The sequence below is a fragment of the Balaenoptera acutorostrata genome, chromosome 1 (genome assembly GCF_949987535.1).
Source record: "Balaenoptera acutorostrata chromosome 1, mBalAcu1.1, whole genome shotgun sequence".
Lineage (NCBI taxonomy): Eukaryota > Metazoa > Chordata > Mammalia > Artiodactyla > Balaenopteridae > Balaenoptera > Balaenoptera acutorostrata.
In genome coordinates, this window is record NC_080064.1 from 103720269 (window position 1) to 103781216 (window position 60948).

General features: G+C 44.3%; 1 protein-coding gene across 1 annotated transcript; it reads right to left on the bottom strand.

Moving 5' to 3' along the window:
* Positions 1-16935: 16935 nt before the first annotated feature.
* CD58 (CD58 molecule) lies at positions 16936-60695 on the bottom strand. Its single transcript, XM_007169326.2, has 6 exons — positions 60537-60695; positions 38986-39282; positions 29992-30261; positions 24720-24791; positions 22061-22101; positions 16936-17256 (listed from the first exon to the last, which is right to left on the bottom strand). The coding sequence occupies exons 1-5, from the start codon at positions 60604-60606 to the stop codon at positions 22082-22084; spliced, it is 729 nt and encodes a 242-aa protein (XP_007169388.2). The 5' UTR covers positions 60607-60695; the 3' UTR covers positions 16936-17256; positions 22061-22081.
* Between the last annotated feature and the right edge of the window lie 253 nt (positions 60696-60948).

Here is a 60948-nt window from a genome sequence, read left to right on the forward strand (position 1 = left end):
TGAGCCTCGAGCTCAATGCACTGTCCTACTTCTCCAGGCTGTGCCCTGCCTTTACCCCCCCAGACTTCTTAGCAAAAGCATTTTTTATTTCCACTGTCTATGGCAACATTAATTCCTCAGCAATCAGATGTCCTAGATCTGGAAGAAGAAAGTGGCGGTCCAGTGGCCTGGCTATCCTGTTCAAAGGAAAATGCAGTGGTGCACCCCTATCCTTAGTGTTGAGTCTCTGACCCCTGCTTCAGAGAAACAGGCACAGGGAGGGGAGGGAGAAGAAGCCCCGTGTACCCCCTGGAGGGGGTGCTCAGGGAAGGCCACGGGGCTGGCCCTCAGGAGCTCCTGCCTCCTCCTGGGTGACTTTGGGCTCTTGTTCTGGAATTCAGTTTCCTCCCTCTAGAGGGCAGGACTGGATGGGATGGTCTATTTATTTATTTATTTATTTATTTATTTATTTATGGCTGTGTTGGGTCTTCGTTTCTGTGCAAGGGCTTTCTCTAGTTGTGGCAAGCGGGGGCCACTCTTCATTGCGGTGCGCGGGCTTCTCACTATCGCGGCCTCTCTCGTTGCGGAGCACAGGCTCCAGACGCGCAGGCTCAGTAATTGTGGCTCACGGGCCCAGCTGCTCTGCGGCATGTGGGATCTTCCCAGACCAGGGCTCGAACCCATGTCCCCTGCATTGGCAGGCAGATTCTCAACCACTGCGCCACCAGGGAAGCCCGGGATGGCCTCTTATACTCTGTGGTTTTGTGCTTCTCCAGCCTAGACCTGGGGTGCAGGTGAGTGAGATAAGAACAAGCACAGTGGTGATCAAGAGTCATCCAAGAGAAGATTGAATCAGTGACCGCAGAGCCATCGAACAGCTAGAGATGGGGTTTGAAACTTCTCAGCCTTTGTTTTGAACCCTGAGGTTTTCTCATTGTCAGTGAGAAAAATGATTGTAGATTTGAATAGATTGTGGGTGCTGTGTTATCTAAATGGAACAGGTTTGGGTGTCAGGCCCAGGTTCAAAAGTCAGGGCTTGGGTAGACAGATGACCCTCTCTGAGCCCCAGACGCCTCGTTTGTGAAAGATGCACACCTCACAGGGTGGCCGAGAGGTTAGGTGAGTTTCCATAGAGAGAGCACCTAGCATAGGACCTGGTAGAATTCCTACAAATCATCTGTCCTCCTCCCACTCCCCCTCCCCCTCCTCCCACTGGGGAGGGAAAAAATGAAAGTGGAGAATGGAATTAAACTGGATTCAAATTCAGCAAGTGTTTATTGAGCCTCAAATGTGTTTTGCCCTACTCTTTCATACATTCATGTATTCACAACGAGGTGAATATCTAGTGCTACTCTATTACTGTACAGAAGAAGACACTGACGGTCAGGGAGGGCTTCAGCTCATAAATAGAACTGAGATCTGAACGTCTGTCTGCTGGATCCAACCCCAAAGAGTCTTTTCACAGATTCCCAGAGACACCTCTGGGACAGATGCTCTGGGGCACAAGTCCACTGGGAGAGGATTTAGCTTGGGGGTTGCTCTGGGAAGCCCAAGTGTTATATAGTTGCATTTAACATCCTCATATTCCTGGTGGTGTGAGGAGGGGCTGGAACAAGGGCCCTCTGGCCCTTGGTTGTGGCTGGAATGTAGCCAGCCTTACGTCCACCTGGGGCAAGGGGATCTCTCAACCGCTTCCTACAGTTAGTCAAGGCTTTTCTGGTATTGACACTCCCGCTCCTCATAAAAGTTACTATTTACATAGTGCCTTGATGTTTTACAGTGATTTCACTCACCCGCTGTGAGGTGGGGGAGAGTATCATTATCCTTATCTTTCAGGTGGGACCAGGCTCAGTACCTTCCCTGATTTGCTGGACGCCACGCCCCCCACGCCCACTGCTGAGAACCTTTCCCCAATCACTGTGCTTTGCATCTTGCCAAGGTGGCTCCTCTGACCTTTCAGTCTTTTGCCCTAAGGGCTAAGGGGGTCTTGTCACCCAGAGGCTGAAGCGAGGGAAGGGCACACAGTCAAAGCACTTGTGAATTCAGTGGTAACAAGGGATTGAGTCAATAACAGTTCCTTAAATATGCACATCCTTCAACTTGCTATGACGATGACGTTCCCTTTGCCAGTAATTACTGCTGCCGAGAGCGTGGCGTGACACGGGGGTGGGTGAGTCACTTCATCCGGTTGGTGCTTACACCCCGGGCAGTGTTCTGTGGCACTCGTCAGCCCTGCCTGCCCCAGAGCAGGGCCTCAGTCAGTTTCAAAGCGCTGAAACCTCTCCCCAGTGCCCCTCTAACCACACCAGTTCCTCAGGAAACTACCCCAACCAGGCTTCAGCTTTTTGACCTTGCCCCACTTGTGACCCCTTCCTGGCAAGCTCGGGACCCCAGTGTAGGCCCAAGCTCCTAGGTGCTGACTTTGTCCACACCATTTGCTCCTGGATAATTCTCAGGTCCCGTCATCTATCAGCTAAGGTCTTGGGGTCAGGCAGACCTGGGTTCAAATCCCGGTTCTACCACTTATTAGCAATGCAAACTTAACCATGTTGCTACACTTCTACAAACCCTGTTTTTCTCTTGGTGTAATGGGAATCATAGTACTACCTACCTCCTAGTGAGGGGTGAGATGCAGCAGGCAATGCACTTAGCACAGTGACTGGCTCATAGCAAATGTTCAGTGAATGACTCTGTGTGTGTGTGTGTGTGTGTGTGTGTGTGTGTGTGAGAATGTGTGTATCTCTCCTGAGCACTCGACTTTACTGTGGTTTTTTCTACCACATACCAATTTGAGCACCACAGGGCTAATCATTTCTATCTTCTCAAGCATCCTGATATCTTATTTCATCCCAACTTTTGCCTTTGGCTCTAACCTCTTCTATACCATTTTTTTTCATAACCTTTTGCAGCTTTCATGTCCTCTGTCCATTTTTAAAGGTTTAAAATAGCAACATATCAACATTTATAACATTTTTCAGTCTTAGCCAACAGGACAGGGAATGGAAACTGATGGACTAGATGCAAAAATTAATTGAAGCAATGAATTATTTTTTTTAAGAAAAAAAATGAAAATCTGCAAAGGACGCAAAGAGGCAATTCACAGAAGAGCAAGTCCATATGATCAAAATACATATGCAAAGGTTTCAGACTCTAGTAATCAGGGAAATATAAATGTAAATAGCAATAAGCTGCTTCTTTACTTCTATCAGAATGATCAAAATTTCAAAAGACTGATAATACCAGTTGCTGGCGGGGATGCAGGGGAAAAGTTTACTTTAACCATTGCTCTTGGATTCCATAGCCTTTTGGAAAGCAATCTGGCAACATCTATTAAAATTAAAATTAAAAATACATAAACCTTTTGGGACTTCCCTGGTAGCGCAGTGGTTGGGAATCCACCTGCCAGTACAGGGGACACGGGTTCGAGCCCTGGTCCGGGAAGTTCCCACATGCCATGGAGCAACTAAGCCCCTGCGCCACAACTACTGAGCCTGTGCTCTAGAGTCCGCGAGCCACAACTACTGAGTCCATGTGCCACAACTACTGAAGCCCACACGTCTAGAGCCCGAGCTCCGCAACGAGAGAAGCCACCACAGTGAGAAGCCTGTGCACCGCAACAAAGAGTGGCCCCCGCTCGCCATAACTAGAGGAAGCCCGTGCGCAGCAACGAAGACCCAACGCAGCCAAAAATAAATAAATAAAATAAATTTTAAAAAAATTATTATAAAAAATAAATAAAAATAAAATACATAAACCTTTTGACCTAGCAGTTCCACTCCTGAAAATCTACCCTATGGAAATAAAAATACCCGAATGTATGGCTATGTGCACAAATATGTAGAATGAATTGTTTATGGTGGAAAACAAACAAAACCTAGAAACAGAGAAAATGTCCTTCAAAAGGAGTATTGTTGAATATATTATGACATGCCAGGGAATATTCTACAGCCATTAAAAAGAATAAATTGGAGCTATATCAGGTGCCTCACAGGGATTGCCATGAATAATTGATGAGAAAAAGTAAAGTGCAGGAAATTGGTTATAAAATTTTAAATCATTCCGTTTTAAAGAAGAAATAATGCCACCCTCCCCACCCCCGGCCCCCATTGTGCATGTGAGCCAACACACATGAGCGTGGAGAAGAACATGGCAGCATCCCGACCCAATGGTCATCATGATTTTTGAGGGAAGGGCTGTCCTGTGGCAGGAGAGGGAAGGGATAAAGGGAGGGAGGACCCAATCTAAAGAAAAAGGAAAAGAAAAAAAGACTGCATTGAAATTAATACATATATATGTATAATATATTTATGTATTAACGTAAAAGTATCTGTGTAAGTAGATGTAAGAAGAAAATTCTAAATTATATATACGTATCTTAAACATTTTTGTTAACCTAAAGCATCCAAATGTACATTCCTTCACCAATAGTTTGACAGACAGCCAAGATCTTTTCACTGAGAATAAGTCTGTTTGGGGGGATGGGTTCTGCCCCACTCTGCCTTTTGTACAAAAATCACACCCTTAATGCTTTGTCTGCAATTTCTAATTTTAGTTTCTGTAGAGTGGAGTGAGGACTTAGACACTTGGAAAACAAGTCTGTACAGGAATCTTTCAGATATTATGCTTCCCCCCCAACTTATTCAGTTGTCTTGCCTACACCCAATTCAACAATAATCTTCTTTTAGGATCTCTCCTTTACTGTCTTTCCGAAACTGTCAACTTGGTTCTTACAGACACAATAATTCTTTTTCTCTTACATTCACATTTATTCAGTTTATGTGGCATTTTGTTATGGTACAACTGGCATTAAACAGGCTTGGGAATAGATACATCTCAGTGTGGGTGACATTCATGTCAACAGGTAGATGCCACTGTATAGGGCATCCCGGAAGGTGTGGGCGCCCTCTGGTGGCACATTCAGTGCCCCCCACTCCCCGCGAGGGGTCACCAGTCAGTACGTTTCACGGAGAGAATGCACAGGGTCATGGATCCTGGCCGGTCAGTTACAAGAGGTAGAACTTCATTGAAAACCCTTATGTGCTGTGAATTGGTAACCCCTGTTGGATCACATCCAGCTCTCAGACCATGTGACTCTGTCGATTATTCTGTGATCGAAATATCTAAGGTTGCAAGTGGATGTGAGGGTGAGGAAGCATGGAGGATTACAGCCTTCTCTTTCAATACATCATGTAGCATTTTGGCTAACATGGCAAAAAGTCTGGGGCAAGTAGCCTGGCTGAGGAGGTCAGACCTCATGCTTATAATCCTGTCTCAGAACAGGTGATGCAGGGCTGGTTAAGGACTCTGGCCCAGCTTCAAATCCCCTAACCTCCTGCGTAACTGTGGGAATGTCATCTTACATCACTACATCTGTTCCCTTGTCTGCAAAATGGGGTGACACTGTCTAATTCACAGAGTTCTTTTGAGGCTCACATGAGAGGAATGTTCTTAAAAGTATTCGTCACAACGACAGGATCATCTGGATTATTTTCATATGTGTACACCCTAGATAACATTTGTAACAATGGCATGGGGTGAGGGACTCCATCCTTACAACAAGCAGCAAGGTTTACAACAAGGAACCTACCCTTTGGAGGCAGATGTATGGGATCTGGATGCACTTTCACCAGGAATTCACTGCACATCCTTGGGCAAGTCATCAGCTTTGTCATCTGAGACATGGAGAACAAGAGTGGGAAAATCACATCGAGCTTGAGCAGTTACAGTGAGAATTAAATAGAGGTTAGAGTGCAAAGTTGTCTGGAACATAGGAGAGGCCAGGTAGGTATCATTCTTGTGGACGTGACTCTTAGTCCACAAGCTAAGATCTGAAAGAAATGTCATGTCCTCTTGTTTCTATAACTCAAATTTCTGACTCTGAGTTCTCATTTCTCTTTGTTGGTGGAAAACTTCAACCCCAGTCCTTCCTGGGGACCACCCCCCAATTTGGCACTGTGGACTGTGGTTTGATGTGGTGAAGGACCTGGGGGTGGAGGGTGCTTGACCTTGATCTTTCACCCACACAGGCTGGGCTGGATGTCCTTTGCCCTGTCCATTTGTCCTGTGGCTCTCTATTGCTTCCAGGACATAGTTAGAGCACATAATTATCTTTGTGGCTTGGCGCAAAAATGAGTGCAAGACAATAGGGAAGAGTAGGGTCTGTGGATAAAGCCATGCCCATCTAAAAGTATCCAAATCCAAAACAAATGTTTAACACTGTGAGTGCCAAACAAAACACACCTGTGGGCAAATGGGCCTCTTTACTGCTCTGTGGCCACAATCGGCATTCCCTGACCTCCAACTCTGCTGGGAATGCTGATCCCCAGGGATCCATTTTTCATATTCTCAAAGCTCTACCAGCAAGGCTCTTCCTCCCCACTTCTGGTGTTCCCTACCCCTTCCTCACTTTATTCTTCTCTATAGCCCTTAGTACTGTACTTTCCTTATTTATCTTGTTTAGTGTCTATTTCCACCCACTAGAATGCAGGCCCATAAAGACAGGTTTTCATCTGTTTTATTGTTATATCCCAAGTGCCCAGAACAGTGCCTGGCGCATAATAGGCACTCAATAAATGTGTTGAATGAAAAAATGGATGGATGGATTGCTGGATGGATGGGATGGGTGATTGAGTGACTTCACTGTTGAATGGATGAATTGGTTTCCTTTCTTCCCTGATATTTGTGCTTTCAGAAGATTCTCGTCTGGGCTGCAACTAGGGTGAGGTCAGTGAGGCACTCACTTTGGGTGCAAAATTTAAGGGGGCACCAAGAAAACTCAGTAATCAAGATAAATGAGGGCTTCCCTGGTGGCGCAGTGGTTGAGAATCTGCCTGCTAATGCAGGGGACACGGGTTCGAGCCCTGGTCTGGGAAGATCCCACATGCCACGGAGCAGCTGGGCCCGTGAGCCACAATTGCTGAGCCTGCGCGTCTGGAGCCTGTGCCCCGCAACGGGAGGGGCCGCGATAGAGAAAGGCCCGCGCACCGCGATGAAGAGCGGTCCCCGCACCGCGATGAAGAGTGGCCCCCGCTTGCCGCAACTGGAGAAAGCCCTCGCACGAACCGAAGACCCAATACAGACAAACATAATAAATAAATAAATAAATAAATAAAAAAAAAAAAAAAAAAAAAAAGATAAATGATATTTAATGCAATAGTTTAAAAAATCAAAATTAATGCCAAAAAATCTGTGATGAACAAAATCTCAAAGTTTTAAATAAAGACATGATCCGAAAGAAACTGCAGTGAGCTAAAGTTAATTGAAAATTATTTAAGATTGTCACTTGGTCAAGAGAAATTCTCAAATATGGCAATGTTCTGAACTGAAAATAAGGTAAGCAAAGAAGCAGACTTTGAAACTATATTAATGAATTTCTTTCATTAATAAAGTTACAGTCTAATAGGAAAGTAACAGTCTAATAAATTCTGGTTTTTTGGTATAAATAAAATGTTTAAATGTAAAATAATGTTGAGCTTTAATATACCTATTTCTCAATTTTTCATTTTTTTAGCTATTTTAATGTTCTGGAAAAATATGACCTATTAAGAAAATACATGCATATATATATATTATATATATATATAAAATATATATATAAATAGAAAAAGCTGAAATCTTGCCATTTGTAATAGCGTGGATGGACCTTGAGGTTATTATGTTAAGTGAAATAAAAGAAAATAACCTATAATTTCACTCCTATGTGGAATATAAAAAACAAAACAAACAAAAAACAAAATAAATGAACAAACCAAACCAAACTAAACACGAAGATACAGAGACTAGAGTAATGGTTACCAGAGGTGACAGGGTTGAGGGGAGGGGGGAGGGCAAAATAGGTAACGGGGATCAACTGTACAGTGACGGATGGAAATGAAATTTTTGGTGCTGAGCATGTTGTAGTGTTTACAGAAGTAGAAATACAATGTACTCATGAAACTTATGTAATGTTATAAACTGATATAACCTCAATAAAAAACACGTTTAAAAAGGATAAATATTAAAAAGATAAAGGAGGAGGAGGTGAGGGGATTTCAGGAGGCTGGTGAGCGAGCTGGTCTTGATTGGGGCACTTTTCAATGATTCCCAAATCAAGACACATAGGCCTATTTGATCACTAGCTTTCTCTCTGTAGGAAAGGATCTTGAGAAAGAAATCTTGAGGAAGAAAAAGAGATCAAGAAGAGGAAGAGGCTGGCAAAAGAGGAAGGGCTTTCTTATTCCCCAGGCATCAGACATTAACACAGGCAACCCGTGCAACCCACACACTTGCTCACTTTGCTCTCACTTCTGCCGTTCCGACCCAGAGGAATGGGTACCACCCAAGACGGCTCGCACCACAACCCCTCAAGGGGGGCTGAGCTGAGCCAGGCCTCCCACTACGTGGTCCCAATAGCCAGCGCTGTGCTTCCTTGGGCTGGTGTACAAATCTGACACTTGGTCGGGGGTTAAAGCCGAAGAGGCTCAATTACTGAAAAGTCCTGAGGTTCTGAATCAAAGTGAGTATCTTTACTCAACATCGCAAATTATACACCATGCTGGCTGAGGCCAAAGGTCAATGTCACGACACTGTTTTTGGAGGGAGGGGAGGCAGCCAGTCCATCTTGGGGTTGTAAGAAGCCCCTCACATACGTAAAGGTCTTAGATGCACAAAGACAGACTTTGGTACTGAAACTGAAGACCTCGTGTACTCAAGAATCTTCACAGGGACTTCCCTGGTGGCGCAGTGGTTAAGAATCCGCCTGCCAATGCAGGGGACACAAGTTTGAGCCCTGGTTTGGGAAGATCCCACATGCGGCGGAGCAACTAAGCCCGTGCGCCACAACTACTGAAGCTGCGCTCTAGAGCCCGCGAGCCACAACTAATGAGCCTGCGTGCCACAACTACTGAAGCCCGGGTGCCTAGAGCCCATGCTCTGCAACAAGTGAAACCACTGCAACGAGAAGCCCGCGCACCACACCGAAGAGTAGCCCCCAGCTCACCGCAACTAGAGAAAGCCTGCGCACAGCAACAAAGACCCAACGCAGCCAAAAATAAATAAATAAAATAAATTTATAAAAAAAAAAAAAAGAATCTTCACAGCTTCTATTGGACATATGTTTTTTTAGGAATGAAGGAAAATTCTCCCATTTTTGAGCTATTCTTTTATGTCAATTCTACAAAATTGCATGTAACTTTATAAATATTTTTAAAAGATATAGTTTTGTAAGTATTTAATATTCTGCTAATTTGATTTTGAATTGTAAATGTCAAGTATTCTGTTTGGGTTTTTTTTATGTTTTATTATACTTTGTTAAAAAGGAAAGATTATACATTTTTAGAATGTTTTTATGAGTAAATTTAATGTACTGAAAATAAAAATTAAAAAGAAACAAAAAACTGAGGGTGGATGTTGGGAGGCACCCTGGTGTCAAAGGAAGGCATTGGAGACAAGGCCAAGATTTTAGGGCTCCTGCTTCTGGGCCTTTCACCGGACTAGCTGTGAGTGTTTGGTCCAGTTCCCTTCCCTCTCTAAGCCCCAGTCTTCTCATCTGTCTAATGAGACCTCTGAAAACCCCTCCAGCTTGGCGTCTAGAAGGCAGAATTCAGCATAATATTTGGTGCCTTTGATCCATGGTCGTCAACACAAGTGGTTAAAAGCAAGCCCTCTCTCTAGAGAATACCTAAAGATACACTCTTCCTTTGAGTAAACAGAACAAAACTTGGAAAAGCATTTCTGAGGACTCCCAACTACATGTGGAAAAATAGACCACACACATCTATATTATCACAGTGTGGCTTGGTGGTCGAGAGGCCACTGGGGCCACACTGCCTGGGTTTGAATCCTGGTTCTGCCACTTATAACTGCCTGACCTCGAACAAGTACATGTCAGTTTTCTCATTTGTGAAACAAGGAGAGTGATAGTACCTGCTTGTCCCTTGGAGAGGGCTGCCAGTGGAGACAGAGTTTTTGGGGAGAAGGGCCAGGGGATGCAGAGATAGGTGTGATTAAAACACAAGGCTGAGGGTTGAGGCTGCAGGGTAGAAAGGAGGTGGAAAGAAGGTTGACGGTGGAAAGGAGGTTCCAGTGGCTTTGCACGAGGACACCCCCAGAAGGAGGAGCGGGGCAGGAAGCATGGGGCAGTGTAGAAATGGGCGGGCAGAAGAAGGCAGATGACTGGGGGACGTGTACACTGGGCAGAGCCTGGCTAAGAGGGGAGGAGGGAGAAACACAATGGGACAAACTGTCTCAAGATTCTACATTAAACTCTGGTTTAAAGGGCTTTCATAGACTCACTAGCTAGCATCTGAAGCTAGTTCTTTGCTCAGACTTCCAAACAGAAAGTTGCTTTTTGACCTGGTAACTTTCAGCCCCGGGTAGAGAGGCGAAATGAAGTTAGAGTCCTGAGGGGGAGGAAGTTGCATACATAGCCTTTCAGCCTCCAAAGAGCTGAGAGCTGAGCCTGGGTTGAGAAGCTGATGGGGAAGGCCTACTTTAGGGTGGGATGCCAGCCTCCTCCTATAATTCTTTTTTTTTTCCCTTTTGGCCACGCCACGCAGCTTGCGGGATCTTAGTTCCCCCACCAGGGATTGAACCTGTGCCTCCTGCCGTGGAAACACACAGTCTTAACCACTGGACCACCAGGGAAGTCCCAATTCCTTAGTTTCTTTTTTAGTAATAATAGTTTTATTAGGACGATCCATATACTATAGAATCCACCCATTTAAAGTGTACAATTCAATAGTTTTAGTGTATTCAGAGTTGTGCAAGCACTGCAACCAATTCTAGAACATTTTCATCATCCCCCAAAAGAAACCTTGTACTCATGAGCAGTCACTCCCTCCCCCCACCCAACATCCCCCTCCCAGCCCTATTCTGGAAATTTTGGATAAATAAAATTGCATAATATGTGGCCTTTTTTGATTGGCTTCTTTCACTTAGCATGTTCTCAAGGTTCACCCATGTAGTAGCATGAGTCAGACCTTCATTACCTTTTTTTTTAGTTTTAAAAAATGTTTTTTATTCTTATTTTATTTATTTATTAAAATTTTTTATCTTATACTTTTTTAAATAAAAGCATACATTATTTATATAATGGGGGGGAACCCCACAATATTTTCAAGGGAGAGAGAAAAAAATCTGGATTAGTAAAATAGGAACTTTGCATTCAAGATCTATTCCAGGTTTAGAATACCAGTAGAGATTGGCTGACATCCTAAAAGATTGGTCTGTTCTCTAACTTTCGGCCAGTTAGCACCAAACTCAGGAAAACCCCCAACCTTATTCACAGAAGAGAATGGGCAATAGTAGTAGCTACTCTTTATAAGCTAGGCCTTGTGCTTAACGATTTGTATCTGTCATCTCCAACAATCCCATGTGGTAGATGCTGTTATCCCTGTTTTATACATGAGACCAAGAGAGCTTATATAACCGAGTCCAAATCTGCACATAAGCCCTCCTCTGATAACAGGAAAACCATCTGAAGGGCAAGTGACACTGAAGATTGAACAAATTACCATCTTGGTGAAAACAGTAACAAATTACAATAAACTCTGACCCAGAAACTGCTGAAGAACAGGATCTAAGAATATTTACTGGTAGAAGATAGGTGTTCGAATATGACCTATCTTCTATCGTTGCCTTAAATAATTAATTGCTAGCTAGTTATAAATTCAGCATGAAACTCGTTCTACGCAGATATAGGTAGGTTTCTGTTATCCAAATGCAAACGTAATTAGGTTTGAAATCCTAAAGGTAGAACATTAAGCTAAATGATAACTCTCCCAATATTTTTTCAGTTTTTTTGTTTTTTTAATGGCACCTCATGGGAGCCTGGACACAATGTCCAACTTGAGAATCACCTCTGATTTTCTCTTCTTTTTTCTTTAATTAATTAATTTATTAATTTATTTATTTTTTTGGCTGCGTTGGGTCTTCGTTGCTGCGCGCGGGCTTTCTCTAGTTGTGGCGAGTGGGGGCTACTCTTCGTTGCGGTGCGCGGGCTTCTCACTGCGGTGGCTTCTCTTGTTGCGGAGCACGGGCTCTACGCGTGCGGGCTTCAGTAGTTGTGGCACGTGGGCTTCAGTAGTTGTGGCTCACGGGCTCTAGAGCGCAGGCTCAGTAGTTGTGGTGCATGGGCTTAGTTGCTCCGTGGCATGAGAAATGTTTGTTTGTTTTAATTTTTATTTTTAGCTGAGTTGGGTCTTTGTTGCTGTGCTGTGCACGGGCTTTCTCTAGTTGCAGCGAGCGGGGGCTACTCTTCATTGCGGTGTGTGGGCTTCTCATTGTGGCGGCTTCTCTTGCTGCAGAGCACGGGCTCTAGGCCTGTGGGCTCAGTCGCTGTGGCTCGTGGGCTCAGTCATTGTGGCTCACAGGGGCTTAGTTGCTCCGCCACATGTGGGATCTTCCCGGACCAGGGCTCGAACCCGTGTCCCCTGCATTGGCAGGCAGATTCTTAACCACTGCGCCACCAGGGAAGCCCGAAAAATGTTTTTTAATATTATACGAACACACCATAGAGTATATTCTCTCATAAACACTATGTGGGTCGAGAAATAACAACGTCAACTCCCCTGAAGCCCTCACGCCCCTTCACAGTCAGTATTCCCTCCCCCCCCATCATCTAGAGCACGAATGACCTTTTCTTTACCATATATCACCAAACAGTATAGCCTGCATCACTAAAGACCTTCATTACTTTTTATACTGAATATTATTCCATTGTGTGGATAGACCACATTTTATTGATCTGTTCATCAGTGGATGTATATTTGGATTACTTCCATTATTTGGCTGTTGTCACTAATGATCTATGAACATCCGTGTACAAGTTTTTCTGTGGACATATGTGTATATTTTTCTTGGGTATATACCAAGGGGTGGAATTGCTGGGTCATATGGTTATACTTCCTTCACTCTTTGCATACACTTCCATTTCAGGATGTGGTGTACTCCTCACAAGTGCTCACAGGTCTGCTTGCCCTGTCATGCTACGAGCTTCCTTCGAATACCCCATGAAAACTAGCACCTAGAAAGCACTAAACAAATGTGTGGGCGGCCTTCCACTGCTTCAGATGATGCTTACAGACAGTAAGACGAGGCCTGGGAACTGACCATCGGATCTTACAATGAGGGGGTCATTGGTAAGCTTGGCAAGTAGTGGGGGTGAAAGGCTGATTGAAGTGTGTTCGAGAAAGAATGGGGGGCACTTCCCTGGTGGTCCAGTGGTAAAGAATCCGCCTTCCAACGCAGGGGACGCGGGGCTCGATCCCTGGTCGGGGAACTAAGATCCCACATGCCGTGGGGCAACTAAGCCCCCCCACCTCAACTACTGAGCTTGCACACCTCAGCGAGAGAGGCTGTGTGCCGCACACTACAGAGCCCATGCGCCCTTGAGCCCGCACGCCACAACTAGAGAAGAGGAAACCTGCACACCACAACTAGAGAGAAGGCTGCGCGCCCCAATGAAAGATCCCGCACGCCTCAACGAAGATCCCGCGTGCCGCAACTAGGACCCGACGCAGCCAAAAATAAAAATAAAGTCAATAAATAATAAACAAATCTTAAAAAAAAAGAAAGAATGGGGAGAGAGGAGTCAGAAAAATGAAGTACAGATCATTCTTTTGAGGAACTTTTCATAAAAGAGAGCAGAAAAATGAGACAAGAGCTGGATGGGGAAGTGTAGCAAAGAGTACTTTGGTTTTTTGAAGATATGAGAAATGACAGTATGTTTGTATGATGTCGTTGAAAGGTAAAAGTTGATGATGCGGAGACAGGTGGATAAAGACAAGAGTGATGTCCCTACGCAGATGAGGGGAGATGGTGTCCTGTGCATATGCAGTGTGAATGATTCGTCCCCTAAAATTCACGTTGAAACCCTCACCCCCACTGTGACTGTATTTGGAGATAAGGCCTGCGAGGAGGTGATAAACGTTAAATGCGGTCATAAGGGGAGGTCCCCAATCCAGTAGATTGGTGCCCTTCTAAGAGGAAGAGACACCAGAGCTCTTCTCCCTGCCGTGTGAGGACACAGCCAGACAAGAAGAGCTCTCACCAGGAACCACAGTGGCCGGCACCTGATGTGGGACTTCCCAGCCTCTAGAACTGGGACAAATAAATTTCTGTGTTTTAAGCCAACCAGTCTACGGTGTTTTGTTATGGCAACCCGAGCACACTAAGTGGAGAGATTGGTTTTAGGAGCAAGGAGATTTCATCCACGGTAACAGGAGGCAAAGCACATGGGTGCCGATGCAGCTGGGTGAGACGTGTGGTGGGAAGGTGGGAGGTGGGAGAAGGGTTCTCCTCAATGCTTTTGTTTGTTTTCAGTGATATGGGAAGCAAGGTGAGCAGTTGAGAGTTGTAGCCTTGCAGGTCTAAGAAGAGTGATGAGGAGGCAGTGAACGGACCAGGGCAATGCAACGAGGACATCTGAGAAACACTGTGAGTCCCTTTGAGGTCTGCGGTCATTGAAATCATACTTGTCGGCTGGGTGGTGTGTTTTTCTCCAGGATGTTCAGCACTTTGGATGCAGGGAGGGAACTAGTAGAGGCGACTACAACCACAGCTGGGGTTGGGCCAAGTGAGGGTGTAAAGAGTGAGGGTAGAGGAGTGATTACACTGATGGGCGCTGAAGACCCCAAACAGTGAGGAGAACGAGGACTTCGAGCAGCTGAGGGCCAGGGAAGAGGCAGGATGGCTGGCTTGCAGGTCCTGGTGGGGTGGCAGGAGTTTTGGATTCGGAGCCCTCAAGGGTGTGGCGAGGAAGATAACAAGCAGGGAGCGCATGCTTGTAGCTGAGATGGTGAGGGACTGCGGTTTTACTGATAAAAAGGTCAGGAGCAGGGCCAGGGCGGTGCTGGGGAAGGAAGAGCCCTGGGGGAGACCATGATTCGCAGGTTTTGAAAACACTCAGATTCTGAAAGGAGCAGTGTTAAGGGAGAGTGATTTCCACCTGGTGCTAAAAATCTTTACACCACGAGGAATAGAGGATAACTCGGAAAAGGGCTATCAGGTGGTGGTGATCTGCTGGAGTGAGCATCAAAGCTGGGGAAGGAGCAATGGTCTGGAAGCAGAAACGAGCCAGGAGGATGCCCGCCTCCCTCTGGGCCCAGCATACAAGGCGCACAGGAGAGGAGAGCTTCCCCTTGAGAGGACTGCGGGAAGCAGCAACCTGGGGGAGAGCCAGGGTTCATGACAACAGAAAGGGGACGTGAACATTCGTTGAAGAGGATACTAGGAATTTTACTGTTGATTGATGGGGTCAGAAAGAGCCAGAGGGAGCGTACGGGGACCAAAGTACGGAAGACACATTTCGTTAGACAGCTAAGCCACCTGGAGGCCAAGGGGGCCTCTTCTCGGGGGCTCCCACGGCTCCCAGGCCTCGGTCTCCCTCTTGCTGACGCTGTGGGGAGCTGGATGCCACTGTGTCCCAGGGCCCCTTTGCAAACACCCACCTTGGAGGGAAGAAACGTCTCCTCTTTCAGGCTGAAGACGCTCACACGACAGGAACTGCAGGGAGAGTGCGGGCTCAGGAGCCAAGGCCTTTTTGCACGGTGCCTCCTGATTCCGGGGATCTCGGGGTTTCTATGATGGCTGCCCAGGGGAGAGCTGGGGCAATTCACCTCTTTATCCAGGAGAAGCTGCCGTCCTGCATGTGTAGAGCAGCGGTCCCCAACCTTTCTGGCGCCGGGGACTGGCTTCCTGGAAGACAATTTTTCTACGGACTGGTGGTGCGGGCGGGTGGTTGGGGGAGGGTGTACGATTCAGGCGGTAATGAGAGCGATGGGGAGCGGCAGGTGAAGCTTCGCTCGCTCGCCGCTCACCTCCTGCTGGGCGGCCCCATTCCTAAGAGGCCGAGGACCGCTACCGGCCCGAGGCCCAGGGGTTGGGGACCCCTGTGTATATACTTTATATATATAAAGTATATAAAGTGTATATACTTTATACTTTGGTTTTTCGTTCGTTTGTTTGTTTTGGGTGCTGATCAGGATACAGATTTTAACACCCAAAGTATTTTATAACTTTCCCCATTTTTGCCACTTTAAAGTATGAATTCCAAGAATAATTCATTTCTCACTTAAAACTGATTACAGTTAGGAAAGAGAAAAAAATAGATGAAGAATTTTTTCAGGTTAGTATTTTCTATTGAGAGGAGACAGTGCAAGTAAGATTGAAGAAGTTATTTCAAACATATACAATAGTACATATATTGGTTACTTAAAATTTAAACATTTGGGAAGAACATGAAATTGTTATTTATATTCTCATAATTTACAGATAATGCACATTGTACAACAGAAATGTATTTTTAAATGAATGATAAACTTATGCTTCTGAAACAAATTCTCTAAATATACAATTAAAATTTTAATTTTCTTTTTTTTTAATTAATTTTTATAGGAGTATCGTTGGTTTGAGTTCTCTGCTGTTTACCTGCCAATGTGACAGCTAACATGATAAACTACTATGCTACTGATCCTGCAAAGAACTGTTTTTCCTCTAAAACAAAAGAGGAGTGGATTATAGATTTTAGTAAAAAACCTTCTTCACCTCATGAGTCGTGACTATTTTGTTTTACAACCCTAAGAAAAAAAGAGCCACTTAGTCACATATATATATACATACTTACATTATTTACAGATTTACATTTCTCCAAAAATACAATTTATAATAAACAATTGCGGGACAAAATAGTATCTGGTGATACTCAGTGTTGGTGACAGAGTAGAAACTAATGTCTGTTGTTTGTTAGTCCTTGTTTCTTCCATGAAACATTGTTTTTTGTTGTTATAAATTTATTTATTTATTTGTTTTATTTTTGGCTGTGTTGGGTCTTCGTTGCTGTGCATGGGCTTTCTCTAGTTGTGGCGAGTGGGGACTACTCTTCATTGCAATGTGTGGGCTTCTCATTGCAGTGGCTTCTCTTGTTGCAGAGCATGGGCTCCAGGCGTGCAGGCTTCAGTAGTTATGGCACGCGGGCTCAGTAGTTGTGGCTCGCAGGCTCTAGAGCGCCGGCTCAGTAGTTGTGGCTCACGGGCTTAGCTGCTCCGCAGCATGTGAGATCTTCGCGGAACAGGGATCGAACCCATGTGCCCTGCATTGGCAGACGGATTCTTAACCACTGCGCCACCAGGGAAGTCCTGAAACATTGCTTCTTATTAAGGGTCCATTCAGGTTAGACTTCCAAAGTTTCCTCAAGGATGAGGTAATACTCAAATGGTAAATCAGATGCCTTCTCAAAGTGACTGAAATAACTTAATTAGCATGCGTTTGACTTCATCTTCTGTTACCAAACAACAGGTGCTATAAAAGAAATGTCTCATATTAGTATAAAATGCAGTCAATCTGTGCTGCAGTCTATGAGTCTAAATTACCCTCCTATTCTAATGCGGGTAGCCCTTTTGTAATAAACCCATCAAAAGCAAGGGTTCTAGGGAGCAGAGATGGAGGGAGATTGGTCTTTGGCCCTCATGAGATGGTAGCTGGGGATCCACCAGAAGTGCTACCCTCAGTGCACAGCACTAATTCACAGTCCCATCTTCTCAAACCAACTCAGTCTTTGAGTATAACTGAAATCTCCAAACAACAGAGCTGAGCCCGTAAGGCCCATATGTAAACTGTCACCCCTTCTAACAGTCATCTCCTTCTTTGCCACGTGAATCCCCGGGTGTGGTTTTCTTCTTTCAGCTTCTCTTTCTGATTAGTCATCTCTGTGGTGATGACAGAGCACCCCTGGGTAACTCAGAGGAAATCAGCCCAAACACCCAGCTACAGCCTTGCCTGAGCAAGTCCCTTTGAACTGAGATTCCATTTCATGGCTTTTTTTGTCTTCCCCACGATATTTCCATAGGCCAGATCAGACCACGGCTCCCAAAATATCTGCATTCCTTTGGTAACAGGAATTCATAAAAATTTAGTGCTGGGGTCACAGGGGTTAGGTAAAGGAAATAGGAGTTTTCCTTACGAAGAACCCTGTAGAACATGAAAATGGGTGCTGTGGATTTCTGAGGGGGATAAAGTGGGCAGCAGCTCTCCATCTAGCCCTGGCAGGCACACGCTCTTCCACAGGGACTTCCTCACCCTCTCCCACAGCCAGGTGCAACCACTGCCAGAGAATCAGGCCTGCATCTCCAGTTCTCCTTCAGGCTGAGGTAGCACCTGCAAGTCTTTCTTCCCAGAGAAATGGGGGACCCTGCTCCCTTTTTAATTTGGTTGGCTCTGTGGCCTGTTTTCCAGACATTTACCAAGAGTGAAGAATACCAGCACTCCCAGAAACTGTCTAAATTGAACTGTCTTGGTGAGAAGTGTAATATCACATCCATCTTCCCTCAGATACCTGATATTTACTTGGTTGCCCTCAGATATTTTTAATTGGGTTTAGCTCTTCCTAACACTGGTCTCACGGAGATGTGACAAGTGCACATTTCTTCCTGGTTGTGCTTGCCCCTCCCCAGCTCCTCCCCCAAGCCCTGCCCCTCCATCATATGTGTAACCCTTCAATAACTGAGTCTAGGGAACTCCTCCCTGCAGCCACAATGGGCTCTTTAAATCTAAAAAGTATTCTTAAATAGGGTAGGAAACACACAAAGTACAAAATTTGAATAGCAAACAAAAATACTCCAAGAAAAGTAAGCTCCTCTCCCAAACCCAACCCCATCCTACCTAGGTTTCTCCCCGGGATGTTACCTACCTTAAGAAGTCAGTTTTACCTTCCTAGCTCATCATTCCAAAGCAATGTTTTTCATGCAAAACTCTCCTGCTCCAGAACCTACAATGACCCCCTACTCCCATATCACTTGATTTTAATGCCCTTGACTTCCAAAACTTTTCCTGCAAATATTCTTTTGCCATTTCTTCAACTTGATGCTAAGCAGGTTGACGTCTTTATCAAATAACCACGACAGGTTTCGTTCCCCTCCATGTCTCTGCTGATTCTCCCAGCTGGAATGCCTTTTCCACTCTGCTCTTGCTTTGGAGATCTAGCTCACATCGTACTCCCTTCAGAGTCTTCATGATTATTCTGGCCTCTTCACCTCCCCCTTGTTGGTTGCCCAGCCCTGACCATCCATTCCGGCCCATCACCATGTGCTTCTTGCCTAAGTCTTTCTGTTTCTTACACACTCATCCATTCTCCCCACTGTGACCATAAGCTTCTCAGGGTAGGAGCCTTAATATATGCTTTCTCTGGATCCCACACAATGTCTAGCCTCACTGGGTACATTGATCTCAAGCCATGGGCTAACACAGTGCCTGACATCTAGTAATCTCAGTAAGTTATTTGTTGAATGGAGTAAAGGAGCAAGGTAAAGGAATGAGTTCTGGGATATGCCGTCACCTTTCTCAGTGGCCCTGGATGACAGCGCTCCCGTGACCAGCATTCCCCGTCACTGTCTGTGATGGCCAGGCCTCCACTGCTACCATGTGGATCTCAGCAGAGGCGCTCCTCCGACCTCACCGTCACCTGCCCTCACACACGTTACTTCAAATCTGAAACGCCCCCCCTCTGACCATAACCCCCGGGTCTTCCACCTCTCCCCACACTGCTAGCACACCTGCCCCTCACCTCATCCATGGCTACTTGACTCCTCTCCACCCCCTCTCCATGGGGCCTCCTGGACCATCAACCCCTCGCCAGACTCACTACCCCTGCCCACCCTGCACCCTGAAGCTGGCTGAGCTGTCCCCTAGAACCCCTTGCCCCAGGCCTTCTGCTGCAGCTGACTTCCCGGGTGACCTGGTCACCGTCCTGGCCGGCAGCTGGGGAGAAAGGAAGCCTCCCAGGCCCATCCATTGGTCTGACTGCCCCCAGGCCCTCACTGCTGTGCTGCGATCCCTCCACTCCAACCACTCACCCAGGGGCTTTTGTGAAAGTCCGCAACTCGTTCAACCAAGCCAAAGGTCTTGACCACCGCCTCCCCCTTTGCCTCCTTGCAGCTCTAATATGTGGCCTCCCCCTCGGACCCCCAACAGGGTGCCGCTTGGGTCTCCTCCTGGCTCCTCTGCCTCGCCCACCACTCGAAGGCCTTCAGCTTCTCTTTCTTGGTGACCTCAGATGCTCAGGGAATCCATTACTGTTCGGACGAAGATGCTCCCCAGCCTGTAACCCCAGCCCCTAAAGCCACTTCTCCAGTTACACGCTAGACACCCCTATCCACGTGACGTGCCCGCACCCCACGCTCAGCCTGTCAGAGCACGAATTCACCTTCCCAAACAAGGGCCCCGCCTGAGTCCTCCGCTGTGCCTGGCACGCTGCCAAGGGTCAGAACTCCTGTCCCTTTTGGCTCCTTTCTTTCTTTTATTAAAAAACTCATTCATTCATTCATTCATTCATTTATTTATATTTTTGGCTGCACTGGGTCTTTGTTGCTGCACGCGGGCTTTCTCTAGTTGCAGCAGCGGGGTCTACTCTTCGTTGTGGTGCGTGGGCTTCTCATTGCGGTGGCTTCTCTTGTTGCAGAGCAGGGCTCTAGGCGTGCGGGCTTCAGTAGTTGTGGCTCGCGGGCTTACTCACTCCGCGGCATGTGGGATCTTCCCGGACCAGGGCTCAAACTTGTGTCCCCTGCAGTGGCAGGTGGATTCTTAACCACTGCGCCACCAGGGAAGTCCCTTGGCTCCTTTCTTGAAGAAGAATCATAACCATAATAGCTAACATTTATTGGGCACCATTATGAGCCAGTCACTCTTCAAAGCATTTTGCTTACACTAGCTTGTTTGTACATATTATTTCTACGCTATTATTACCTACACTATCATTGTTATTTCTATACTACTGTTATGCCCATTTTCCACAGAAGAAAACTGAGGTGCAGAGAGTTTAATTGACTTGTCCGAGGCCTGTGAGAGACTGAGCTGCCACTTAACCCCGGGGAGTCTCGCACCAGACTACACCCTCCGCAGAGACTTTGCTCATACGATATCCATACTTTCTCTGAAACCTAGCCCTCCTTCATTTCTGCCATGACCACCCCGATTCAGCCTCTCCTCTGCTTTGGCTGGATTATTTTATTTATCCACCAACCAGTGTCCCCATCTCTAGCCTCTTGTCTATTAATTCACCCTATGCTTTACCAGCAGAGCGATCTTCCCAAAGCATAGCTCTGCTCAAAAATCCTCAGTGGGGACTTCCCTGGTGGCACAGTGGTTAAGAATCCATCCACCTGCCAATGCAGGGGACACGGGTTCGATCCCTGGTTGGGGAAGATCCCACATGCCGCGGAGCAACTAAGCCCATGAGCCTGCGCTCTAGAGCCTGTGCTCCGCAACAAGAGAAGCCACCGCAATGAGAAGCCCGTGCACCGCAACGAAGAGTAGCCCCCGCTTGCCGCAACCAGAGAAAGCCCACACGCAGCAACGGAGACCCAACACAGCCAAAAATAAATAAAATCAATCAATCAATCCTCAGTGGTTTCCCAGAAAAAAATCACCCAACCTCTTGGCAACTCTCTCTCAATATCTTGGCCTGGCTCAACCTCTATCCCACTAACATATGCTGCCCCCAAAAGGGATGACTTGCCACCCCTACCCTGCCTTTTACAGCCCTGGGCCTTTACTCTTCCCTTCATCCCTCAAAGGGACCTTCTGGAGCCTCCTTATGGCAACTTACTTCACCCACCGCCACCGTTCATTGTGTTTGGATACTATCTTTTGTTCATGATACGGGCCCAGCTCTGACCCTGGCTCCTGAAGTGAACCCTATCCTTGGCTCAATTTTCCTGGGATGGGAGAAGGAGGGAGTAGATTGTGGTGGGTAACAGGATAACTCTTGGAGTCTGAAGACCTAGATTTGAATCCCAGCTCTACATTTATGAGCGATGTGACTTGACTTCTCCGGGTCTCACGTTCGCTGTCTCTAAACAAGCTGTAAAGATACCCCCTTGCATAAAGCTCACTGAGAGGGCTCAATGAGATGTTACATGGAAAGTGGCCAGTTGGTGCTTAATGAACTGTGGTGAGTATATCTGCTGATGTTACTTATTACTGTTCAAGGCAACTAACTGACAGATAAGTAGAATCTGGCTCCCCAAGGAATAGGCCCTCTACATCAGGCTGTTCCGCTTCTAGTACACGATATACAATTTACCCACTGAGCAGTCTACAGGATACTTACCTAGTTCTCTGTGTTTATCTGCTATGGGCGTCTCAGAAAACCTACAAATGAAGACATTTTCATCTCAATTAAAGAGCTGAAAAGAAAAGCTGGAATCTGGAGTTGCTGGCTAGAGGGCTGAACTGGGAAAACTCTAAAGCAGAGCCCTGTCGAGCTGGTATTTCCTACTCTCCTAAATGCTTACATCAAATTGGCCATAGAGTTGGGCCAAAGAGTTGTTCAAAAACTGGTCATCAGATGATAGAAAAACAAAAACTGTTGACGAATGTTTTTTTCTATAGCAGCTTGTGCATAAAGCTAAAGATGGAGGGAAGGCTGGAATGTTCTGGACCAGCGCTGCCTGACAGGGATAGCATGTGAGCCACGTTAAGTAATTTAAAATGCTTAGTAGCCACATTACACAGTAAAAAGAAATGGATGGGGACTTCCCTGGCGGTCCAGTGGTTAAGACTCTGTGCTTCCACTGCAGGCGGCGCAGGTTCAATCCCTGGTTGGGGAACTAAGATCCCGCATGCCATGCAGCATAGCCAAAACATTAGTAAAATAAAATAAAGTAAAATAAGATAAAATAAAATAAAAATAGTAGTAGAGCAATTATATTTAAAAAAAAAAAAGAAATGGATGAAATTAATTTTCACGATATATTTTATTGACTAGACCAACATACCAAAGATACTATTTTAACGTGTAATCAACACAAACATTATTAATGAGATACTTTACATTCCTTTTTTAAATAAGAAGTCTCACAAATCCGGTGTCTGTGTTATACTGATGGCACACCTCAGTTTGGACTCTCCTGTTTCAAGGGTTCAACGGCCACAGGTGGCTCGTGGCTCCCATTTTGGACAGCACCGGTTTGGACGTTCAGATACGGTCCCACATGTATGCATCAGGTTCCTCCCCATCGAAGGCATCAGCTAGCCTGGAGCCATGCTAATGGTCCAGAAGCCAAGTCCACAGGCTTGACTGAGCTTGTAAAAGTGTCAACTACAACTGGCCGACGGAGCTGTTTACATCCAACTCTCTCCCCTTCTGAAGGCTCCATGCCGAATGCCTCACTTTCCCAATTAATGGCTTTAGGGTTGAGATGCTTGCTCAAGTAATTATTTTTTAGAACAATTTTTTTTTTCAGGTTATATGGTGCTACCAGTACTGATCACTGATGTAAGTTTCCCTCCACTGAATAAACTTTTTTTTTTTTTAGTAAGTTAAATCAGCCAGTTGTTTTAAATAAGTTAAATCAGCCAGAAAAGTACTCAGTGCTACTTTTCTTTGGTTCAGGAGTTCTGGTGGTAGACCCCCCCCGCCCCTTCCCTCCCAAGAAAAACACATGAGTGGAAAATTATTTTGGTTTCTGGGGACCAATCTGTTAAGGAGATGATTAACTATAATACTTCTATTTGGGGATTAAAAATAACTTTTTCAAAAGAACACCTGAGTTCCCCAAATGTTTTACTTATTGGTAACAATGGCTTAAAACTTTCTTCAGCTGATTTTTTTATAACTCCTTTGGAGGAGATTCAGTTGACTGATAATCTATTACTTAGGGATCTTCGTGGTATTTGAAACCTATAATATAGAAATGGTACCTTTGGGAAATCATATTCTAGTGCCAATACCCCAAAATAGTCTAGGTCAGCACTGACCAACAGAACTTTCTGCAATGATGGAATTGTTCTCTATCTGGTCTCACATGGTAGCCACTAGCCATCTGTGGCTACTGAGCACTTGAAATGTGGCTAGTATGACTGAGGAACTAAATTTTAAATTTTATTTAATCTTCATTAATTAGAATTTATATTTAGATCACTGTACGTGGCTAGTTCCCACTGTATTGAACAGTGCAGGTCAAGGGAAACTTAAATCTAGTCTGTGAACTTGATTCAAGACATGACTGTGAAATGACATGGACCCCAGATGCCATCACCTTGCAGAAAGCTTCCTCTACAACATTCCCTGTGAGAGTGACAAATCAGTCTCGTAAATTTCCTTTTGGTGAAGGCTGATATGGAAACTGATGGGGCTTCAAGAACCTCTACTCTGAAATTTACAGCCTGGTCAACATCCTCCGGGACTTGAGGAGGGGTTTCTTGGCACCAGGAAAGAACAGGCTGGGATGAGGTTACCAGTTCTCCAGGGCATATGGGTTGCTTTCTGGAGACTGAGGAAGGCTCAGGAAGGCAACACGGGTAATACCAGGTCATTTTACCCACTCCATGTCACCCGACTCAACAAATGCTCCTTCCTACCTGGGACCTCCTTCTGGGCTATAAGTCACGAAAATTATGACCATGGCAGCCAAGAGTAAGAGGTTTTTTGCAAAATCTGGCTTGAGACCAGAAGTATAACTATATGTTGAGGTGGGCCACAGATATGAGGCTGTGGAACAGTCCTAAGTATATTCGGCTGTGTTCCCACTCCTGTACAGCCCTCTATGGCCCAAGGATTCATTCCACCTCAAGATAATGCAGAATCTTGGGAAACCCGACATGCTCAGCAACCCCAGACACCAAGTACAACAAAAAAGGTTTTGTTTCTTTCGAAACAGCTAAAATTTCAAACTTTGTTTCCATCTTCAAATTAATCATTTTCTGGCCTTTGAAAAACCAATTCCAGTTTGAAAACTTATTTTTTTAAAAAAAGAAAGTATACGTACATTTTATAAACAGCAAACCACATATTAGTGCTGGCAGTATGGCTAAAAGCACAAACCTGTGCCTTGTATTGTCTGAAAAAAAGAAAAAGAAAGAAAGAAATACAATTAGCTGGAACTGACCAAAACAGACATACAATTGATCCTCTTTATTTGTAGATTCTGTATTTGCAAATTTATCTACTTGCTAAAATTTAGTTGTATTCCCCAAACCAATACCTGCAGCGCTTTCACGGTCATGCGCTGACATGGGCCACAGAATGGTGAAAACTGTGTTGCCTGATGTACACATTCCCAAGCTGAGGTTCAAGGCAATGCTCTGCCCTTGTGTTTTAGCCCTTGTACTGTAGACATGTGCCCTATTTGTGGTCTATTTAGTGTCATGCGTTTCACATTTTTGTACTTTTTTGTTGGCTATTTCACGGTCTAAAACGGCCCCCAAGCACAGTGCTGAAATGCTGTCTCGTGTTCCCAAGCATAAGAAGGCTGTGTGTGCCTTACAGAGAAAACACATGTGTGTTAGATAAGCTTCATTTAGGCATCAGTTATGGTGCTGTGAATTCACTGTTCATGCATCAACCACATATATTAAATGAGGTGTCTTTAAACAGAAACACACGTAAAGCAAGGTTCTGTATTGATTCCTTGCCAAAAATGTTGTGACCGGAGGCTTGCAGGAACCTAAACCTGTATCTCCCCTGGGAGCAATGGTTCAATATGCACTAATTCTGTGTTTACAGTGACAATAAAACATAACTACCGTGAATAAAGAGAATCGACTGTATTTCTAAATAAACGTATATGCACAAGGTTGATACATATCAGGCCCAGTGCTGTTTATTAAAAGCAGCAAATAGTCCACTATTCAGCCATCCCGTCCGGCCAGTGGGAGCACAGCTTGGTATCGTGTGCTTGGCAGGGCAATGTGGCAGCCATGCATAGCAAGCCTGAGAAATGTTCATCATACAGCCGCTGACACTGTGCTAAATGATGCGCCCACAGGCTCACCGAATCACTGCGACAACGCTGGATTAGTGCTCTAACCTCTCAGTGTCTCAGTTTCCTCTTGGGGATCACTCTAAATGGAACTGATAAATACGCCTCCTAGGGTAATGGTGAGCATTAACTGAGTCAATACACTTAAGAACAGCTATTAGCTGTTGCCATGAACCTACTGAATTGATGCTATTGGAATCTCTACTAACGTCCTTTGATCCTGCAGTTCCATTTCTAAGATATTAACCTACAGAAACTATCAGTTATGTGCCCCTCTCCTCCCTCCAAAAAAGGCACAAAGATACTTACCGCAGTCTTACAATATCAAAAAGCTAAAACAACCGAAGTGTCCACAATAGAAAAGAATGATGTGTTCATGAGGTGGACTCTATCCACCTACTAAAAATCTAAGGGCAGAATACTGAGGATATGGCAAAATGATCACCACACATTGCTAAGGGAGAGGGTGGGGTCACTAACAGCCAGTACAACATGGATAAGAGAGAAGGGAGAGGAGGAGAGAGGAGTGGAGGGGAGGAGAGGGAAGGGGAAGAGAGGGAAGGGGAGAGAGAAAACGAATGAATGAATGAGAGTATGAACACACACCCTTTCCTCTTAGTAGGAACACAGGTGAGTTAAGAGCAAATAGGCAATAATCCATTGGTTTGATTTGAGAGGCCCCTGGCCAGAAACTGCTAGTTGCTCCCCATACCCATTCTCCCCTCTTTAATAAAAGAATTCAGACTTTCAGCTGGGCACACCACCACTCCACTAAAAGATTAGTTTCTCACCCTTTCCTGTAGCAAGGTTTAACCATGTGGCAAGTTCTGGGCCGCGAGATGCAAGAAGGGTTGTGTGGTATTTCTCAAAAGTCTCCCTGAAAGGGGTAAGACACACCATTTTCCCCTCCCTGGGTCCCGCTGCCTGAGATAGCAGGGAAGGTGCAGGAGCTGGACCACACAACTGCATAAAGTAGTAATGAGCCCAGGGCTGCCTACCTCCAACTATTATTATTATTTCTTTTTAGTTGAGAAAAGTTAATCATTTATCCTTTTTTTAAAAAATTGAAGTATATAGTTGATTTACAATGTTGTGTTAGTTTCAGGTATACAGCACAGCGATATATCTGATATACTTTACCTTTTCTGTAAGATGTTATAGAAAAACCCAAACTTTTTGGCCAACCATGTGTGTGTGTGTGTGTGTGTGTACACGTACACACACACACACACACATATATTCTTTTACAGATTCTTTTCCATTATAGGTTATTACAAGATATTGAATATAGTTCCCTGTACTATACAGTAGATCCTTGTTTATCTATTTTATATATAGTAGTGTGTATCTTTTAATCCCAAACTCATAATTTATCCCTCCCTCCCCAATGTTTTGTTGGGTTTTTTTTTAGCATGAAAGAAGTAATCTACATTTTTAAGCCACTGATACTTCAAAAAAATTTTTTAAACAGCTGAATCTAATGCTACTTGATACAGTCCCTTCCAAAATCCTTTCTCCCATGGGATGATGCCAGATGCTGTCATCCATCGCTTTGGGATAACAGATATTTAGGGGAGATGAAACAACAATGATACAAGTTCTTGATTACGTTCTTCCTTCTTGACCTGGCCAGTGCATTGACAGTTGCTTGCTCTCTCTTCACTCGGCTTTGGAGATACCAAGTTCTTGGGGTTTTCTGCCTTCCTCCCTAGCGATCCTTTTCAGTCTCCTTTGCTGGATCCTCTGCCCTTAGCAGCCCCCTACATGCTGGAGTCCTCAGGACTCAGTCTCAGCACCCCTCTCTGAGGACTGCTTCCTCCACATGATCTCTTCTAGTCCCAAGGCTTTAAATGCCTACTTTACTCTGATTATGCCCAAATCTCTATCTCCAGCCCTAACCACTCACGAGAGACCTAGACTCATAAATCAAAGCCCCGTATTTGACGTCTCCATTTGAAATCTAATGGGAATCTCAAACAACATGTCCCAAACCAAACTCTATTTCTTCCACACACCTGCTGTTCCCCTGCTTTCCAGTCTAACAGCAACACGATTCATTCCGTTGCTTGGGCCAGAAATCTAGGGGTCATCTGAGTTATTTCTTATTAGGCACCCTTCTTCTCCACTCAAACCATTAGAAAATCCTCTTGTTTCTATTTTCAAAGTGTAGCCTCATCGGAACCGCTTCTCCCAACTCTACTAGTCCAAGGCACCATCTTCTCTTGCTTAGACCAAGAGTTTCCTAATTAGGCACATAACCCCCAGGGAGAACATAAGATGACCAATGAGGTGCAAAAAAAAAAAAAAAAAAAAAAAATTAGAACCTCTATTTATTTTTACTACTTATGTCATTCTTTAAGTTTTTTAGATTTTGTATATGTTTTTAAATTGTATGAGTTATATTCATTTTGTAGTACATTGTGGTAGAAGTATCTGTTGCTCCCCAATAACCAATCTCTCCTTTTCACTCTGGGAAGAGAACCCCTGTGTTTTAACTGGGCACATGGCCAGCAAAGGATGGCACTTCTCAGCCCCCCTCAGCTAGGTGTGGCCATGAGCTCAGACTGGTCAAGGGGGTGTGAATGGAAGTGATGCATGCCACACTTGATCTTTAAAGGGGAGGACCAGGTTCCATCCCTCTCCTTCTCCCCTCCCACTTGCTATGGAGCAAGTAGAGACGCGAGCCCCTGTTTGACTCCAGAGAGCACAATTTATAAGCTATAAGCGTTTCAGTATGTATTTCCGAAAGATAAAGATTCTTTGTAAAACACAACCATGGCATCATCAGACTTAAAATACTGTGTTCAACCTCATCAAACATGGGATCTCTGTTTAAATCGCTCCTGTTTTTTACTCTTTTCTGTTTGAATCAGGACCTAATAAGGTCCATACATTGCAATTAATTGATATGTTTCTTAAATTTCCTTAAACTTTAAGTCCCCCCATCACCTCTCTTTTTCCTCCCCTTATAATTTATTTATTGAAGAAACTTGATCTTCAGTCCTATAAAATCTTCCACAGTCTGTACTTTCATTTAACATGGTATGGTTCTCACTAGTCAATTCCCGTGAATCAGTCCAAAAACATTTTTTTAATTTGATTTATTTTGAGATATATAATATAAAGAGTCAGGATGGTGTCATGGAAAAAAACTCCAGAAATTGGAAGACTTAAATTTCGATTCTATTTCCATTACTTAAGTGACCTAAATAAATATTTTTTTAAAAAAGAAAAATATTTATTTGCAGAATCACCCTACCCCAGCCCAAGGAGACTCACATTTTTTATCTGCCCTAGAATCCTGTTCACACCTCACAATTGTGATATTATCCTGAAATACAGTATTTACCATTTTCATCTCTTATGCTTTAGTGAACCACTTTAAAATTACTGATCCGTCTGTTTATAAACTGGGGGTATAATGTATAAAACAGATAAGAAGAATTGTAAATTACAAATATACATGATACTTAAGCAACATAAAAAGACCATAGCTGAGACAGACTGTCATGCTATTAACCAAGCGTTAGCCTAGATAAATGTATTGAATGCACTTTTTTGAAAATAATTAATTAATTAATTAATTAATTAATTAATTAGGCTGTGCCAGGTCTTAGTTGCGGCACACAGGATCTTCGTTGCCGCGTGTGGGATCTTTTAGTTGCGGCATGAGGGCTCTTAGTTGCGGCATGCGGGCTCTTAGTTGTAGCATGTATGTGGGATCTAGTTCCCTGACCAGGGATCGAACCCAGGCCCCCTGCATTGGGAGCTTGGTGTCTTAACCACTGGACCACCAGGGAAGTCCCTGAAGGCACCTTCCTGTTGCACGTGTGCAACCTTGAAGAACACAATGGTAATGAAGAATATTAGGAAGCAGTATTGTGAATAATTAAGAGCATGGGCTTTGAAGCCGGATGGCCTGATTTCAAAACCAGGCTCTACCACTTACTGGCTGTTGACCTTGGACAAGCAACTTAAACTCCCAACTATGTCTTGGTTTCTCCTCATGAAATAAGGATAATTACTAGATTGCATGGGGATGGAATTAATTAACATATGTATTAGAATGGTACTTGACACAGAAAGTACTAAAAAATATTAGCTTTATATCTGTAATAAAGTATCTGTGAAAACTGTAACTCAATTTAAGTTTCACATTTATGAAGTGTATGTTAGTTACTGCATCTGTGGTATGCAATTCATGAGCCATTACTTGTATGTAGGTCCATGAACCCCGCGTGTATATAGGATCTCTACCATGACACATGCAGTCACTTACCACTCGGGACACAGGTTGACAAAATGATTGACGTTGTCCTTCTGAATAATGGATTGCTAATGATACACTGAATTTCCTGTGAAAGATCACCTTCCTTCGTAACATACGCTTCAGATGGTTTTGAGCCACTCTGACACTGTATTGTCGAAGGACAGTCCCAGGAGTACTGTATGAGTTCTACATGGGTGTCGTAAGCTTCCAGGATCACGCACTGGAGTGTAATGTTCCCGTCAGTCAATGCACAAGATAGTGTTGGTGATGGAAGAGACTCTGGGAAAAAAAAAAAGTAATGTTTAGTACAGAAAAGAGTAATATTTAGACTCATCTGCAAATTCAGAAAGAGCTTCCAGGGACTTCCCTGGTGGCACAGTGGTTAAGAATCTACCTGCCAATGCAGGGGACATGGGTTCAATCCCTGGTCCGGGAAGATCCCACATGCCATGGAGCAACTGAGCCCGTGTGCCACAACTACTGAGCCTGCACACCACAACTACTGAAGCCCACACACCTAGAGCCTGTGCTCTGCAATACGCGAAGCCACTGCAATGAGAAGCCCGTGCACCACAATGAAGACTAGCCCCCGCTTGCTACAACTAGAGAAAGCCCGTGTGCAGCAACGAAGACCCAACACAGCCAAAAATTAAAAAAAAAAAAAAAAAAAGAGCGAGCTCCTAATTTCCTTATGAGCTTGAAAAGACGAGCAGTCCACCCCCTTGAGCACCAAGGGGAGAGAATTCTCTCTTCTTCTGAGTCAGATCTATCTGCTCAAATTCAGCATAGATACGGGCCCCAAATCACTTATCCTCAATTCTGAAATCCAGAGTTCTGAAAGCCAAAAGATTTTTCACAAATATTTATTACCATGTTTTACTAAAAATATTTACATGCTTGAGTAAGCGGCTCTCCATAACTAAGTGAAGTGCTTCTTAACACACACAGAGGAAACAGTTTATATGTATTGCCTTTCTAAAATCTGAAGAAGGCTGAATTCCAAAGCACACCTGACTCAAAGGATTTTGCAAAAGGTCCTGAGGAGCTGTACTGTGGGCTGGCCCCACCCTGAGGTAGAGGAGGGCATGGCACTTGTCACAGCGCTGTCGGTCTAGAGGCCTCACCCCCACGTTTATTCTGGAAGCACCTCCTGCTGGCTAAGGCAGCTGGAGTTGCAAGGATGGATAAGACAAAAGTCATGACACGCCACTATCACCCTCTAAATTTAACCTCAAAGCCAATCGGCTCACCCCATTAGTCAGTGGTTTATTTATTAATTCATATACCTTCTTGCATCTCTCCTTTCCACCAAAAACTAATCATAAGAGATGTGAGAAACATGTAAAAATATATGGAAGATACAAAAATTGGTCATGGTAGCATTTGGATAATAAAATTTCAATACCTTGCAAACATCTACTAAAAAGCGAATTAAAGTTCATCAAGATGATGCGATACTATGCTGTCATTTAAAATATTTTCTAAGACAAAGGAACACAAGCTCCACTTAATAATCTAAAAAATAAATATGTTCATCTCATCTTGCCTCCCTCTTCTCCTCCTGAATTCTTTCTGGCTCAGTTAAATAACACACCCAGCCTGTCTTGTTAGACCTGAGTCACACGCGACTTCCCTTTCTGCTTGGCGTTTCCTCAAGTTTTAGGTTTAATCTAGCTCACGTAATTCATTACATGCTGCCTTGAAGTTGTGTTTTTTAGTTAAAAGAACTCTAAGACACACATACATACACACACACAAGTGTGTATTCACTGCAGACTACCTGCTATCAGTAAGCAGGGTGACGAGTGGTGAGTCGTGGCAGAGGCAGGCACCAACAAAGCTTGGTTTCAAGGGAAAAGGGATAAGGAAGGGGAGGGGACATTTGGAAGGCCCAGAAGCCATGCTTCATGATTTGGCCAAGAACAGGTTCTGAGCAGAAATGACTGCTGAGCCCAGGGCTCAAGTAGCAACTTGGAGCCTCTTCTAATAATCACTTCAGAATCCCATGGTCTACTGGAAAACCACAGATAATCCTAACCATGATCATTCAAAATCACATTTGTACTCAGCCTTAAAAGAAAGGAAATTCAGACACATGCTACAACATGGATGAACCTTGAAGATGTTATGCTAAGTGAAATAAGCCAGTCACAAAAGAATAAATCTTACACAATTCCACTGATAAGAGGTTCTTACAGTAGCCAGATTCTTAGAGACAGAAAATAGAATGGTGGTTGCCAGGGAACTGGGGGAGGGGGGAATGGGGAGTTCGTGTTTAATGGGTACAGAGTTTCAGTTTGGAAGATGAAAAGTTCACCTGGTCTGTTACAGATTCTAGTTTATTGATCTAGTTCAGCCAATGTCCCGCTGCCCATGACGGGACCTAGTTCGGCCAAAGTCTCGCTGCCCACGACGGGACTTACCACAGCTATAATCTAACAAATATTAGTTACATCTGTGCCTTAAGCAACTGGCAAGAAACGTGCCTACTTCATCCCTAAGACAACTTAGTCAACTTATAATTAATGAGTTCAGCTCACTATTCTGTAAGAAATGAGAATTTCTTATACATATCTGATGACATTTGTATATTTCCATAAACTTTAATAAAAAGTCATACGCCAGTCCAGACCTTTTAAGGATAGAGCAGTTAATTCTATTTACCTGAACATTACCAGCCTCCACGCAATAAAGGTTATCAGAGGATGGGCAAGGACTGTTAAACGCTGATGGTGGAAATTTTTAAGGGGACTTTGAGGGAAGGAGGAAAGCCAGATGTTCACTTACACAGAAGGACGTAGGTGCTCTGAACCTAGAGGTGCCAGGAAATCCCCCTGTCTAAAATATCCTTTCTTAAAGGGTCTGGTGTCTCCGGAAGATTACTGAGTCTTATTATTTTAGTCTTAACATACCCTCACGGGAGTATGACTTCCTCATTTCTAAAAAAAAAAAAAGTATGACTAATCGTTTTGACATTCAGGTATGTATTTTTTTTTTTCCAGGAATTATTTGTCTCTTTTTTTTTTTTTTTAATTTTTATTTATTTATTTATTTATGGCTGTGTTGGGTCTTCGTTTCTGTGTGAGGGCTTTCTCTAGTTGTGGCAAGCGGGGGCCACTCTTCATCGCGGTGCGTGGGCCTCTCACTATCACGGCCTCTCTTGCTGCGGAGCACAGGCTCCAGACACGCAGGCTCAGTAGTTGTGGCTCACGGGCCTAGTCGCTCCGCGGCATGTGGGATCCTCCCAGACCAGGGCTCGAACCCGTGTCCCCTGCACCGGCAGGCAGACTCTCAACCACTGCGCCACCAGGGAAGCCCTCAGGTATGTATTTTTATAACCAAAATCTAAATCTTATTAACTCTTTCTTGGAAGTGTCTCCTGATTCTTTCCTTTCCAAACATCTACTACTAACACCTCTGTCTACCTGGATGATCACAGTAGCTTCCAACCTGGCGTCTCCTTTTTCTAATCCACCATAAATACCTCCCATCTGATTAACCTTCCAGAAATATATTTCATCAAGGCACTTCTCTGCTCCAGTATCAGAGACAGTGGCTCTCCACTCCCACAGGCTAAAACCCCGATTCCCAAACCAGAACTTGAAGTCAACACATTAACGGCCAATATCCCTCATTGCCTCCTGATTGAAACTCGCCTCCCCTGCACCTTGCTCCTCTGCAGGCCTTTGCTGAGCTTCCTGAGGACTATCCAGTTAGTCTAACTACCAAAATCACGCACCTTTGTTGAGTCACCATGGAATTTTTAAAATTAAATTATTTTTAAATTATTACTTTTAAACATTTCATCAAGTTTTAAAAAGAAAAACTTAAATGTTTCGAATTCAGTTTTACAAACTCTATAAAGGGGCTCGTAAAATGCATTCTATTCTAATTTAAATTCTGAATCAATCTTTTTGTTTGCTTGCCCTACAACTGCCAAATCTCCAGCTTGCAGGTTTTAAGGATTTTGCTTCTTCAAAGGCATTGATTGATCCTTCTAACAGGATGCCTGCACACCTTAACAAGCTTCACTTATCTAAAAGGAGTTCCTCATCTCCTGGACAAACCAGTCACCCAGTCTGAGACACCCCCCATTACTGTAAATTGCGCATCCCACCTCCCAATCATCCAGATCAATTGCTTCCATATCTGCTGAGTGCCCATTACCTATTCAAATCCTTTGCTGGGCTCTGGGGGTACAATGGTGAACAACAGAGAAATTCTCTCTTCCTCCCACTGTCTCTGATACTGGGTAGTTGAACCGGTGAGGGACAGCTATTCATCCAGCTATATCCTGTTCTACTGAGACCACCTCAAACAGCTCAGACTTGAACTGCTATATTGCACTCTGCCTCTTCTCCATCCCCTGGAAACCATCTTACACAGTTTGCCACCAGTTGGATCTTCCTAAAACACCCTTTAACATAGAGGAAGTAGGCCTAGAACTATACCCACATCTTGGATAAAACAAGTGCAACTGTGATGCAGCAGAGGGGACAGATGGGTACAGGTTGAGTTGTGCTGGGTGGCGGCACAGAAAAGGCAGCTATGAGGCAAAAGCATTACTAGGACATCTGAGAAAAGCAAGGGGAGGTCACAGGAGCCGGATCTCACAGAGCCTTGTAGGCCACTGTAAAGATTTTAGCTGTAACTCAGAGTCAGATGGGGCCACTAGAAAGTTCTAAGCAGAGGAGTGATGTGATCTGACTTCTGTTTTAAGAAGACCACTCTGGGGACTTCCCTGATGGCGCAGTGGTTAAGAATCTGCCTGCCAGTGCAGGGGACATGGGTTCGATCCCTGGTCTGGGAAGATCCCACATGCCGTGGAGCAACTAAGCCCGTGCGCCACAACTACTGAGCCTGCGCTCTAGAGCCCGCGAGCCACAACTACTGAGGCCGCGTGCCACAACTACTGAAGCCCGCGCACCTAGAGCCAGTGCTCCTCAACAAGAGAAGCCACTGCAATGAGAAGCTCGCGCACCGCAATGAAGAGGGGCCCCCGCTCGCTGCAACTAGAGAAAGCCTGTGCGCAGCAACGAAGACCCAACGCAGCCAAAAAATACATATAAATAAATAAATTTTTAAAAAAATAAATTAATTAATTAAATAAAATTTTTAAAAAAAGACCACTCTGGCTTCTGTGTTTAAAATTAAACTGTAGAGGGGCAAGGGTGGAAGCTGGGAGACCAATTAGCAGGCTATTGCAATCCTCCAGGTGAGAATGAAGCAGTCCTGGATCAGACCAGAGGACGTGATGAGAGGTGGTCAGATTCTGGTTATATTTTGAAGGCAGAACCAACAAAATTTTCTGGTGGAGTGAATATGGTGTTCAAGAGAAAGAGAGGTGTCAAGGATGATACCAAGGTTTCAGCTTGAGCAACTGCAAGGATGGAGCTGCCATTAACCAAGAGGGGGAAGATTTGGGGAGGAACAGGTTTTGAGGGAAAGGTCATGAGCTCACTTCTGGACATGTGAGATTTGAGAGGCCACTTAGATATCTGAGTGGAGACAGAGTAGGCAGTCAGATAAACACCTAAGGAGCTCAGCGGAGGTCTGGGCTAGAGCTCTAAATCTATGCATTATCAGCACTGAATGCTATTTAAAGCCCTGACATGTGATAAGCCCACCCACCTGCGTGTGAATGCAGGCAGAGAAGGGAAGAGGTCCAAGGCTTAAGCCTTGAAGTCGCCAATGTTAAGAGCTTGGGGGAGGGACTTCCCTGGTGGCACAGTGGTTAGGAGTCCGCCTGCCAATGCAGGGGACACGGGTTCAACCCCCGGTCTGGGAAGATCCCACATGCCGCAGAACAACTAAGCCCGTGCGTCACAACTATGGAGCATGAGCTCTAGAGCCCGCACGCCACAACTACTGAGCCCGTGTGCCACAACTACTGAAGCCCGTGCGCCCTACAGCCCGTGAGCCACAACTACTGAAGCCCGTGCGCCTAGAGTCCATGCTCTGCAACAAGAGAAGCCACTGCAATGAGAAGCCCGCGCACCGCAAGGAAGAGTAGCCCCCGCTCACCGCAACTAGAGGGAAGCCCGCGGGCAGCAACGAAGACCTAACGTGGCCAAAAATAAATTAAAAAAAAAAGAGGTTGGGGGATGCAAGAGGATGAGGGAACGAACCAGCAAAGGAAACTGAGAAGGAACTGTTAGTGAGTTAAAAGGAAACTAGAGTCGGGTGGTGCCTAGATGCTAGGTGAAGGAGATGTTTCACAGAGAAGGGAGTGATTAGCTGTTTCAAAAACTTCTGAGAGAAAGATGTGGATGGAGAATGAGTCACTGGATTTATTCATGAGGAAGTCATGAGGAGTTTGGGTACAGCAGTGGGGATGAAAGCCTGTTTGGAGTAGGTTAAAAGTGAATAGGAGAAAGCGGGTATATAGACAGCTCTTCGAGTAGATTCTCTATAAACTGAAGGCAGAAAGTGGGTGGTAGGTGGAGGAGGAGAGGAGCCAGAAGAGGGCTTGCAATGATGGTACAGATAATCGCTTATTTGTATGCTGATGGGAATGAGCCATTAGCTCGTGGAGGAAATTACTGTAAGGAGAGAGTGGGTAGAATTACAGAAGTGACATCCCTGAGTATAATGAGAGGAGGTGGGATCCAGGGCACAAGTAGAGGGTTTGGCTCCAGATGAGAACTCAGCAAGCTGAAAATAAGAAATGCCAAACAGGAATGGTAGAGAACAGGGTATATAGGGTCAGGCACAGGTAAGCAGATAGGCTGGTGGTGAGAGCTTGTAGAAGTTCTCTTCTGGTTGCTTGTTTTCCTCAGTGAAACAAGAAGCAAAGCCTTCAGCTGAGGAGTGGGTCTGGAGAAGGAGGTGTTCAAGGTTTGAGGAGAGGAAAGGTAACTGCTGGGAGTGGGTGAGTGAAGACACTAGGAACATATTGGGTTTAGTTGCAGTAAATAATCAGAATTTTAAAGTGTGGGACTCTGCAAGGTGATGTGCTTTTCTGCAGCTACAAGGCGTGAGCACAGAACGTTGGATTGAACCTGGCTGGCCTGGGCTCGTCCATTCAAAGTTCAATCATTGAGCATGACCAATCAGAAAAGGAGCAAAGAAGCTCTGTGTGTCTGCAACAGAGTGAGCCCAGGGAGTGAGTACGGCACTGGGGCTGCAGAAGGAGGGCAGGGAGGACATCAGTGGGGGAAGGACTGTCAGAGTTGGCAGAGCAGAGGAACTGAGCTTCCAGTCGAGGCAGTGGAACTGAGATACTGAGACGATGGAGGGAATGGAATCACTGGTAAAGACAAGTTCTAGATTATATCTGTGGGGAGAGGTAAGACAGAGTGAAGGAGAAGATCATTACAGGAGAGGAGAGCAAGGACTAAGAAGTCAGGATATTAGAAAGAACTTTTATTTAAATACTACAAGCACCAAGAATTATGACAGCAGGAACACCAGAAACACTGAAAAGGAACCAGGCACTAAAATAACCAGGAAATATTGGGGTGATGTTCTTAGCAGCACTATTTACAATAGCCAAGACATGGAAGCATTGTAAGTGTCCATCAACAGATGAAAGGGTAAAGAAGATGTGGTATATATAAATGGACTATTATTCAGCCATAAAAAAAAAGTGAGAAAATCCTACCATTTGTGACAACATAGATAGACCCTGAAGGCATTATGCTAAGTGAAATAAATCAGACTGAGAATGCAAATACTGTAGGATCTCTAAAAAGAGAGAAATCTCTAGAAATCTTTTTAGAGTTAGTGGAATCTAAAAAGAAAAAAACCAAGCTCATAGAAAAGGAGATCAGACTTGTGGTTACCAGAGGTGGAGGGTGGGAGGAAGGGGATTTGGAGGAAAGTGGTCAAAAGGTATAAACTTCCAGTTATAAAACATATAAATACTAGGGATACAATGTGCCACATGATGACTACAGCTAACACTGCTGTATGGTAGGCAGGTAAGTTGTTAAGAGAGAAGATACTACGAGTTCTCATCACAGGAAGAACATTTTTTTCCTTTTTTTTCTTTTTTTCTTTCTTTTCTTTTTATGGTATCTATATGAGAAGACGGATGTTAGCTGAACCTACTGTGGTAATCATTTTGCAGTGCCTGTAAATCAAACCACCATGCTGTACGCCTTCAACTTGTACAGTGATGGATGTCAATTATTTCTCAATAAAACTGGGGAAAAAAAGAAACATTAAAGTGTACCCATCAGCCTCTGGATGACTGCAACAAGGAAAGTGCTTTAGAGATGAGGGAAGGAGAATAACCTGGAAACATCAGCGAGAAGCACAGAGGAACCTGTATCCTATCCCCAGTTCCAGTTTAAAGTGATAGAGGAGGAAAAAAAAAAATCCCATCTCCTGTGTGAGCTGCAAGGGGAAGCAGGAACTCTAATTTATAGAGCAGCAACTATCCATGGTTCAGAGTTCTGAGCTCATTGATACCACTACATCCCTTTCCAGAACATTCCCAGCAAGACAAGGGATGCTGCTGCCAGCAGCTCTGCCCAACTTGTGCTGTTCTCCTGACCTCAGTCACATCCTCTCCTCACCAAGAGGATGACAAGGGAGCTGAAAGTGGCTCCTGTGTACCGGAAAGAGAGGAAAACCCTGACAACAGGTGATGACTAATTTTTTTTTTTTAATTTTTTTTAATTTTTTTTTTGTCTGCGTTGGGTCTTCCTTGCTGCACGCAGGCTCTCTCTAGTTGCAGAGAGCGAAGGCTACTCTTAGATGCAGTGCGCAGGCCTCTTATTGCAGTGGCCCCCCCTTATTGGGGAGCACGGGCTCTAGGCGTGTGGGCTTCAGTAGTTGTGGCGCACGGGCCTAGCCACTCCACAGCATGTGGGATCTTCCCAGACCAGGGATCGAACCTGTGTCCCCTGCATTGGCATGCAGATTCTTAACCACTGCGCCACCAGGGAAGTCCCTATGATGACTAATTTTTATTTCTCATAAACCAATGATTAGTATTAGTCTCTTAAAATAGTTAGAAATCTGCCATTTGAACAAACCAATTTATGGGATACTCACCGATCACTTTGAGGGTGAACTTGCTGTTATTTCTAACACTTGGGGATTCAATTCCGTACTCATCTTCGTCTGATTGTGTTAACTTGAAGATTGTGAGGTTACCCGACACAGTGTCTAAATGAACTCTATCTTTAAAAGACAGAAAAGCTCTGACTTCAGATTGGTCATCCCATTCTACAACTTTATCCTTTCCTCTTTTCCACACGATCTCCTTAAAGGGTTTAAAACTTGATGCGTATAAAGTTACATTCTTGTTCACAGCTCCATATATTACTTGGGAATCACAGCTAATGAAATCTAGGAGGAAAAAAAAGAAATTGGTTAGGGAAAATAACATGACTTGATCAAAAGCAGAAAATTATCTTCCAAGATGCCTTGTGGGGGGAAAATGATTAAATTTAGTGGTAAAAATTATTCGTCAGCTACTTTTTGTACTAAGCTGATAAACTGCTGATAAAAAGTATAGGAAGGAGAACATGCTTGACCCTGTAAGAGTTTATTCTTTAATAGGGAACTGGGGCCCACATAAATACAAGAAATGGATTCAACATTTATGGAGCACCAACTACGTGCCAGGTCCTGTGGGCGATGCTGGGAATATGGCGGCAAACAAGACAGGCGTCACTCCAGGCCCTCAAGGGAGGAGACACTGAGCAGGCAAGGAGAGCCACCCAGGCAAAGGCCTCTCCTAGGAAATCACGCTGAAACTGACACAGGACAGCAAACCACCGGAGGATAAGAGGAGTGTGCAAGCTGACAGCTGAGTGAGGAGGGGGAGGAGAGATGGCCAAGCAGCCCCTCTGAAGAGGCAGGCCTTGAATCAGGAAGGCGCTTGGCGTGTCTGAGGAAATAAAAGCAGTCCCAAAAGGCTCGAAGGAAGAGAGCAAGGGGGGAACGGGTGGGGAATGAAGCTGGAGAGGCAGGCAGGGGCCAGACCACAGGGTCTGTGAGTGAGGGGCCGGGCCATGTCCGGTAAGATATGCTAAGCGTTTGGAATTTATCCTAATGGCAAGCGAAGGTCATGGACAGGTTTTAAACAGAAGACCGGCATGACATAATTTAAGTTTCAGTAGGTTGACCCTGTCTGCAGGGTGGACACTGGTCGACAGGGTAAGGATGGAGGGCAGAGAAAACCCAGAAGAGCAGTCAGTGCGGTAGCGGTGAAAGAAGGCTGGACCGGGAGACCAGACCAGGGTGCCGGCGGTGGGGATGGATAAGTGGACAGGCTCTGCATTTGAGAGGGAAATGAACAGGGTTTAGTGATTGGATGAGAGGAGTTAATGGTGACTGCCAGGCCTCTTTCTCGGCTGACTGAGACGCCATTAACTGAAATCAGAACGACCGGGAAGGAAGTCAGGGAGCGTGATGAAGATTAAGGTCTCGAGGCCTGGGTGCGGTGGCGTGTTGGAACCGACTGTTAGCCTCTCTGCCGGACTCCGTTCCGGGAAGCCTGGAGAGCTTGGAGTGCACCACAGTGGGAGTGTTTATAGCAGAGAAACTGACTCATGCTTCAAATCAGAACCTCCCGCCTCCTCCACACCAATCCAGTTGTTAAACATTTACTATTACGACTAGATTGGGATATTCTTGATACCCCAAAACGGGCTTCAACGCATCTTGCTCCAGGCTTGACTTTCTTGTTAAGAGAGAAGAGCAGCTGTTAGGGGAAAGACATTAAAGAGAAATTAAAACTTGATTGATGGAAGTTTTTGCCTAGAAGCAATCAGGGTAATTGACAGAGCACAGGAAAAATCAAAAAATATTAAATAGACCAATTGCAGGCAATCGTGTCCAGTAATTTCAAATAAGAAGCAAATACGCCCCATTTGTCTATGTGCAAGGATTTTTAGAACCCACCTCCCTTAATCAAGGGAGGCTGCCTGCAATATACCAGCATCCTTCTGTGGCTTTCCTGACCATGCACTATTTCTCCCAATCAACCAGAGCCCATGGAAAGGCATGAAAAGGAATAAGATTTGAGGGGTGACAGTCTATCCACATACAATAGTGGCGGCTCGAAATGTCTTGTAAATGAATACACGAATGAACGGATGAGAGCAAGTAGGGTGGTGGAGCAAGAGAAGAGGTCTCAGTCGAACTGCCCCTCCCTGGCTGCATAAAGCCGGCTTCTGTCTTTCCCAGGGGAAGGTGATGCTTCCTGGGCTTGAGAACAGGAAGAAGAAAAGTCTGGAATGGAGCTAACGGTGGAAAAAGGGGGAGACCAGTTCAGAAAAAAATCATAGTCATTTTGAGCTGGAAGAAAACTCCAACAATTAGTCAGTCAAATTTACCCCCATTTCACAGGTGAAAGGACAGGGCACCAAGAAAAATGGAAGAAGATGTTACTGAATGCTTACCCTCTGCCAGTTACGTGTTCACGTACTTGTGTCCCTTTTTAATCCTCTCCACATCCCTGTGCAGTGGTGTTGCTAACTCCATTTCTCAGATGAGGAAACAGGCCCCGGGAGACGTATCAATTGCTCAAGGTCACTCAGCAAGTTTATGGTAGCTGAGGGACCAGAACAGACCTGACACGGCCCAGCCCCTCACTCACAGACCCTGTGGTCTGGCCCCTGCCGGCCTCTCCAGCCTCATTCCCCACCCGTTCCCCCCTTTGAGCCTTTTGGAACTGCTTTGAGCCTTCTCTTCCTTTGAGCCTTCTGGAACTGCTTTTATTTCCTCAGACGCGCCAAGCGCCTTCCTGATTCAGGACCTGCCCCCTCAGAGGCGCTTCTTCCTCTGTCTGCTTGGCCATCTCTCCTCCCCCTCCTCACCCAGACGTCAGCTGACTGACGGATGCTAAGCATAGCGGCGTGTAAGACATCTGCGTGGAGCTTGTCCAGGAGGCTGCAGGGTCCATGGGTCTGGGGGTTCCCAGGGGAAGATACAGATTTGGGATTCGCCACATTTTTAGATGCTATGTCTACCAGTTGCTTCCTACAGTAAAGCCTTTTCTGTTGCCCCTCCAAGACTGATCCTAAGGTAAGTTACCAATATGACTGTTTCCAACGAAAAAGAATAGGAGAAAGGAGAGTGAGTTTTTTCTCAAGGTCACACACCCTGAACGAGTGAAAGAACGAGCAAACAAACAGCAGCTAAGGAAAGGAGTCAGCAGTGAGTTGGTTACTTTGCTGATAACAGTGAATGGTCAGAAAAGGGACCACAGAGATGCTACCTTACCATGCCAGAGGGCAGAATGAAAAGGGCCCCGACTTTCAAGGCAGATGCGCCCAGGGTGAACCTTCAAAAGTTCTCGCCACACTAGGTTTCCTCAGCCTAAAAAACAAATCATAATGCCTACCACAAAAGATTGTTTTGAGGTTTGAATAAGACTGAGAGTCTTCACACAATGGCTGAAATGAAGTAGGCTTTCAACAGGGTTTTCCCTCTTTTGCTTTCAATGATTCAGGCGGCCACCATCAATGCATTCACTGTAGGTGACCCTGGCTGTGTGAGAATTGGGCATAGAGTGAGTTTTTGCTGTTTCAAAGTAGAGAGAGATAGAGGTAGGGGGAAAATGTATCAGTGATTGCCTAAACAGATATTCTGTGCTAGACAGAATTTTTTTAACTGTTAGAGGTTTATTTGCTTTGAAGAATACTGAATGATCTTTTCTTTTGAAAGATATGAGGGTACCTGATACCTATATGTACTGCGTTCATTTCCAATTTCAAAGACTCTTGTAGTCTTACAAAACATCATCATTATACCCAGTTTTGATAGTTCTTCTCACAGGGCTTGAAGTCCGAAGTGGAACTCAAATATTTTGCAGACAAAGTGACCTGATTTTTTTTTTTTTTTTTTTTTTTTTTTTAATTTATGGCTATGTTGGGTCTTCGTTTCTGTGAGAGGGCTTTCTCCAGTTGTGGCAAGCGGGGGCCACTCCTCATCGCGGTGCGCGGGCCCTCTCACCACCGCGGCCTCTCTTGTTGCAGAGCACAGGCTCCAGACGCGCAGGCTCAGTAATTGTGGCTCACGGGCCCAGTTGCTCCGCGGCATGTGGGATCTTCCCAGACCAGGGCTCGAACCCGCGTCCCCTGCATTAGCAGGCAGATTCTCAACCACTGCGCCACCAGGGAAGCCCCCGACCTGATTTTTGATTTAGAAAATATGGTAACCGTAACTACTGGGTTAATGAAATGGGACCTACCCCAACTCCCAGCCACAAATTCCTCTGCGCATTTTCACTTGGGTCCTGGGATTTTTGTTTTTAATATTTATTTATTTATTTGGCTGCGCTGAGTCTTAGTTACAGCACGCAGGATCTTTCATTGCAGCGCGCAGGCTCTTTGTTATGGTGTGTGGGCTCTAGAGCATGCAGGCTCAGTAGTTGCAGCACACAGGCTCTCTAGTTGTGGCATGCGGGCTCCAGAGTGCGCGAGCTCAGTAGTTGCGGCACGTGGGCTTTCTAGTTGTGGCGTGCGGTCTCTAGAGCACGCAGGCTTAGTTGCCCCGCGGCATGTGGGATCTTAGTTCCCCGACCGGAGATCAAACCCGCGTCCCCTGCATTGGAAGGTGAATTCTTATCCACTGGACCACCAGGGAAGTCCCAGGTCCTGGGATTTAGATTGACTGCTATTTTTAGTTTATTTAATCAAACACTTATATAGCACTTACTATCTACTAGGCAGTTGGAAGAACTCTACAAATGTGTATTCAGCAAATCCTCTCAAAAACCATATCAGGACTTCCCTGGTGGTGCAGTGGTTAAGAATCTGCCTGCCAATGCAGGGGACACAGATTCCAGCCCTGGTCCGGGAAGATCTCACACGCTGTGGAGCAACTAAGCCTGTGCACCACAACTACTGAGCCCGTGCTCTAGAGCCCATGAGCCACAACTACTGAGCCAGCGTGCCACAACTACTGAAGACTGTGCTCCTAGAGCCCATGCTCCGCAACAAGAGAAGCCACCACAATGAGAAGCCCATGCACCACAATGAAGAGTAGCCCCCACTGGCTGCAACTAGAGAAAGTCTGCGCACAGCAACAAAGACACAATGCAGCCAATAAATAAATAGATAGATAGATAGACAGACAGAAAAAAAAAACTAAAAAAAAAAAAACAACATATCAAGCAGCTGTCATTTTTAACCCTATTTTGCAGATGAGGAAACGGAGACACACAAACGTTAACTGACTAGCTAATTAAGTAGTGAAACTGCTTTTGAATCCAGACAGTCTGACTTTTAACCATTGCTTCTTATTTGGCTAGCTATGTGGTATATGGCTATTAAAGACAGTGACGAGATACAGGGTATGTCAGAATGCAATTTCTAGAACGTATGGGAATAGCAGATGTTGGGAATGAGAAAGTCAAACCATTCTAGTCGGGAGTGAAGCACACCTCTGAAACCTAGAAGTGAAGCATAAGCTCAGTGGTCACCAAATCACTGAATGTCAGGGCTGGACAGGTCCTCAGAGGACCCTGGCCTGCCCCACACCCATCCTCATATACATGAGGAAATTGAGAAGATTTGATTGAGCAAGATAGCGATGAACCCAAATCTCCAAAATGTTACATGGGAACCCAAATTTAAACCTAAGTTTCATAATGCTGTTGTTTTTTTAAAAATAATTTTAGATGTTCAATGGGAAATGAGACAGGGTTTCATAATTAAGGACCAAGAGAAACTAAGTTGAAAGTAAGGTCTAGGAGTTTGCACTTCTCATGTGTGATGGCAAGTAATATGTGACATGTGAAAAAGTAAGAGAGGGTAAGGGAACAAAAGAGACTCGAATGCAGGAAGGAAGAAAAGCTGGAGCGGGGTGTGTGGGGAGAAAACAAGGGGCAAACAAAGAAGTAAATAAGGACACAAAATCACAGGAGCAGCTGAGAAGCCTGTGAGAGCTAGCAAATGAAGCCCTGAGATAGAGACCAGCCATTCAGCCAACAGAGGCGCCACGGACGGGCCAGGTGTGACCCAAAAGGGAGCAGTGGAGACTGCAGCTCTAGTGAGGTTGGCTCGCCTAGGGAGAGGCTCCTCAGCTTCTACCCACGTGGACACGTGGAAATTGCCAGATCTTCTAAGTTTCCAAGAAATGCTGGACGTTCAAATTTTATGTGAACACAGAAATCAAACTTTATGGAATTAGATGGCAATTAATCCCAATCTGAGCGGAGGGGTATCCCCTAGTCAGGCCAGCCCCGTGAGGACAAAGACAGGGCTGTTCTCCATCTCTGCTGCATCCCCACTGCCCGGCACGTGGAGGACATTCCATAAATATCTGCTGAGTGAATTAACTAAACTGATTTAAATACAACTTAAATGTAGTCTAAAAGGCAGGGCTTCCTGACAGAATTACAATATTTGATAGTCACCCCAAACCCTGAGCTTTGCAATACCTCAAATCGCTGTGGAACCCGGTTGAAGAACCATGACTCAGCAAGGAGAGGTGGAGACGTTTAACTGAAGCTGCAGAATAAATGGCCTGGGACCCCTCGTGTGCAGTCAGAAGAGAACTCTTTCCTCCCCACTGCCTGCCTCCAGAACCAAAGCAAGACTGGGGGGTCTGCTGGCTCCCCACTCCCCGTCCCCTTCAGGTTTAGCTAGGTTTCACCTACCACATGCTGTGGGCTTCAGGGCACTGCACCAGATAAGCTTACACCCACGCAGGATATCAGCCCTTCATCAATGTTAACACCCTGTCTGAGGTTTGAGGAGATGCAATTTTTTCACTGATGCCATTGCTGAGAGACGAGCTAACCACTCTTCTGGGATTTGGAGGAAAGGTTTTTCTGGAGTTTTTTCTTAGAAAAGAACAATGTGATTTTAAAATAGTTCATTCTCTTCCTAAAATTTCTTCAAGGTTCCACATGGTTGCAGATTTTAGCAGTTAAGGCAAAAATTCATTTGATGAAAAGAAAAAAAAAAAAATCCCCTGAGTTTCAGTACCCAAATACATAAATCTTGGTATTTCCCCCGTGTGTATGACACCATAACGACAATTCGGTTAAAGATTCATTCAAGCTGGGAGATAGGAGGGCCTTGGGCATTTTTGTACCCAAGTGAGCAGCTGGATTTCTCCTGCAGACAGGGGCTTGTGACCATGACCTTGTTCCTCTCACTTCAGCATCACAGCACACTTTCAGGTGACACCCACTTGGGGTACTGGAGTGGTGGCAGCCTGGGAAACTAAGTCTCTGGAGACACAAACACACATGCTCACAGTACGGAGAGCAGCCACTCTCCTCACGTGTCTACGTCAGTGCTGGTGTCAAACAATCTGTCCCATTAAGTCTACAAACATTCTGTTTGTCAGCCCCCGTGTCCCAGTTTTGGCATACGAAATATGCTCACCAGGTACACGGATCATCAAAAGAAGAGCACAGTCTTTTCACTCAAGGAAGTTTAGTGTAGCTCGTTTCTTTAACCTAGCTCTTAATAAATCCAATCCAAATGAGCCCTAGGCCAACTCAGCCTCAATAATAATATTCAACAACAGTGACAGCAGCAGCACACTTCCTGAAGGCTCACTATGTGCCAGGCACTTGTTCCAAGAGATAGATAGATGGATGGATAGATAGATAGATGGATAGGCTCATTTATTCCTCAACTTAACTCTGTGAGGTAGGTCTTATTATTCATTTATTCACTCACCAAATATTTGTTGAGTACCTGCTATGTCCCAGGCACTGTACTGAGCAGTTAGGATACAACACTAAACAAATCAGACAGAATCCTGCCCTCTTGGAGTTTACATTATTGGTGACGGTGGGGACGGGGGGCAGGGAGGAACACATTAAATGGAAAAGTAAGTATCACAGGTGATGTTAAGTGCTATTGAGAAAAATAAAGCAGTGTATTGGGGAGGAGGATTAATGATGAGAAGGGAGGTTGCCATTATATGTGAGGTGGTCACAGCTGGCAATGTGAGGAGGGCCCAGAAAAAACGAGGGAGTGAGCTTGAGCATATGGGGAAGAGCATTCAAAGAGTGAGAACCACTAAGTTACAGCTGAGGAAACTGGGGCTCAAAGAGGTTCCGAAGCTGACCGTGGTCACTCAGCTGGTCCAGGGGCAGAGCTGGTGTCCAGACACAGGTGGCCAGCTCCAAAGCCTGCACTGTCAGCCACAGTGTGAGATGCCTGGTCCTTCCTTGTCAATTCCACCTGCATCCGGTCCCAGTCAGTGATTTCTGCTTCCATGAGTGCTAAAGGCAGAAATCTGCTGGTCTCAGATATGCCACCATGGCTTCCCTGTCTTCATCTATTTCAGACTGAAACTGCAGCCCCCTGACTCCCAACAGACAATAAACCCCCTGGTCCCCCAATCCCAGAAACTCCACAGAACTCGCCTCACGTATGCTCTCAGTTGTCAAGCTATTCCTTGTCTCCTGGATGAGTGCATCCAGAATTAAGATGTTTGTTCTTTAAATCAACTTCCTTTTGAACTTCCCTGTTTCCTGTCATGCTAAAATACTTGCCTTTTTAACCCCTTATTCTTGCACTTAAAAATCCTTCTTTCACAAGACATTTCCCTCTCCATCTGTGCAGTCCGATTCAGTAGCTACTAGCCAATGCGGCTCGTGAGCCCATGCCACGTGGTTAGTCCAAATTGAGATGTGTTGTTAGTATAAGATACACACCAGACTTTGAAGATCAAGTATGAAAAGGGGAATGTAAAATCTCTCATTAACATTTTCTATATCCACTACATGTTGAAATGAAACTACTGTGGGTACATTAGGTTAAATAAAATATATTATTAAAATTAATTTTACCTGTTTCATATTATATTTCTATTTAACAGCACTACTCTGGCCAGCTCTTTCAAGATACCCACATCACATCACGCTCAAAAGCCACATTTGCCTTTGACTGTTCTTGTCTTAGATAGGATATATCTGAGACCTACAGCATGCTTTGGAGAATAAGGTTCTTACTAGAGCTATTTAATACTCTGCAAGTCTTTTTAAATCTATTCTCCAAAGTCTGATTAAAGGTATTTCAATATGCTATTGACCATTTCATTAAAAATTTCTTTATAATCCCTATTATTTTCTAGTTACTCAGTTCATAGTTGAGAAACTCTATTACAACTAATTTATGATGACACAGCCTTATTAGTTTCTTATTAATATGAATTTCTTATTGTTTTCTGAATGTGTACAGTAAACGTCATTTTTTTTTCTTCTAGTTTTTAACTGTTACATGGGAAAAACATTCAGAAACTACAGACCAGAGAGGCTGATGGAAATTCAGACACTGTTCTTAACAGACATTCAGGGGAACATTATGAAAAGTGAAAGTCACTAGGAACCAAAACGGGTTCATTTCCTCAGAACAAGCCTATCAAAATAATTTGGTTCCCTGAGATGGATACTTGCTAAACAGAATAGATCAAGGTCACAAAGGATAGAACTCGGAACTAATAACTTTCAAATGGGGGCAGGGAGCAGACATGATTTCTTACAGTGATTCTGGGCAAGAGGTCCCCTCACTTTCACTGGTTTCATTTTGAGCCCCAGAGTCCTTGGGCTAAGAGCTCATCAGCACAGGCACGAGCAGCATGGAGAAGGAGAAGGCCGATGTGCACAAGGGAAAGGGACTGAAAACAAGAAAACAAAGAGGCCAAAGGAGAGAATCCCATGCCCATAAAGTAGCTAAAAGACATTTTCCTTTGAGTCTGGTAGATGGGCACTGAAACTTATCTCCAAAGAGGAACTGCTAAAATGTTTTCCACACTTTTGGGGGGACGGTATCACTATTTTAGTCACACCTCATATTAAAACTTGTCTGAGCAAATGGAAAAGGCTGTATCCAGGTTTCGCCTTCAATCCTGAGATGGAAGCTTTTATCTGTGACTGCAGAATCTAAGGTGCTGTGTGCCCTTAAGTAAAAACTTCAAAAAGCCTTCTGTACTCAAGACAAAACAACATGAGAAGAAACCAAAAGACAGAAAACTCGTGCAAACAAGGGCTGATGCATGCTGGCAAACTTTCTGCTTTTAAACAGAGAAAGCAATGCCTACCATCAAAGCCTATATGAATTAAAAAACATTAGAGTGAGACATGCTGGGAGCCAGCCCCACCCCCCAGCAGGCCAGCAGCTTCCACACCAGGCGGGGCCTGGCAGCCAATGGAGTCAGGGAAGTCAGTGGAGTCAGGTGCCCACAGTAGCTGGCTCTGCCACAGCGGAAGGGTGCATGCAGCCCATATAGGCGGCACCCTAGAGCATATAACTCTAGTCACCAAAGGGGAAGAGGAGAGTCCTGCTGGGCCCCACAGGACATCTCTTACATAAGGCCACTTCTCCAAGACCAGGAAGCGTAACCAACCTACCCGCTACATAGAAATAAACACAGAGAATTAGACAAAATGAGGAGACAGAAATATATAACAAACAAAGGAACAAGACAAACCCCCAAAGAATAACTAAGTGAGTGGAGATAAGCAATCTAACCAATAAAGACTTCAGGTAATGATCATAAAGATGCTCAGTGAACTCAAGAGAAGAATGAACGAACACTGTGAGAAGTTCAACAAAGAGTTAGAAAATATAAAGAAGACTCAAACAGCTGAAGAATACAACAACTGAAATTTAAAAAACACACTAGAAGGAATCAACAGTAGATTAGATGACACAGAGGAATGCATCAGTGAACTGGTAGACAAGAGTAGTGAAATTCACCCAAGCTGAACAGAAAAAAAAAGAACTTTAAAGAGTAAGGATAGTTTAAGAGACCTCTGAGACAACAATAGGCATACTAACATTCACATTATAGGGGTCCCAGAAGGAGAAGAGAGAGAGAAAGGGACAGAAGACTTGTTTGAAGTGATAACAGCTAAAAACTTCTCTAACCTGAGAAAGGAAACAGACATCCAAGTTTAGGAAGTACAGAAAGTCCCAAACAAGATGAACCCAAAGAGGTCACACCAAGACACATTGCAATTAAAACAGCAAAAATTAAAGATAAAAAGAGAATCTTAAAAGCAGTAAGGGAAAAGCAACCAGTACACACAAAGGAACTCACATAAGACTTTCAGCTGACATTTCAGCGGAATCTTTGCAGGCCAGAAGGGAGTATCATGATGTACTTAAAGTGATGAAAGGAAAAAAATTTACAACCAAGAATATTCTACCCAGAAAGGCTATCATTCAGATATGAAGGAGACAAGCAAAAGCTAAAAGAGTTCAGTGTCACTAAACCAGCTTTACAAGGAATGTTAAAGGGACTTCTCTAAGCAGAAAAGACCACAACTAGAAATATGAAAACTAAAAAAGGAAAAATCTCATTGGTAAAGGCAAACATACAGTAAAGGTCAACCCCATAAAAAGCTAGTAGGAAGGTTAAAAGACAAAAGCGATAAAATCATCTATATCTTTAATAAAAAGTTAGGGAATACACAAAACAAAAAGATATAAAACATGACATCAAAAACATTAACTGTGAGGGTGGGGTGGGGAGCAAAAACGCAGGGTTGTTATAATGTGTTCAAACTTAAGAGATCATCAACTTAAAATAATCTCATAAAATTGACTCATTATATAGTTATATATGAACATCATGGGAACCAAAAACCTATGATAGATACATACACAAAGAAGAGAAAAGAATCCAAACATAACACTAAAGACAGTCATCAAATCACAAGAAAAGAGAGCAAAAGGAGAAAAAAGGAACAAAAAAGAATCATAAAAACAACCAGAAAACAATTAACAAAATGGCAATAAGTACACACCTATCAATAATTACTTTCAATGAATGGACTAAATGCTCCAACCAAAAGACATAGAGTGGCTAAGTGGATTAAAAAAAAAAAAAAAAAACAAGACCCATCTATATGCTGCCTATAAGAGAATCACTTCAGATCTAAAGACAGACTAAAAGTGAGTGGACGGAAAAAGGTACTCATGCAGATAGAAGTAAAAAGAAAGCTGGGGAAGCAATACTTACATCAGACAAAACAGACTTTAAAATAAAGACTGTGGGGCTTCCCTGGTGGCACAGTAGTTAAGAATCTGCCTGCCAATGTAAGGGACACAGGTTCGAGCCCTGGCCCAGGAAGATCCCACATGCCGCGGAGCAACTAAGCCCGTGCGCGACAACTACTGAGCCTGCGCTCTAGAGCCCGCAAGCCACAACTACTGAAGCCTGCGTGCCTAGAGCACATGCTCCGCAACAAGAGAAGCCACAACAATGAGAAGCCCACACACCACAACGAAGAGTAGCCCCCACTCACCGCAACTAGAGAAAGCCCGCACGCAGCAACGAAGACCCAACACAGCCAAAAATAAATTAATTAATTTAAAAAAATAAAACAAAGACTGTAACAAGAGACAAAGAAAGAGATTACATAATGATAAAGGAACCAATCCAACAAGACGATAAAACAATTGTAAATATATATGCACCCAACATAGGAACACTTAAATACATAATGCAAATATTAACAAACATAATGGGAAAAATTGACAGTAACACAATAATATTCGGGGACTTTAATGTCCCACTTACATCAATGGTCAGATCATCCAGACAGGAAGTCATTTAGGAAACATTGGCCTTAAATGATACATGAGACCAGATGACCCTAACAGATATATATAGAACATTATATCCAAAAGCAGTAGAATACACATTCTTTTCAAGTACACATAGAATATTCTCCAGGACAGATAACATGCTGGGCCACAAAACAAGTCTCAATAAATTTAAGAAGACTAAAATCATATGATGCATATTTTTCCAACCACAGTGCTATAAGACTAGAAATCAACATAGGTAGTATGCTTTTTTTACATCCATCTTAGTAATACTTTTTTGGATCTGCCTCCTCAGGCAAGGGAAACAAAAGCAAAAATAAACAAATGGGACTATATCAAACTAAAAAGCTTCTGCACAGGGAAGGAAACTATCAACGAAATGAAACAGCAGCCTGCCGAATGGGAGAAGCTATTTGCAAATGATATATCTGATAAGGGGTTAATATCCAAAATATACAAAGAACTCATACAACTCCATAGTAAAAACAACAACAACAACAACAAAACCTGATTAGAAAATAGGAAGGGGACCTGAAAACACATTGTCCAAAGAAGCCACAGAGATGGCCAACAGGCACATGAAAAGATGCTCAGCATCACTAATCATCAGGGAAATGCAAATCAAAACCACAATGAGATGTTACCTCACACTTGTCAGAATGGCTATCATCAAAAAAGACAACAAATAACAAGTGTTGGAGAGGACAGAGAAAAGGGAATCACTCATGCATTGTTGGTGGGAACATAAATTGTTGCAGCCACTATGGAAAACAGTATGGTTGTTCCTCAAAAAATTAATAGAAACTGCCATATGATCCAGCAATTTCACTGCCATATGATCCAGCAATTTCACTTCTGTGTACCTGAAGAAATCAAAAACACTAACTGGAAAAAAAACATATGCACACCAATATTCACTGCAGCATTATTTACAATAGCCAAGATATGGACGCAACCTATGTGTCTATTGATAGATGAATGAATAAAGATGATGTGGTATTTATATACAATGGACTATTACTCATCCATAAAAAATGAAATCTTGCCTTTTATGACAACATGGATAGATATAGAAGGTATTGTGCTAAGTAAAATCAGTGAGACAGAGAAAGACCAATACCATACGATTTCACTTGTATGTGGAATCTAAAAAACAAAACAAACAAACATTCAAAACAGAAATAGACTCATAGATATAGAGAATAAACTGGTGGTTACCAGAGGGAAGATGGATAGAGGGGGTGAGTGAAATAGGTGAGGGAGATTAAGAGGTACAAACTTCCAGTTATAAAATAAATAAGTCATGGAGATGTAATGTATAGCATAGGGAATATAGTCAATAATATTGTAATAACTTTCTGTGGTGACAGGTGGTAACTAGACTTATTGTGACCATTTTGTAATGTAAAAAAATACTGAATCACTATGTTTACACCTGAAACTAATGTATCGATAATATTGTAAGTCAATTTAAAAAGGGAAAAAACAAATAACAATAATAAAGTGTACAATTCAATTTTTTTTAATTACAGTAAAAAAAAGGCAATAAAACAAATTCCTAGATCTAGTTCTTTAAAAGTAGTTGTCTTTTTCAAAATTCCTAAAAGATACCTGTCAAAAATAAACAAAAACAGCAACAAATGCAAAAATGTGAAATTTCATTAGATCCTGGTATTTAAAAAAAGACATTCTTGTGACAATTGGAGGAATTTGAATAAGAGTAGAAGTTAAGTGATATTATGAGATTACTGTTAATTTTTATAAATATTATGTTATTGGGCTTATGCCAAAGCATTCAGGAGTGATGTGTGGGTGTATAAAGAAAGTATAATTATGGCAAAATGTCAATAAATGAATACATAAATAAACCCCCATTCCGAATTCTATGGCCCAAAGAAGGTTCCCCCACCCCTCTACTGTAGATTACGATATTGAATACAATCTATGTGATTGGTAATTTGCTGTCTTATATAATTTCACATGCTTTAGCAAAATTATATTGGACAATATATATGTTACATATAAGAGATTAACTATGGCTGCACCAATCATCAAAGAGTTGCTTACCTATTCTTGGGTTGGGAATACATAGACTTTGAGTCAAATAGACCTAAGTGCTAGCAGGTTCTACCACTTATTTGTTGTGTGAACTTGGACAAGGTACTTAACCTACCTCAACTTTGTTCTCCTCCTTAACAGTCTCTACCTTATAAAACTGGTGTGACAATTAACTGAAAACAAAAATCTAAAACGCTAAGCACAGCTCTTGGCACAGAGCATGTGCTTAATTCATGGCAACTATTATATACACCCCATTATAATACTGGATCTAGTTTTTTTGAGAGGAAAACACAACACTATTTTGATTTGGATTACCTTTCATAAATAAAACCTCACAGGCTCTCTGAATCTTAATTAAGCAAAGCATATGAACAAGTCTCACATAATAATGTGAGATAATAATTTAAAATGGAGAAATGTTTGACCAATACTTTATCATCTAATGTCCAGATTTAAGAATTTGTGTTGTTAAAAATATTAAAATAAATCAATGAAAGAAACTTTATATAAAGTAGTATATGACTCGGTTCCTGCATACAAGGATCTAAAATCTAGCTGGAGAGACAACTGGCAAGATAAAGGATCCATAAAAGGTCAACCACAGCAGAATAAGGCAGGCTCTGCTAATGAGAGCTAACTAATGCAACAGTTCCTATTTTTGAGCTTGCTACTTGCCCGGCACTACCTAGGTCCTGTCCACATGTTACCCACTGATGCAATCCAGTGCCGAATCCTGCCAGCCCTACCTACAAAACACACCCTGCTATCTCCAATTCCTCACCCCAACCCCAGTCATTTCTTACCCACCCCCACCCAGTCATTGTTCCCGCAGCCTCCTAACTGGTCTCCCTGCTTCTCTTTTTTCATCAGCAAGGACTATCCTCCACCCGGCATCCAGAATAATTCATTTAAACACTCAACTCAACACAATTTCACTCCTGTTCATAACTCTCTAAGACTTCCTATTTCACTGGGAATAAAAAAAAGTTAGTCTTTAAAAGGGCCACAGGGACTTCCCTGGTGGCGCAGTGGTTAAGAATCCGCCTGCCAATGCAGGGGACATGGGTTCGAGCCCTGGTCCGGAAAGATCCCACATGCCGCAGAGCAACTAGGCCCGTGAGCCACAACTACTGAGCCTGCGGCACTCTAGAGCCCACGAGACACAACTACTGAGCCCACGTGCCTAGAGCCTGTGCTCCGAAACAAGAGAAGCCACTGCAATGAGAAGCCCGTGCACCACAACGAAGAGTAGCCCCCGCTCTCTGCAACTAGAGAAAGCCCACGCGCAGCAACGAAGAGCCAACGCAGCAAAAAATAAATAAATAAATTTCTTAAAAAAAAAAAAAGGGCCCACAAAACTTTATTTCTAAGGTCCAGCCCTGACTACTTGTACAACTTCATTTCCTATTTACTCTCCAGCACAGTGGTCTCCTCGAAGTTCTTTGAATGGTTGAAGCCTATCTCAGGGTTTTTGCTGCTGTCCTGTCTGGAATACTACTCTCCCAGATGGTAACCTGGCCTGCTCCATCATTTCCTTTTAAGTCTACACTCAACTGTTTCCCTTTTAAAGAGACTCTCCCCTGACCACACTATATAAAATACTAGTCACCAGAGAGTGACAATGAAATATCATACCTCCATCCCATGGAGCACTATGCAGCTGTAAAACAATGAGGATGATCTCTATGAACTGATATGGAATGATTTTCCAGACATATGGTTAACTGACAAAAACAAGGTACAAAAGAGTACACAGAGTATGTTAACTGTTGTTTAAAAAAGGGAGTTAGAAATAAACATATGTATCTGTTTATAACTGCAAAAATAAACAAAGATAAAACTGAAACAAATTATATGTTATGGGGGGAGAGGAAGGGGTGGGAATAGAATTTCTGAGCATATTTTTTTATGGTCATCCCTCAGTATCCACAGGGAATTGGTTCCCGGATCGCAGTGGATACCAAGATCTGAGGATGATCAAATCCTTCATATAAAATGGCATAGTACTTGCATATAACCTATGCACATCCTCTCATGTACTTTAAATCATCTCCAGATTACTTATAATACCTAATACAATGTAAATGCTATTTAAATAGTTGTCAGAATGTGGCAAATTCAAGTTTTGCTTTCTGGGACTTTCTGGAATTTTTTTTTTCCTGAATATTTTTAATCTGCAGCTGGTTGAATCTGCAAATATGGAAGGCCAGCTGTATATGGTTTTGATTTGAACCATGTTAATAGTTTACATATTTAAAAATTAAATCAAGGTGGGGGAAACCCTAAAACTGAAGAGACAGAAACAAATTAATGCAACTATGTATCACTTTGATAACATAACCACACAGAAGAAAAATTCAAATAACTTGAAAATACAGTGTTCTATACATATTTAGTGGGATATATGAAAGAATAAAAAGAACTGCTAAGAAATCTTGAACTGTATTTAATAAAGTTTGTGCTTGGGAGTAGTATTGGCATAGCAATTATGGAATTAGTTTGTGTTTAATGTAGATTAGGAAACTATACTAATGCTACTAAGAATAGAATTCTCACCCTGGGGAAGGGAGGTACTAATATGGAATGGAGGAAAAGGAAGAACTGAATTGTTGGATTAGCCTTTGCAGTAACCAGATAAATGCCTGACTTTGTGAAAACTATTTCCTAGCACTGAAAACTGACAGGGCCTAGAAGCTATGGCTCCAAGAGTCTTGAGCACACCTAGCACCCAGGTCTTAATTTCTAAATACCATCCCCCACTAAAAGGAAAAAGGAATCTAATGATTCCAAGGCTGAGTCAGGAAAAGTACAAAATGAGTCCAGAACACCCTTCTACACCAGAAAGTAAGGAAGTGCTCAAAACTGAGGGAAACATGGCAAAAGGACACTGAAACTTGGAAGGGTTCCCACTTGCCAAATACAGAATCCCTGAGCATCAAAATGAAAAATGACAGGAATGCCATCTTAAATAATACACGAGTCCTTACTAGTACTAAAAAAAAAAAAAAAAAAATTAAAAAGGGAGGTGCAGGGCTTCCCTGGTGGCGCAGTGGTTGAGAGTCTGCCTGCCAATGCAGGGGACGCGGGTTCGAGCCCTAGTCTGGGAAGATTCCCACATGCTGCGGAGAACTAGGCCCGTGAGCCACAACTACTGAGCCTGCGTGTCTGGAGCCTGTGCTCCGCTACGGGAGAGGCCGCGATAGTGAGAGGCCCACGCACCGCGATGAAGTGGCCCCCGCTTGCCGCAACTGGAGAAAGCCCTCGCACAGAAACGAAGACCCAACACAGCCATAAATAAATAAATAAATAAATAAAAATTAAAAAAAACAAAACAAAAAAACCATTAATTTTAAAAATAAAAACGGGAGGTGCAGAAGCTCTTTGTTACTGAAGAATGTCAATAAAGTATAAAGAAAATAGGGATAAAAAATTGCTATCTACAAACATTTTAGTGGGAAGAATCACCACTGGGTTGTAAAACATTGGGTGAAAGATTGTTGGAAAACAGCATATTCACACAATCTCAAAGTGTTACTTAAAGAATCAGGTACTACAGACATACCCATTTTATTGTGCTTTGCTTTATTGTGCTTTGTAGATATTGTGCTTTTTACAAATTAAAGTTTTGTGACAACTCTGCACCGTCAGATGGTAGTTAGCATTTTTTAGCAATAAAGTATCTTTTAATTAAGGTATGTACATTTTTTTAGACATAATGCTATGGCACACTTAATAGGCTACAGTATAGTATAAACATCACTTTTAAATATACTAGGAAATCAAAAAACTTGTATGACTTGCTTTATTGCGATATTTCCAGTGGTTTGGAACCGAGCATGCAAAATCTGTATTCACACGCTTGTATTTTCTCCTCTACAATGGAGGAATCTGGTGGACCTCACCTTAACCAAATCATCAACGTTAACGTCTCCAATAATGAGACAAATGGACTGCATCTGCAGCCTGATGAGATGCACACCTGTGAGAATTCCTGCCCAGGAATGTTTACACCAGAATCTAAGCATGTACTTCAACATCGAGGGACATTTTTATTAAAAAAAAAAACTAGTCCAGACCCCTTCAAAAAGGGCAATATCATAAAGTAGAAAAGAGAAAAAGAAAAAAAGAAGCTGGCAACAGTTTAGATTTTTAGATTTTTAGATTTAAGGGGATTAAAGAGGAATGGCTACCAAATCTGGTGTGTGATACAAGATTGGCTTCTGGACCCTATCTGAAAACAGTATTGTATTATGCTGTATTTCCTGACTGTGATAATGGTGCCAGGGCTTAACTGCAGACATATTATTCTTAGAAGACCTATGTTGGAACTTCCCTGGTGGTCCAGTGGGTAAGACTATGCGCTCCCAATGCAGGGGCCCAGGTTCAATCCCTGGTTGGGGAACTAGATCCCGCACGCGTGCCGCCACTAAGACCTGGCACAGTCAAAGTAAATAAACAAATATTAAAAAAAAAAAAAGACCTATGTTGAAATATTCAGGGTTAAATTGTCAATAAGAACTGCAATTCTCAAATGATTTAACAACAACAACAAAAAAGTTAACTGGGTGGGTGTGGGTGTACAGAGAGATGTAAACCAAATGTGATAAAATGTTAATAAGTGGTGATTCAAGAAGAAAGGTGTGTAAGTGTTCACTTTACTATTTTTGCAACTATTCTAAAGATTTTAAATGTTCCAGAATTTTAAAAAATTAAAAGGAACTATTAACCACTGCCATTTCCCTTGCCTCTGCACTAGTAATCTCTATATTAGTAAATGTTCACCACCACCCAACAACTACGTATTTACTGCTTTATTTCCTTACTGTCTCTCCCCCACTATAATGTAAGCTTCCCAGTGCTGACACATAGTTGATAGTCCATAAGTACGTGTTGAATGACTGATGCTCACAATCGTTCTATTAAGCAGATGTTATTATTATCCTTTCTCTCATGTGAGTGGCGCTCTCTTTAAAGGCAAAGGTACGGAGGCACACAGAAGTAAGGTAACTTACAGAAGTTTTAACTGTGAGGGGCAGGGCCAGGTCAGAGGCCAGGCATCTCTCTGGGAGCAGATACTGTTCATCACTGTTAGGCAGCTTTCCCTAGTGAGGTGGGCTTGGCCCCCAAAGGACTCACTGCAGACCTACACAGTTTCCCTTAGCGCAAAGCCTATTCAGAGAAGGCGATATTCATGCTTGCGGAACGAAATGACCTCTGAATAAATAAATGAATTAGGTGGGAGAAACCAGCTAGTTCAAAGAACCTTCCTAGAGGAGGTATGGCTTGATGGGTAAACTGGGTTTTCAGTTGAAGAGAGAGCATAGAGCAGGCAGTAGTGACCAAAGGCGCATTCTGGGACCAGGGAGAGACCCGTGCCTCTGGAGGAGTTACCTCATCCCTTCAACCTCTGTATATGCCTCTCCCTCCTGCCCACAGCCACCAGCATATGAAACCCTCACAGCTCTTTGGGGTCTGTGATGGTACCTGCCCTGGTCCCCCACCTCCGATTCCTCTCAACTACAATCATTTCTCTTTACTGCTGCCAGATTATTCTTCCTAAGTGGATGGCTCTGATCCTGTCAGGCCCAGAAAGAGGTCTCCTTTGCCTGCAGAAGAGAATCCCAACTCCCAAAGGGGACATTCAGGGCTCCCCCAGGGGGCCTCAAGCTCCCGTGGGCACTGCAACTCTCCAGGGACACTGATGACTCCCTACTGCCCAAGGTCACCCTCTACACCCTGCTCCCCTTTCTTTCCTGGTCTCCTGCTCTTGGAATCTTTTCCCACATCATGGCATGTTCACATACCACCTGTCCTCGGAGGCCAGGTTCAAATACCCTCCCTTCCATGAAGTCTCTGCTTCACAAAAGATATTTGATTTCACAAAAGATGTTGCCGTCTTCCCTCTGCACGCCCACAGCACTTTACTTTTACCTCTCTTACGACATTTACTTCTGTGCCTTATACTGTAGGTACTTTTGAGCGTATCTCAACCCCCCATTCCGCAGGCTGTAAGCCATAGATGCATGTACCCTAAAGGCACTCAATAAACGCTGAACGCAGAGTGGAGAGGGGAGGTTCATCAGGGGTGGGGGCTAAGGGGCCGGTGGCAGGAAATTCCAAGTAAAGAAGTACTAGTTAAGGGGGTTGTTACTATGCTTCAGGGGTTCGGTTATGACTTAACTAGGGGCCTGTGTGGGGGGAGGTTGATAAGGGTGAGGAGGTAAAAAATGGAGACAAAGATAGCTATTTCATGGCGCTGCCGTGACGATTTAGCTGACGAAGCGTGAAAGGGATGAACACAGTCCTAGACACTCACATGTTAGTCCTTTCATGTCCGGAAGGGAGGGGAAAGGGGACCAGCCGTCACTCCCTAGGAATTCTGAATCGACGCCCTCACCTTCCTGCCGCAGGGCAGCTCTGAACTGCCGCCCTCCGCGTGGGCGCGGGCGCGGGCGGACTTGGCTTTGACCGCAGCGCGTCCACCCCAGCGTGGAGGCCAGCGCGCGCGCAGACAGCGCGGTCCTTGGCCAGGGACGCCCGCCCGAGTCAAGCTCCCTCCCGGGCGGCGGAAGCAGTGAAAAAAGTTCCCCTCAAGTTCTGCGCTACGGCACCTCGGGCTGGAAGTAGTAACTTAAGTCACTTGAGTCGCACTGAAAAGGCACCCCTTCCGGAGGAACACGAGCGGGAATCGGGGATCATGGAGGTTAAGAAGGATCCCCAGAGGGAGGAAAGAGCGCAGGGGAGGTGAACGAGACGGAGTCCCGCCCCTCTTTTTCCCAAACAGGCTTCAGAGCCTGCGGTCCACGTTTCCTGCTGACCACCCTAGGGAGACCTGTGGGTGACACGACCAGATCCCGCGCGCGGGCTGCGTGCCCCACGCCATCCCCACCACCCCACCTTGCAGCCGCCTCGGGCCGCGCCCGTCCACCCGGCCCCGGAGCCCTGGGGCCACTGACACCCCGCGCTGCCGGTCCCCGCGGGCTCCCGGGGGAGGCCTCCACTCACCCAACCGGAGCAACAGGCAGACCACTCCGAGGGCCCCCACGGCCCACCCCGGGGCGCTCCCCGCGGCCATAGCGGACGGGCCAGCTTCCGCGACAGGGACTCAGCAGGGCGTCGCCTCAGCCTGCCGGAGGGAGAGAGAGCCCGCCCCGCGGTGCGCCCCACCCCGCGCGTCCCGGGCCCCGGATGACGTCTTGGCGCGCGACTCCTCCCCCCTCCCGAGAACGCGGTCTGGGCCCCGGGTCCTTCCTGCCCTTCTGCAGCCCCCCGCCCTGCTCGGTGGAGCTCTCCCCCAAAAGTGGCTTGCGTTTTCACAACCAGGTTTATCCTCGTTCCTCCCGCACCTCCCGCACTTTTCCTTGGCATTTGGGACGTGATGGAGGCGCCCCCATAGCCGGGGGTATCGGACCGTCGC

Bases quoted from the DNA above. Each gene is read 5' to 3' on its own strand.
- CD58 (XM_007169326.2), bottom strand. From the start codon at position 60,606: ATGGCCGCGGGGAGCGCCCCGGGGTGGGCCGTGGGGGCCCTCGGAGTG. The intron at 39,283-60,536 runs GTGAGTGGAGGC...TTTTCCTCCTAG, and splicing joins CTGCCTGTTGCTCCGGTTGG to ATTTCATTAGCTGTGATTCC. The intron at 30,262-38,985 runs GTGAGTATCCCA...TTTTTTTCCCAG, and splicing joins GTTCACCCTCAAAGTGATCG to AGTCTCTTCCATCACCAACA.